Here is a 72,089-nt window from a genome sequence, read left to right as displayed (position 1 = left end):
CGGAGAAGGGCGACCAACGCCATCGCGCCGCGCTCCGGCGCTCGCCTCGTCCATTTTCGCCGTGCGCTCGACGGGAACGCACGCGCGCACAGACACAGACCACAGACACTACAGACCACCGACGAACGACAGAGACATTCCACATTTTGTTTTATCAACCTTTGTATCTTGTAAAATAAGTTATATAGTACTTACTACGATTAAACTATTAACTTACAACAAGTCGTCGTGCATCATTTATACACTCCAACATACTGAGCATATCGAAGCAGAAACAAAGGTCAATTAACTAAGTTTAATAATTTCGTAACTACTTTATCCGACATTCCTGTTCAAACCGTTACAAGTAAACAAAATAAAGAGTTTTAATATTTTGAGTGATCCATCTAGAGTTTACAATGGGGATGAAACTAATTTTATTTTATGCCCAAAGAATACTAAAGTTATCGTTTTAAAACAATATCTGCCCAATAAGCCCAAATTATATGTTCTGTGTGATTTGATGGGATATGCCCATAAGTTTGAGGTATATTCTGAACAAGAGAATTCAGGAAAACTTTCTAGTGAACCAGATCTTGGTGCAATAGGTAATGTTGTAGTGCGTTTGCTTCGGGGTGTGCCAAGAAGGCTAAACCATATTAAACCAATAACTATAAACCATAATTAATTGGTGAAACCATTGGTATATTTTCTAGCAAAAGAAGGAATACATACCGTTGGAACTGTGCAACAAAACAGGATTCTAAATAATAAATTACCAGACAAAAAAGATTTCATGAAGGTATCGGTGCCCAGAGGTATGACAAAGAAAACGAGAAAAAAAATATATTACTTGCCCATTTATTGTCCAAGAATACAATAAACACATGGGAGGACTAGACCTCATGGATAGCTTTTTGGGCAGAAATCACATAATAATCAAATAAATAGTATAAAACTAAACAATTTTTAAAGTATGACGGCGCCACCGTCGATGTGTCAACCGTCGATCTGTCAACGGTGGACCTTATATAAAGCGGCGCGCGCGCACGACTTCGTGATAAATAATTGTAGTGACTAATATTGTGTTAATTGGAATAAACCAAGTGATTGTGTGAAGACCTCTTTGTTTTATTTAACGATGTCGGATCCTGATGCCGACAAGTACATTAATTTGATTTTGTTTCCAGGACATGGCAATAAATGAAGTTAAGGGAGATGAACACAATGTAATGAACACACCCCCGTGTTCTAAGATATCAGGAATTCCTCTTTGGAAAAGGCGTAGACCGATTCTCAAAGAAAATAACCATCCCCAGAGGGAAGTTGTGTCTACCCTGTGTACAGGATTCAGAGGAATAAATGAAAAAAAAAAACATTGAAATTGAAGATATTTCTGGAAGAAGAAATTGAATTTAAAAGAACCTTATACAGTATACAAAGAGTCAGCATGAAAAGATTTAGAAATAAAAATAGAAGTTCTTAACCAAATAAAGGGTAGGTATGCTATTATTGTTTATTTCACGTAACTGGTTTTTAAAATAATTTGTAATTTGTAGTCTTTTGTATCCATATGTGTTCTGGGATGTGATGTTGGTAATGTCGTCAATCCTTTAGCTCTCTTGACTGTATTGTAAAATTGAATGCAACAATGTATCCTGACTCGAAAATCGCCGCAAAGCAGTCTACTGCTAGAACAAAGGCTACAGCTATTGTTAAAAATATTCTTGCTCCGCACTCTGATACCGAAACGGTGAAAAAATTGCAAGAAGTGCCCTTTTACGGCAGAGGCACTGACGCGTCAAATCACAAAAATGAAAAAAAATGTTTCCTTTACTCGTTCAGTACTTAAATGAAACTGATAGGATCCAACAGAAGCTGGTAAAATAGTGTCAAGTAGAACAGTTAATCAAGTAGTAAGGTATAGAACTCAAACACCCGAATAGTGAATTTTTGCACCTATAAAACTGTCCGAAGTGATTTAACTTGATTCATCACAAAAACAATTTATTTACAGCTTACGAAGCACAAACCGGCAGATAGAGATGTTGGTAGACCCACACTCTTTTCGCTAATGGCGAGTACTGGGGTCCTCTAGGCAAGGAAGGCCACGGGGTCCTCTGGGCAAGGAAGGCCACAACGAAGAATGGGTATTCAGCAGTTGCTGAAAGAATACGGACCCAACAAAACTGTGGAACAGTGGCGGACAGTATGTTATTTTATTAGCTAGGCGGCATTGTCCCACTGTTGGGAATAATTCATACCTTTTCTCAATACTCATGATTGTTACCAAATCCTAAGCTTTATTCCTATAATGTAATTTTTTAGACTTGGCGGGATCTCAAAAAAAGGCACGGCATGATGCTGCACGTGCTAACGCAGCCTGCTCTGTGACAGGCAACAGTGTCACCATTCCAAGCTTCTCAGAAATTACAGAGAAAATCTTAGATATAATAGGTTCTGAGAGTGCTTATGGGATGGCTGGCCTATCTGAAACCTTAGTAGGCGAGGTGGTGGGATGTTACATCCTCTTCCATTCCTTTTCCCCCCTCTTCCTACCACTTCCAACTCACCCATCCCGATTAACATCAGTAGCAGATCAGCCCTCCGTCCCTACTACTACAACGCAGCCTTCCGTCCCTTCCACTACAAAGCAGCCCTTCGTCCCTACCACTAGGACGCATCCTACTAGGGTTCAGCGTGCACAGAGTGTCAAGAATGAGTTCTTGGCCTCTGATGCTGAAACGCGACAAGTATTATTAGTAAGTGTCTTAATCTTGTAATGTTCATTTACTAGTACTCTCCTAGACTTGGTTCCATGCAAGCAAAACTCTCATGCTATGTTTTAAAAATATAATTATGGCAATAGTGAATATGGTATTTGTTGTTTCAGGACATAAGCAATTCTTTAAAAAGAAAAAATAATAATCAGGAAAATCAAATGAGACGGCATTAGGATCGGTAAATGTTTATTTATTACCAGACCAAATATAATTACGTGATAGAAGAACCTCGATACGCAGCAGGAGTGAAATATATATTTTAAATCCACCCGAAAGTAACCGTTAGGAAAAATTTAAGACGGAGTTGATTAAACGTTTATTATTATTAACGTATGAGGAAATGGGCGATACAAAGCCTTCGCAATTTACGCGACATTTGTAAAATTTAGCTCCAGAACACCTTATAAGGCAAAGGAGATTGGGCAAGAATGTATGAAGTCTGGTCCAAATGTCCACCACGAACGAGACCTATATAATTAAATAGTCCACTTAATTTAGAGTAACTTTTACTAAGTAAAATAAAAAACAAAGCCAAAAAAAAGTTATAGCCAAAAATGTATTCTTAATTTTCGGTAGTTTTTGTATGTTATCATTATAATTTTTTATTTTATTCCACTTCCATTTCCGCACTTTATCTAAAACTAAGATGAGTAAGACACATTTGCATATAAACAGCCCATATTTTTGCCCGATGGATGTACGAATCACTAACCAATTGAGGCTTGTTTATGAACAGGGAAGTGGAAAAACTAGGCATAAGCTTCTGCATAGGCTCGAGTCAAGTTGGAGCTCGAATAACCATTGCACCAGGCCTCGCCGCCCTGATCAACGGTTGCACTACCAAGACAACCATAAAAGGCAGCAAGTACCATGCACTGCCTCAACTGGAAGTAGCCTCTCACCGATGCCGACTATTGCGATTCAAAGGCAAGACGATCGTAATACTCGAGTGGAGAGAGGAGACTCCATTCACTCAGGCGTGCTCACTGCTGCAAAAGATCGCAGAGGATGAAGAAGAAGCGCCAGCCACGGCTCGCACCATAAGCGTCGACGCGATGGCAGTTGGATGGAAAAGGGGTGACGTCGCAGACCGCTTCGGCTGCTTGAAAGCCACGGAACACCATGAGGTGGTAGTATACGAGGACAGAGGGGAAACCTTGAGTTTCCTTAAAGTCCCCGGAAACCCTACAGCCGGCGCGACGAGCCCCACAAAAAGTCCAACTGCGCAAAGTGGGTCTGAAAGAGCCCAGCAAAAGATAGCTGCTGAAAAAGCCGCAAAGGAGCAAAGGAATACCACCAGCAAAGAGGAGCACTCTCGTGCGCGGAATCGCCTTAAAGCTATCGGTTCTTTCCTGAGCGCCATGCTCCCATCGGTCAGTCGCAAATCACCAACAGCGAAACAGGAATCAGCAGTGGAGCGGTTTTTCCGAAAAAAGCCCAAAGAGCCCGAGTCACCAAAGCCTAAGCCTACAAGAGCAGACAAGGGGCAGGTCAGCCCACCGACCCTCGCGATGAGTTTGGGCACCACGGACCATGTCAAAAGCGCTTTCCTGGAGTACGTTGCAGTCGTAAGGGCCACAAAGGAGGTAAACCTTAGAACTTGCAACAAGATCATGCTGACCTTCCGTCGAGAAAATGAGGGTCTGCTCCGGGTATTGCTCAAGGAAGCAGTGGCGGCGGTGTACGACAACGCCAACTCCCAAGTCATTGCGGGGGAAATGACGGGGTCGTACATGGCTGCCTACAGCGCAAAGAACGGTTTCGTGGCCCTGGACGAAGAAGCAACGGAGCGAACTGGCAAAATAAAATTCCAGACGCCACACGATGACCCGATAGTGGTTACCGCCAAATGTACCAAAATCATGCTGGAGGATAGTATCCTTGAAATGGCACAGACCGTTTCTGGGACCTCAGACACCTCAGCATCGACGGAACCTTGGGCGGTACCCAATATCAGATGGGTAAATGGGGTGCCGGGGTGCGGCAAAACTACCTGGGTGGTGAAACACTTCGACGAGAGGAGGGACGTCGTAGCCACCACGACAACTGAAGCGGCCAAAGATCTAAGAGGAAAGCTTGCGCACCAATTGGGCGATAGGGCGAAGACAAAGGTGCGCACTATGGCCTCAATTTTAGCCAACGGGTTCAAGCCAAATGAGAAATGTCACCGCTTGACGGTAGACGAAGCTCTCATGAACCACTTCGGGGCCATAGTCATGGCAGCAAAGTTGTCTGGTGCAAGCGAGGTGGTCCTCATCGGAGACGTGAATCAGCTACCATATTTGGACAGGGATAACCTTTTTCCATTAAAGTATACCCGTCCATATCTGGTGGCTGGCATCACTCAGGAGCTGCTCTGCACCCACCGTAACCCGATGGATGTGGCCTTCGCACTCAGCGAGATATACTCAGGTATATACTCCTCTAAAACGTCGCTGTCTCATGTTCATTCCCTGAGCTTGAAGGGTTTTACGGGAGCGCAAATACCGACCACCGCCCAGAACACCCTATTCTTGGTTCATACGCAAGAAGAGAAATCTTTTTATAGCCAGGGATACGGGTCCGGTGAAGGGTCGCGTACCTTAACCATTCACGAGGCTCAGGGACTGACATACGACAGCGTCGTCATCATAAACACTAAGTCCAGGAAGCTCCAAATTCATGACAGCGTCTCCCACGCGGTAGTGGCAGTGTCGAGACATACGGCTAGCTGCGTCTATTACACAGATGACGCCGACGATGCCACTGGCCGTTTCGCGCCAATAAAAACGGTCGTCGAATACAACCTCAAGACGGCCATGCAACATCGAGACTCCACTGTCATGTTAGCCCTACTAGCACTCGCAAAGTCCCTAGTCGCTAGCGGGAAATGAGACCAATCCCCAATCCGTTCCTGTCCCAAAATCGTGTTTAACTAAGTTGCCAAAGTCCATGAATATAGTGTTAAGTATTGTGTAAGTAATAAAAAAATTCTGTATACATATATATATAAATATTAAAATAAAAACGTAAATACGCGGTGGACTCACATAGTCTTAAGACTAGACCTAAGTTGTGAGGCCAAGACGGCAAAAAATTATAATTAAATAAAAAAAGAATGTAAATAAAAGCGCGGACCCTCAAGTCTGCGGTAAGGCTTTATTAAAAAAAAAAAAAAAACCAATTGAGGCGCCAGAAGTGCTTGAATATACTCAGCGGTTCCTGGTTCCAGCGGTAACTAGTAGTGTCTTCTCTCTAATAATGAACAATTCTATTTTGTCAGAAGTTACAGAAAGTACGAAAATCGAACATCACGAAAACTAATTGAAAAAATGAAATTGAAAAATCCGGTAAAATGTTGTATTTGATTTTGCTATAACTTTTTTCTGGCATTATATTTTTTTTTACTTTCATAACAAAAAATGTTCTACATTTAACGGGCTATCTAGCCATATAGGTCTCGTTCGTGGTGGACATTTGGACCGGAATCGCCCATTGTCCTTTGGTCGAATAGGTTACCTGCCCACATTCAAACGATTATCGCTTCACAGACGGATAGCCCACTCCAAACCGCAGCTGACCTAGCGTACAAAATAAATGACATCGCATCACCAGCACAGCATGCGGCGAGCACTGTAGCGTGTCAGGCATGTGGTACCATCAGTTCTTTGGAAAAACGGATCGGAAAGGAACGGATATACATATTGTTGAGGCCTAACATCTATCTATCTCAGAGGACTATGTTCCAGTTTAGTTTTTATTTTTCTTATATTGGCATTACGTACTTGATGTTTTTGTTATGTTTTTCTTCCTCTTACTTTATATACGCCATTACTATCACACCACATAATATTGTACAATATTTTATTTATTTATTACTAGCCTATAATGTCCCACTGCTGGGCAAAGGCCTCCCCATCTCGCTTCCACACTTCCCGATCCTTCGACCGAGTCCACCAGTCTCGACAGTAGGCGTCTAGTTCGTCACGCCATCTCTTCCGGGGCCTACCCCGTAATATTGTACAAATTCAATTAAAAAACTTATAAAATATAGAAGCAAATCTATCATTTATGTCAAGATGAGAGACATATTATATTCAGTAAGTAACATCTTGTTCAAGGGACTTTACGAAGTTCTCGAAAAAACGCTGCTTTTCCGATAACTTCGGTCCCAGACCCTTACGGTTCCACGCTGCGGTAGACACCAACGCAGCACTTTTCTTATCAGTCGGCCTTCTCGGGCGACTTGTTATTGCAACTGTAGTCCGTAAGATAGTTTTAAGTTTCTTTTTATTCGAATTAATGAATAAACATGTATTAATTTAGCAGTCTGGCATCAAACGCTCGGGTGTAAGCTCGGGTCGTAATAATAAAATCTTATTTCGAGTCTTCGCTCCCGAAATTTAACTACCTCTTAATAAGTACTGACAGGAAATCGAAGGTACAATACCTAATCGACACAGGTTCAGACCAATGGGTTTATCCAAGGGCAGATATACGGGAGCCTCGAACGGAAACTCTGAGTAAGCAAGTCGACGGTGACTGTACCGGGCCACGGGTGTACTCCATTGCGGTTATGACTGTACACATAGGGTATTTGGAGTCACGCGGACACCCCCCACAGCGAGAACACGTGCGCAACCTAACCTGGTATTATTCTCGCGTACCCATACAAATGGCATATCAAAACGTGCAGAAAAATAAGGTCTACACGAGGGTGAAAGTGTTATGAAAAAAGTAAAAATAGCTATCATGAGCCGTTTGCAGCGTTCAGATAGGTGCTCTAGTTTTAAAGTTATAATTGTTTCAAAAAAATTAAAAATTTCAAAAAATATCAACGAACTTTTTCGCCACGTTTTGAAATTGTTTTTGATAGCATTAAGTAAGTTTTATAACATATCGTGCTAGTTTTAAGATATTGTGTAAGCAACATTAGCTCGCCAACACTACTCGCACTAATATTGGTAAGTTTAGGCAATTCCTATAGTTTCGCTAGAAAGAGAATTTTAAATTAATTTAGAGGCTCGTTTTCTAAAGCAGCCTGAATTAAAACAAAATTATTGTCAATTCATAGACGCATATGAAGCGTTAGGTCACCTATCCGAATCGCCGGAGTCTAGACCGCTAAATGCCTATTTCTTGCCCCACCACCCAGTGATACGGGAACAAAGCGAGTCGACCAAGTCACGCGTTGTTTGACCCTCGGCTCGCACTACTTCTGGCGTTTCTGTAAACAATTTACAAATGGTGGGACCAGTAGTGCAAGATCCATTATTTAATTTAAAAGAAAATTACAAACTTTCACACGCTGTACGATATTTTAATTTATTGTAATTTCCATAAAACGCTCTAGTAAATATTGTAGCTAGTAATTTTTCATACAAATGCAGGATGCCGATTTCTTGTCATGTCAGTTAGAATCTAGAAAATTTGGTTTTCAACAGATACCTTACAAACAAGCCAAGTTAATAACTTATTCGAAAGAAAAGTGGCATATTATTAAATATCAAACTTCATTTACTGGACCAATAGAAACAATCGATATAAGATAATATAAAATCACTATTTTTAGTGAAATCGTTATCAAAGAGGCACATAAAACACTCACGAAAAAGAAAATTGACGACATTCGAAGCATATTCAAATATATGCCGGCTGAAGATAAAATTTATATGGGGACTCTTATCAAGAAAGCTGAACGATTGTAAAGATCTATGAAAAAGCGTGAAATAATTTCGTCTCCTGAACAATATCAAGAAATTATAACTCAATATTGTAAATTGACTGCTTTAGATACAATTGCAGTATCAGATGGGAAATTGGCCTACGCATCAATTATATATTAAACCAACCACTAGCTGGCATGTTCAGTTCCAAAAGTGCAAAAGGTTTTTTTGACACGTTCCAAAACAAATAATTTATTGCTTCAAGGAGAACGGTCATATAAAATTGTCATTAACGTAAAGAAGCCGATAACAAAGAAAAATAAAAGCATCACTATGTTGAATGAAGATGAGTATAGGAGTCACTTGAAGAAAAACGAAAATGCAAGACAAAGTAAGGATTATGACAAAAACAATACTGAAGATGTCCAAGCGGTACTTCTATGCCCAAGGATCCAGGCTACAGCTGTTTACTATAAAACAAAACTTAAAGTTCACAATTACACACACAATAATTTAAAAACAAAAGGACACACATTTTACGTCAGTTGTAGTTACAATATGTTCTATGTCTAAATTTCCAACAAAATATAATTACTTACTTATTTTCAAAATGCACATTTAATAGAACACGATTCAAAATGCACATTTAATAGAACACGATATAAAGGTTTTTTTCCAGTATACGGTTTTTTTACTCTCTTGTAAACTTGTCATTTTTAACATAGCAATTGCAATATGAACGACGATATGTTGCAGAGGTTGTTAAGAACCAAAGTTCCCCTATCTGCAACATTGCCTCTGCTTACATCACCTCCACCGAGCTTGAATGCAGAGGACTGGCTGATAATAGAAGACTGTGTTGCTCTTCTACAGCCAATGGAAAAAGTAACATGGACCAAGACCAAGACTGGGTAAGTCTCGTCTTGTTCTTGCATTTGGGCAACACTAAATGGGCGTAGAATTTTAAACCCTTTTTTGGACAAATCAATAGACCTGGCTGATATCACCACAAAAATGAAAGAATGTCTTCTAGATTTAGCTGCTGATGGCATGCTTAAAATGGAATTTTATTCGCAAAGTGTCGACGTATTTTGGATGAAAAGAAAACACGAATATCCAGAGCTGGCAAGGGAAGCTCTTAAATTATTAGTGCCATTCGCCACTTCATACTTGTGTGAACTAACATTTTCTTCAATGGTAGACGTGATTTGATTATTAACAAAAATAGCACCACAATTTGATAAACTTTTGAAAATTAAACAAACACATCCTTCTCACTAAAATTGTGTTTTAGTTGTGTAAGAACCTCGACTTTTTCTTTCAGCTGGCGACCCCCCGATTAAGGCTTCGCAACCCCCCTAGGGGTCGCGACCCACAAATTGAAAAACACTACTCTAGACAAGCAGATAATCTAAAGACGGGTCCTGTAGTAAATGTAAGAGTAGTAATTGAGAGTAATTCGAAACCACCAGATCAAACTGCAGCTTATTGTCTCATTCTGAATGACTGCATTGTTGAATACAAACCATTAAGTAACATCGTGAAGAAGATATCATGAATGCAGATACCATCATAGTTGACCAAGGATTTAAAGATAGTCAAAATAATTTTATCGTGAAGGAGGTGGCCATGGTAAGTCAGGAACTTACCCAAACATTCTTAGTAAAACCACCATATCCGTTTTATTATTTGTCCAATGAAGAAGAGAAGCAAGTGAGATGGTTAGAAAGAAATCGAGGAATTTACTGATGTTCCGGCTTCGACATCACAGTAGGCCCGGGGGGGCCAACATCACCGCATCAGCCACCGAGTGAGAGCGCATGCGCGCGACGGAGAGGTGCGACCAACGCCATCGCGCCGCGCTCTGGCGCTCGCCTCGGCCATTTTGCCGTGCGCTCGACGGGCACCGCACGCGCGCGCACTCACAGACAAACCACAGAAAGACAGCCCTCACGTTACATTTAGAGCTGCCACCTCTCCGGGTTTGACCCGGAGTTTACGGGTTTGCATGGTTCATGTCCGGGCTACGGGCTACGGGTACGTGCGTGCGTGACTGAGACTGATAGTCTGAGTGAGACGTACAACGTACGGGCGCGGGTGCGGGCGCGGGCGGCCGAGTGAGCGGGAAAGTGGGAGTAGCAGGCAGGGAGCGCGGGCGGGGTACAACAGTACATGCGTACGCAGAACGATCATTAGATTCAAAACAATAGCTAATTTCTGTTAGCGCTTCGTAATAATTGCACACAAACAAGAGTATTTTATGTTTTGTTCATTAATATTTCTATCACAGATTGTTTTCGGTACTTTCTCTTATTAAAAGTACCTAGTGTTGTAGCTTGTGGTCATAATGGAACAAGAAGAATCACAGTCGAAGAAAAAAAAGAAGTACGAATGTAATTTTCAACAAGTGTGGCTAGAAAATGAGAAGTATAAAATGTGGGTGAGAAAAGTCGATGAAAAAAACGCGAAATGTGTATTTTGTAACGTGAAATTTACAGTGAAATGGGATGGTGAAAAGGCGTTATCGACTCATCTTAACAGTGAAACGCACAAAACAGCGCCAACTACTAACAAGACAGCGCCTAGGACCGCCACGTCGGAAGGTCAACTGGGACGCCTTTATTAACAAACTGGAGATCACCACGCCGACTCGGCCTATCGTCTCCCCCGCGGACGTGGACGGTCTGGCTGAAGAGGTCACCGTTTGCATCCAGAGCGCCTTAGATGAGGCGACAACCTTGAGTCCGCAGGGTGCAACCGCCTACCCCCCCTGCCGCGCCACCTGCAGCAACTGATCGCCCAGAAGAGGCGCTTACGCAAACGGTGGCAAGTAACCAGATGCCCGACGGAGAAGGCCGTCGTAAATCGTCTCGCGGAGAGAATCAAGGCCGAGCTCAACGCACACCGCAGCGAGAGCTGGGAGGCCCGCATCGACGCTGTCGACGGCGACTGGCCGTCTATACACAGACTGTGCCGACAGCTGCTGAACACGGCGGGCGGGCGGGCCGCCCCGCACGTCCACCCAAACTGGCTCTACAAGGCGCCGAGATCGAGTGGTCGCGCCAGGTCAAGTACCTAGGCGTCACCATCAACCGGCGCCTCACCATGGCTGCACACGTCCGGCAGGTCGCCGGTAGGGGCAGGGTAGCCCGCGCCTTGCTCAAACCAGAAGAGGCGCTTACGCAAACGGTGGCAAGTAACCAGATGCCCGACGGAGAAGGCCGTCGTAAATCGTCTCGCGGAGAGAATCAAGGCCGAGCTCAACGCACATCGCAGCGAGAGCTGGGAGCTGCGTCTGAAGGCGGATGTGGAAAGCTTTTTAGCAGCGGTATCAGTATTTAAACAGGTAGAAAAGATTTCGGATGCCGACGCGCTTGAGGGGCTTCCGTTGGTGCTAACCGTTGATGTAGCTATTTGGTGGCAAGGAGTCAAGGGTGAAGTGAAGAGCTGGGACTCCTTCAAGGAACGATTGTGCCATACTTTTTTCCCAAAGAAACCGGATTGCGTCTTGTACCAAGAGATTGTATGTGGTCAGACGATGTGGTCGATCAGACCCCCACCGAACTTTTTGATGCTAGGAAGCGGGCTCTTCTTGCAGAGATGTCCGAAAAGCATACCATGGCGCAAGAAATTTGGTAATTTCGGACAAATCCGTTTCGCTGTTAGAGAAAAGATCAGCTGTGAGTCAATAAAGACCTTTGACGAATTGTTGAAAAGGGCGAGGGAGATTGAGAGCACATTGGCAGAGAAGAAAACGCAAAACAGAGACTTAAACAACCAGATAAAAATAGACATAGCACAGAGTAAAAACACAAAAAAAAAAAAATAAGGTTGGTTGCGGTTACTGTCGACTTTTTGGTCACACAGCCGAAATCTGCCGAAAGAAGGCAAGGGACGACGCCGCACAACAAATTAATGTCGCTAAGACTGAATGTAAGACTCAAACGGTTGAAGCCGTAAAAACCCAGAGTGGTGACACGCCGAATTTCGCCTGTTATGGTTGTGGGAAGCCAGGGGTAATCCGAAGTCGTTGCCCTAATTGTCAAATGAAGCAGTCTCTAACAGCAGTAGATTTTTGCTTCTGTGCAGCTTACATGTCTGCTGATGTTCGGCCACGCCCCACAGTACCCGTCAATATAGGAGGTATGAATGGCATAAGTTTTGAGACAAACTTTTTACTTATAAAAATAATTTAAAAAAATACTGGCTGCTGTATAGGTATGTCTTTTTCTAATTTTGAATTTGGAATGTTAACCTTTATATAATATCTATGATTTCGGATTATTTTGTTTTAATTTTCTCGTAATGGAGGGAACAAAAGAATTACGTGCGACCGTCATTTCACTATTTAAGGTGTGAACTTACGGACATTTTCCGAGAGCTGAAAAGTTTTAGTGTGAGCCGTAACTTCGTGTATTACACTATTAAACGATACAAGGAGACAAGTTCTTTACAAGATCGGCAAAGAAGTGGTCGTCCACGCTCTGTGAGGACGGCTGCGAACATTAAAATCACCAAAGAGCGCCTTCGCCGAAATCCATGTCGCACTCAGAAGAAACTCGCTCTGCAGACCAATATTTCGCGCGTTTCAGTCAACAGAATACTGAAATATGATTTGAAGGTTAAGGCGTATAGCCGTAGTAAAGGATTATTCTCTATGGACCGAATTAGAGCTCAGAGCCTGCCGAAAGTCCCACCCAAACTTGGAGTCACTTAAGCGAGCTCTCGTCAGAGAAGCGAAGCGAATTCCGCTGGAAAAGATTTGTGCCGCCATTGATGACTGGCCAAATCGACAAAGGGCATGTATTAAAAACAGGGGTGGTCATTTTGAATAATAATTATATTTAATTTTTACTTACTATCTACTTAATGTTTACAAATTTTTTTTATAAATATAAGTTAGTTATTTAAAAAGATATGCAACTTCTATTCTGCCTCAAAACTTATAAACACACGAGGTATATCTCAAGAATAAGAAAATTTACGACCAAGGGTTTGGAAAAAAAACAGTGGATTAAAGTATTATGTACAAACTGTGAAGTGATTGATCTTGGTGAAAAGGGATGTCCTAATCTTTCATCGTTAAAAATAATGTTTAAAAAAATAAAACAGACTTTAACTGTGTGCATCATAGAATTAACTGTGCATTAAATAATGCTGTGTGTGTAAGAAAATGGTATTTTGATAATAACATGTATGTGTTTAATTGATTAAGCAAAAAGTTTGGAAATGATGAAGTGGATTGTTAATAATGTTCCATAAAATACCATAATACATACTTTTATTATGAAAAACATTTGTTTCACGTTCATTCCTATCTATTGTGCTTGCACATATCTGGTGTTAAATATGACACCACACAAGTGCACTCGTATAAAGTATACAGGTTTAAACTTGTTAAAACATTACTTTGATTAAACTATTTTACATAAGAATATTTCACTTCCTTCGTCATTGCGCTCATCTCATCAGAAAATAAAACATTGTAAGTATTGACCCGTATATCTTTATTACTTTTGATATAAAATTACTTATTGTTTTATTTGTTTCAAATCATCAATAATGTGTGATTCTCCTGACATTCGTTTCTCACAATACTCTCAAGGTTTTCCTACTACAAGTTTGTGCTGGCATATACCAGAGCCACAACCTCGTGCGAGTAAGTAGCCTAAAATGAGACGTCAAAAGCGAAAGCAGACGCCAACGTACCTACCAATCGTTCGTCATCAACAATGAGGAGAAAAAAAGGTGTACGACTCATTCAAGTACAAGTGTTGGACATTAATGAACCACAAGAACCTGCAACCCCTTTTTTTTAACGACGTCAAAAATCATCAAATGACCCCTCCCGCTGTGGGTTAGCAGCGGTAAGGGAGTGTCAGACTCTTACTGACTAAAGACCGTCGTGTTCCGTCATATGCCTTTTATGTGCCAGGGCCGCGGTATCTCTTTCGAACAACCCGCAGCCCCGGCAGGAACCTGCAACCCCTGGCGGCGAAGTGGTAGTGATGAGTGTGCAATACGTTTTGACTGAGCCTGTGGACTATACATATAAATATAATGGACGAGACACAGGCATTAATAAACAAAATATCCAAAAAACATTGTGAAGAATATAGTTATCATTAGGTATAAAATAGTTTGTATGTATGTAAATTCAATAGTTTGTATGTATATAAATATCTTGTACCTATGTTAATAATATAGGTAGATTTTAGTTATTAATTTTAGGATATTTCTATTATTTTGTCTACACACTATGAAATTGCCGTTCTGAGGTAATGGCCATTTCAAACATAATATTTTTTGTTTGGCTAAGAATAATTAATTTTATTTAAAAAACGCGGAATTCTTCTTCCAAAAATATTCATTAGTTAGTTTATTGATTAGTGCTACATTGTCATCGCATTTCAATCTTCTTCGTCATCATGGATACGTTAACAATTCGAGTGATTAGGGAATATGAGTACCATCGTGGCAGCAACGCGGGCACAAACGGCACGCAAAATCAATGATGTTTACGTAGCTAACACTACAAACCAACACACCACCTGTTATTGGTTTGCTCGCTTCCGTTCTGGAAATTTCGACGTGAAAAATTAACCTCGCGGTCGCCCGAAAACTTTGGTCGAAAATGACTAATTAAAGGCGATTGTAGAAGCTGATGATACACAATCTACGGCTAAATTAGCAGCAGCATTCGACGTTACCATCAAAACAATATTGGTCCATTTGCGTCAAATTGGCAGGGTTAAAAAGCTTAACAAATGATCATCTCGAAGTACGCGTCGAGACGTACCTTGCGCTGCTCAACAGACACACAAATGAAGGAATTTTGAACCGCATCGTTACCTGCGATGAAAAATGGATTCTCTTTCATAACCGCAAGCACTCGGCAAGGTGGTTGGATCCTGGTTCAGCACCTAAACAATGCCCTAAACGAACGCACGACAACGCGCTACCTCATAATGCACACCAGACCCTCACCAAGTTGCAAGAACTGGGGTTGGAAGCTCTCCGTCGTCGTCCACCTTACTCACCAGATCTTGCGCCTACAGACTACTACTTTTTCAAGAATTGAGATAACTTTTTGGCGAGAAAAAAAATAAATACTCGTCATTCGTACATTTTTTTTGAAAATGCCTAAGCTATGTGTATGCAAAATGTTGTAAATATTGCAGACAAGACCTATTAGATAATAATAATGAAAATCTATGTAATAATAGTTTTATAAAAGCTAAAGAATATACTTATAAAAAATGGTTATGTTATCCAAACAAAGCCATACAAAATTATTACCATGACCTACAAAATATGACAGAATCATTTTTAAAAACTAGTGTTCCTAAACAGAATGTCCTGAAAACAATTAATTCTTTTGCAGATGTTTTAGTGGATATGTTATGGACCAAGTGATAAATTGGGCAGTATACATAATGCCCGGTCATTATGAATAATGCCCAATATGAGAGTGCAATTTGATAATCATTATTCAAACAATCAAATTGACCGGGCACTATACATATTGCCCGTGACCTTTTGGGCAAAGTAATACAAACATATTTATTTTTTTTATTGTTATTGACATTTAACTTAAAATAAACTAAATATAACACATCCCATATCAATTCACAGAGCATAGAAGTAAGCTTGCAACATGCAGCAAGCATGGCTTTTGTCACGGCTCCGGCACTGCGGGGCTCCGGCGGTCCCATGCGAGCTTATCGTCGCAGATGGTTTTCACGCTCACCACCGCAGCTTCGGCTTACTGGCCGGCTCCGCCGCGCCTTATTGGCCAGCCTCAGCCGCGTCGGCGAGCGTTAAAACTACCTGCGCCTCAGCTCGCAGGCCGCCTCGCCCCTCCGTGCCTACGCGGTTTTGAATTGCACTCTAGGGGTAGGGCAGACAAGATTACGTGGAGTCGGTCTTGCAGCGATTCGTTTTCGTCACTAAGTTCAGTTTTTAATACAATGTTTTGAATCCAAATTAAATTCTACCATAAAAAAAACGAGCCAAGAAAAACGAGGCCGAGTTAGTAAATTAGATGACAATTGTCCAATTAATAATTTTGTGGCTAGACTTATAATTTCCCATTAAAATAGAACATATAATTTAAAACAATAATCATAACATATGTAGCAAGTAACAGGATTTATTTATTAGAACAACTGCCACCCTCGCACCGCATAAAATAAAGCTTTATTATCAAATTGCCCAACTATCATGTAGCAATATAATAATGCCCGTGCAATGTGATAAATAATGAAGTTAAGATAGTTATTAATCACTTGGCCCGATAAAGCTAGACATTATTCATAATGCTCGGGCATTATAAATAATGCCCGAATTAATCACATGGTCCATAACAGATACACCTTTTAAATGTAGTATGCATAAAGGAAAATTGAAAGATATTAGTAGATTCAATTGATATCCTCTTGTTTTGTTTTACGGACAGTCAGCGACGCAATGTCAGAGGAAGTTGGCGGAGAGTGATCAAAATACTTTTGGAGAAGAGGCAGACACATATTTGGAGCGATGTTTGACTTATTTGGTTAACGAATTCGATGACTCTATTTACAAGAAAATAAACATCTTGACAATAGACGAAGAAATTCACTGGAATTAATTAAAAGATCTGGGTGCTTCTCTGAACGTGCCATTAAATGAGGATAAATTATATGACGATTATTGTTTACTGCGAGAAGTTCGTGACGTAGTGGCAAACAAAACCAAGAGGGGTAGACTTGCGTTGGGTTAATTTTTTTGAAAAATGTAAGGATGAGACTGGCAACGAAATAAAAAACCTTGTTACCTTCATTCTATCGATCCCTATCTCAAACGCCGCTGAACGTGTTTTCAGCGTAGTAAATGAACTGTGGTCGAAAAAGTCGAAATCGGCTGGGTGAAATGCACGTAAAATCTGAGATACAGGTGCACAAATTTCAAATACTCTTGTAAAGACTCATTAAACGGCGCTAGGTTCTTAGAATTTCTAGAGACACAGTTTGTGGACAGCCTCATGGACCTACCTCTATCTTATCGTCGCCGAATGTGGTTCCAGCTCGATGGTGCACCCGCACATTTCTCTCGAGCAGTGAGAGAATATTTAAATAATAATCTGTCGCGGTCGTGGTGGTGACGTAGCGTGGCCGCCTCGCTCACCCGATTTGACACCCTTAGATTATTTTTTGTGGGGTCATATGAAGCAAAAAGTGTACGCTACAGTTCCAAACACCAGGGAAGAACTCGCCTCAAAAATTATGACAGTCGCTGAAGAAATTAGATCTGATTTGAACTTAGTTAAGCGCTCATCAACCCATGTGGCACAAAGAGCCGTAGCCTGCCTACAAGCAGGAGGTGGTCACTTTGAGCAACTGCTTTAGAATATTAACAGTCATGTAGTATTGATAGAAATATTAAATACAATTCAATATGAACGTTATGTGTTTTTAATGATTTCCTGTAAGGTTCTCACTGACAATGCCTTTTTGTACCTGCGCAGTATTAAAAGGCTATTTTCAAGACGATACAAAAATAGCAGACGCTGAACACAAATTGTCCATTGCTAAGCACCAATTTAAACAAAAATAGTTGGCAGCTCAAAAAAACAAAAAGAGATTCAAAGAAAAAAATGCCACGTGGCTGAAAGACACAATATCTTTACCGAGCGCAGGTAGGTGAAGCACAACACAACAATGGTCCAAAATAAATATATTAAAAAAATGTTTTTCGTATAAAACCAGTTTATAACTTAATATTATATTAAAGTAAATACATTGACACACATAATGCCAGAAAAAAATACTTTGTGCGGTTAGAATTATTACTCTTACAGCGCGATAACGATTAAACCCCTTAATTTTGGACCATATTTGTATGACTTTACGGTACGAAATTTGAAGTGAATAATTTAATAACATGAAATTTTAATCAAGACCCCCTTGAGAATTTTTTTTGCTGTATCAGAAGCAATGGAGTAAGAAATATTAATCCAACTTGAATGCAATTTATAAATGCTTTTAAAACATTGTTGATTAATAATCTAAATTCAGTTCATTCAATTAATTCCAATTGTGAAGAAGATGATTATAGACCATTGAAATCAATGAAATTATTAATACTGGAAAAATCTGATGACTTAGATCCTCCTGATTTTGCATGTGAAGTTGATTCCTTGATTTCAACAATGAATCAAATTATATCTAGTGATTCGATTTTGCATGCGGAAGCGAAGAAATATGTAGCAGGATATATTGTAAAAAAATCTAAATCTAAAATGTTTATAAACTGTACCAGGTGCATGACTGATTTGCGTCAACCAGAAATTGATCCTGATTCATTTAATTATATGATCGATTATACAAAAAAATCATTGTTCAATGCATGTGATTCTTTTATTAAATTACTTGATGAAATATATTTTATGATTGTGACTTGCTTGAGGGAATCTCCTGAAATTGATCACTTAAGAGAAAAAAATGTATTTTTTATAAATTGCAGATGTGATTTTTCAATTTTTTATTGTGAAAAATATAAATTGATTTTAACTGATTATATGTGTAATTAATTTGTCAATCAACTTAATTGTAAATAGTTGGTGTACGGGTGTAAATAGAATTTTATCATTTGATTGCGTGCTGATTTTGATCATAATGATAAAGTTAAATTACAAGCTTTTAATTACTATAAGACTCATAAAAACAGAAAATAAATGATTATGTGATTGATTATAAAATCCACATTGTTAATTGTGACGTCTAGTATCAAAACCCATTTTTAGATCCGATTTTGTCAGATCCATTTTTATCAAAAAATAAAAAAGTGTGTGTCTACGCCGGAACGCAACCCGAGTGAAACGGAACGGCTACGCGGGACGACGCGTGCGGGGGGGTTCCGGTGAACTGAACTGCCATTTTTTCTCTCGAACGAAACGTTGTTATTTTACGAAATATTGTTGTTTTAGTTATTATTGTAGAAATACAATTGTTAAATCATATTGAGGTCGGTTTCATTTACCGCCCAAATAGTGTGCTCTGTGGTTTATTTTTTATTAAATCTATGGTTCCCATTAACAAATTGAGGTTAAAAACTGCACCAGCTAGGTCTTAAGTCTAGTGTGCACCTTGCAGCAGTGCAGCAGGATGTACTTTTATTACATCACGATCATGAGAAAAACTCAGCGATCAAAGTCGTTCACAATTGGGGTCTTGATGGCAGTGGAGGACATTCGATTTACAAGCAATGTTTTGCCAACAATTCATTGTATGGGGACACCAACATAATTCTATGTACTATCGTACCATTGCAAATGTCAGAGGTCACCACGAATGGAAAACAGATTTTCTGGCAAAACCCAAGTCCGTCTTCATCGAGATATAAACGCGTCATTCGCCTACAGATTGAAAAGGAGACAAAAGAATCTGTAAAACATCATTATGAGGTAATAAAGGCACAAACACTCTTGGGGATAAATCTTACACATCATCCTGTGTGTACAATGATGGACGGAAAGACATGCAACGTGCTCACAGACACTTCATCGTCACAAGCGTGTACAAGTGCATTTATTTTATTTTATTTTATTTTATTGGGAAGAGACAACAATTAAGTTTGGAATATCCGTATTGCACTCGTACTTTAGATGTTACGAGTACTTATTGCATATTTCATATAAACTAGAAATAAAGCAATGGCAAGCGAGGGGCAGAGAAGCCAAAGAAAAAATAAAAAGCGGAAAGAAGAAATAACCACTAAATTTTACCAGCATGGGTTTAGTGGTAGAGCTTATAAAAAGATTTGCCAACATCCTGAGTGTTTTATCGTGTGGATTTAGCGTGAACTACGTTGGTGTTGTGAGTGAGAAACAAATGGTTCTCAATGCATATAATTATGTATGGAATCAAAATACAGCAAAATCTTTCGAAGTTCCAAAGAAAGATGAGTGTGTGAAGACAGTATCTGAAATTTTGGGAATGTCGACTAGAACTGTGTATCGGATACTGAAAGAACAAAAGGAGAACGTTCTGTTGACAAATCAGAAAAAATCCAGACCCAAACTGACATTCAAAAATAAAATTGATGATTTTGACTTTTCGGCGATACGACGCGACGTATCGCCGAATTTTTTATGAGAAGGACCCACCAACTATTGCCAAGGTATGTAAAATTATAATACAACGCATCATACATAATAATATTTAATAGTTATATTATATGTCGGAGACTGTCAATAGTATGGACACTAAACGAGACGCAAGTGCGCCCTCTGGTGGCGTTTCCATATATATATTCCATAATATAATGATGATTATATTAAATATGGTTTTGTTTCTATAAATAAAAGTGGTATCGACATGCCGCAGTGTGTTATAAAGTACTGAGCAATGATGCTATGAGACCTTCGCGTTTGGAACGTCATTTGTCAACAAAACACAGCGCTTTAAAAGACAAGCCGAAGGATTTTTTCGCTACAAAATCTGCAAGTTTAAAGCGCATGAAATTGGATAGTACTGGAACTTTTGTTCAGATATCTGAGGAAGTACTCGAAGCTTCCTATGAATCGTCGCTACTCATTGCAAAAGCCAAAAAAAGCCATACTATCGGAGAAACTCTAGACTAATACCAATGATCCTAGACTAAGCGTTAGACTATTGGTTTTCAACTTCAAATGTCGAGGTGGCATATATGGAAAATTTTGAAAAGAGAAGGATTACATAATTATCATTTTCGACGTGTCCAGGACATAATCGAACCAGATTTTGCTGCAAGATCTGTGTTTTGTCCCTGGATAAACAGAAACTTCAGGCAGAACCGTAATTTTCTACAAAGAATACTGTGGACTGACGAAGCTAAATTTACTAGAGCTGGGATTACAAACCACAGAAACAACAATCTCTGGTGCTCCGCTAATCCAAGGGCGGTGCGCAAAAGTTCATTCCAACATGAATTCCGATCCTCTCGAAATACATATAGAGAGTTGCTACCTAATTGCTACCAGCTACCATTAGTTGCTACCAATTGCTACCCTCGTGGTTTTGAAGATATTCAGCATCCTAAGGTGACAGCCATTCTGATATCAGGATGGCTGTCACTTTTCCTAGTGTGAAGAAACAGTGCAAAAGTATTAAGTTTTTTTTTTTCATCCAGAGCTGCTACCTAATTGCTACCCTCCAGAATTAAATTTTAGACCACATCGATTCCGTGGATAAACAGATATTAAAAAAATGAGTTTTTGCGCCTAACAAAAATAGATTAGCAAGTTAGCATACATAAGTTAATATGACAGGTAGAATATAGATAGCGTCTAACACAAAAGTACTGTTTTGTATTGAACTGTCAACTTGCTAATCTATTTTTGTTACGCGCAAAAACTCATTTTTGCGAAAAATCTTTTATGCGAAACTGACATAACAAATATTAATATTGTTGACAACAGTAGTGATGACGAATAAATAGTTATATATGCAAATAAATGGTTGTTTTATTATGCTTTCATGTTAAATCAAATCAAATACAAAAACTGCGCAAATAATGTCGAAACCGAAGAAACACCCCGTTCCTTACGATGTTGTTTGTCTTACTTGAATAAATATAAATATAGTCGCATAAATCATTAGTTTTAATGATATATCATATAAAAATACTAATACTATTTTTGTATTACTTTCAACTATGTCCCAAGTTCAGTATAGTACGGTTTTTTCTGGCATTTTCAACCTGGACTATAGTTGAAAGCAGCGCATACAACAATGGTCCAAAATAAATATTAAAAAAAAATGGTTTTCGTATAAAACCAGTTTATAACTTAATATTATATTAAAGTAAATACATTGACACACATAATGCCAGAAAAAAATACTTTGTGCGGTTAGAATTATTACTCTTACAGCGCGATAACGATTAAACCCCTTAATTTTGGACCATATTTGTGTGACTTTACGGTACGAAATTTGAAGTGAATAATTTAATAACACGAAATTTTAATCAAGACCCCCTTGAGAATTTCTTTTGCTGTATCAGAAGCAATGGAGTAAGAAATATTAATCCAACTTGCATGCAATTTATAAATGCTTTTAAAACATTGTTGATTAATAATCTAAATTCAGTTTATTCAATTACAGTGGGTTGCCAAATTAATAGGGACACTTAAGTTTTTTGTCGATTTCTCACGTTGGATGCACTTGACTGCAGTTTTGAGTGGTGTAGGTGTTACAGAAATGTTTTATTTATGTTTGCCTGTTCTTTACTCTTTATATTATAAGTGGTTTTTGAGATTTCGATGGTTGGATTATTTTCTAAATTTTTTTAAGTTAAGTGAGTGCTACAGTTTGCTGGAGACGTGTGATAGTGAAAGACGAATTTAAAATTTTAGACAAAAATTATTTCAATATTAGTGCCTGAAAATTATTTTAAATGTAAGTATTACTATTTAATATTCATGAAATTTTATTTCACGTGCACATATTGCAATATTTTTATTTTTTCATATTTTTTTGGCTTTCAGCATGGGAAGAGGTTGTGATTTGACTCCGAAAAAGAAAAGCGAAATTAAAACACTTCTGAAACACACCAAGCACTCTCAAAGACAGATAGCAACAGTGTTTCTAAGTCAGCAGTCAACAAAATAAAAATTTCTTTGGACCTGGATCAGCCAATAGCACCTCAAAGAAAAGGTCATTGCGGACGAAAACGCATCACAACTCCGCATACTGACCGAAAAATACGCGATATCTGTTTAGATAACAGGAAAAAAAGTGCTGGATTGTTAACCCAGATGGTTCAGGAGTCTGGAATAATGATATTCAAGAGAACCGTGCAGCGTAGCACTAACGTAGATTAAACCGATTTAGCTGGCCAAAAGTCTTTTTTTTTTTAAAGTTTATCATCAAATTGTGGGTAAAATGGAAAGAGGAGTATCCCAGCAACAAGAATTTACCACATCTACCCACCAAACATGCGATATGCGCTTGCACCAGAAGTTAGAACTTGACCTTAGTGCAAATTTTACTTTATACGTTTTTAGAGATCTCAGTAGACGGTATTAAAGAAAAATTATTTTTGTGCTCTCTAATTGATATTAAGCAACTATTGTGATGGAATCGAGTTGTGCAGGTAACAGTTATTATATTTTAATGTATTTTAAGTGTGATCACTTAATTTTTTATAGTATTATTTCAATTTTAAAAGAGGGTGTGAAAGCAAAATATTTTTTTAGTAATTTTCTTGTTTAAACACAATTTTGTTATATTATCGCGTTCGACCGCGTAATATTTTTTTTAGTTTTAGATATTAGACATATTCAACTAGCTTACGACATATTTTTTGGCTGCGGATAGCTGCGGATGTCCGACTTACAGGCTTTTTAAGATTTGAAGTTCATACAAAAATAAAATACTCTTTTCTTTAAAATGTAACAAAGTGCATTTTCTTTTGCTTAAGGTACCTCTGGTGTAAAAATAGTGACCCGGCATTATCTTTTCAATAAAATGCAACAGCAAGATCTATCTAATCTTGAGGAAAAACTAAATTATCTAGAAAACTACCTTTTGACCCATTATGGTGACACGCCTGATAGTATTAGCAGTTTAAAACGTAGATTTGGATATTTTAAAGCAGGTATGAAAGAGAGATGGTCTAAAGCTCATAGGAAAGAAGCTGAATTCCTCAAAAATAATGAGAGTTGGTTAAGCGGAATATTTGAACTTCCGAAAAATGTTGGAAATCGACCGGGCCGGCCATCTAAATCATTTGAGGAATGTAGTGAGAGGTCTAAACGAAGGAAAACTGAAGAAATGCGCTCTAGTTTCAGTGAGGATGCTATAGTTCATGCAGCACACAACACTACAGACTCAAGGAAAAAGAAACGCTTCAAAAATACTTCGAGATATTACGAATTCTTCAACTGCCAGAAAATACAATAAAGCAGAACATGCAGTTTGTTGTCTTACACCACTACAAGCCTTGTCAATGTTTGTCGAAGCGGATTTAACTAGGCGACAATATGAAATTATTAGAAACACAAATAAATCACTTTATCCATGCTATGATGTGTTACTCAAGGCAAAAAAAGAATGTTACCCGCCCAAGGATTGTATAAGGATCACAAGCACCTGTGCGGAAAGCAGTCTACAGAGTCTTATTGATAACACAATTACTCGTTTATCTATAGCGCTTGAAGAAATCCTCTGTTCACTTAATGATAATGAACGGAATTCCTTAAAAGTTATTTGTAAGTGGGGCTGTGATGGATCACAACAGGCTAAATATAAGCAAAGATTCGAAGATGCTACAGACACAGACTCCAATATGTTTATGAGCTCTTTTGTTCCTCTTAGAATAACTTGTGGAAAAGAAGGGAAAAAAAATATATGGCAAAACCCTACACCATCTTCGCCTAGATATTGTAGACCAATAAGGTTTCGGTTTGTTAAAGAATCGGTGGATGTGACGAAACAGGAAATAAGTTATGTCGAAGATGCTATTAAAAAGTTGACGCCTACAGAAGTTATATTACATGAGAAAAAATTTATCTTCGAACAATTATTTAAGATGACAATGGTGGATGGCAAGGTGTGTAATGCTGCAACCGATACCAAATCGACGAGTAAGTGTTATATTTGTGGAGCCACATCTAAAGATTTTAATAATCTGGCACAAAAGTTACAGACAAGTTCCAAAGCTTTAGACTTTGGACTATCTGTACTGCACGCTAGGATTCGATTTTTCGAAAGCGTTTTACATCTGGCGTACAAATTACCCGTAAAAAAATATAGGGAAAAGAGATCCAAAGAAGAAAAAGAGTTAGAAACACAAACAAAAAGAAATATTCAAGAAAGATTTCGCATTGAAACTGGGTTGTTGGTAGACATGCCAAAAGCTAATTTCGGCAATACAAATGATGGCAATACAAGTAGGAGATTTTTTGAAAACCCGCAATTGGCTGCCGACATAACAAAAGTTGATTTTAATTTCATCTATAGATTAAAAGTTATTCTGGAAACTATTTCAAGTGGTCATAAAATAGACACCCAAAAATTCGATGACTATGCTATGGCAACGGCCAGATTGTATTGTGATCTTTACGGTTGGCATCCCATGACTCCGACCATGCATAAAATATTAATACATGGCGGAGAAATTATTGAAAATGCATTATTGCCAATAGGACAGTTGTCAGAGGAGGCAGCCGAAGCACGAAACAAACATTTTCGGTTATATCGGGAAAATTATGCTAGAAAATTTTCAAGGGAGAATTGCAATTTTGATGTTTACAATAGATTATTGTTGAGTTCGGATCCACTATTAAGCAGCATGAGACAAATAAAAAAAAACATAAAAGCAAGATCATTTTGTCCAGAAGCAATAAATATGTTACTATAAAAAAACCAGCTGAACCAAACACACAATCTGATATATCTGATTCAGAAAGTGAGGAGTAAAATTTTTTTAATAATGTAATGTAGCATAATTTTGAAATAAATACATTAAAAAATGTTATAACTGCTTTTATAATAAAAATATATAATATTCTTAATATTTTTTGAATTATTTGCTGTTTTTTTCATTAAATCATGTTTATTATACAAAATACAATGCTTACTATATACAAAAACAACATTAAATGATAAAATAAAGCTACAAAAAACGAAATACAATGTAAAATATTTTTGGCCAGCTAAATCGCTCAAATCTACGTTAGTGCGTAGGTTAGCAGAGGAAGGCCTGACAGGACATCGTCCTGCTAAGAAACCCAGGCTGACAGAGGCCATGAAAAAGAAACGTCTAGCCTGGGCTCGTGAGCACCGGTATAAGACAATCGAGGACTGGAGTAAGGTCCAGTGTCCAGTGTCCATATTTATAGTTGACTAAATTAGGAACGCATAAATAAAAAATATAAACAACTTAATTATTTTTTTTCAGGTGTGTTTCTCCGATGAGTCATCCTTTGAGATTTTAGCCGACAAGAGCAGCTTTGTGCGACGACGCCCAGGTGAAAAATACCAGCCTGACTGCATTGTTGAGAGGGTAAAACACCCAGTTATAGTAATGGTGTGGTCTGTCATAAGTGCCAAAGGGGTTGGGCGCCTCTACATCGTCCAGGGAACCATGAAACAAGACCAGTACAAGCAAGTTTTACAAACTCGCCTGTTGCCCACACTTGAAGAATGGTTTACAGACGGTGAAGAATTAATGTTTATGCGCGATTCAGCACCATGCCATAAAGCCAGGAGCATAACCAAGTTCCTGGCAGACCACAACATCCCAGTACTGCAACTGCCTGGAAATTCACCTGACATGAACCCCATAGAAAATCTATGGGAGATCACCAAGGCTGAAATAGCCAAGGAGAACATAACCACCAAGGTTAGACTGATCGAAAAGCTAATTAATGTGTGGCACCATAACCCAAAAATAAAAGAAAGTGCAAAAAACTGCATAGAAAGTATGCCCAGGCGTATAGCAGCACTCATTGAGGCGAAAGGAAACGTCACAAAAATAGTAATTTATTTTTTGCATGTACATTTACATTTACATTACATTTACATTTACATGTACATTTATTTATTTATAAACTTTTATTTTTGTTATTTTATTCTTATTTTTTATATCATTCTTAAAAAGATATGTTATCATATTACTATGTCAAAAAGTGTGTTTTTATAATTAATTTAGACCAAATACTTTACCAATACCGTGTATTTGTAACTGTCCCTAATAATTTGGCAACCCATGTATAATCCAAAAAAAAAATTGCGTAGAACAAAAGCGACAAATCGATTCCGATTTACTAGATCTATGCATAGACGGATTTCACCCATTCTCAATTGTTGAAGAAAGATCATTTAAAAAACATTCAAGGTATACCTGGCTACAATGTGCCAACTAGAAAAACTCTTTCGGGTTCCTTACTGCAAGAGTGTTATAATAAAACAGAACAGAAAGTGAAGCAAAAAGTATCTGCATAATTGGTGACTTGTGGACGTCCAGAACAAGTGAATCATATATTGCACTGATTGGACACTACATCAGAGAAGATTTTGAGGTGCAAACTGTTTTCTTGGGATGTTGTCAATTTTCGGGTCATCATACGGCGGCAAATATATCATCCGAATTAGGCACTATAATTGACTCATGGGGTCTTACAGGAAAAGTGAACTTTTCTGTAAGTGTAAAACAAGAACTTTTCTGTAAGTGTAAAACAAGAACTTTTCTGTAAGTGATTTATGTCTTGTTTTAATTGAAAGTGACGGGAATTACGTTGTTGCATTAACGAGTTATATACGTGATAATTTTACCAACTTTTCTGAGGCAAATATCGCTAAGATTGAGGCAAGTGTACAAAAAAATCTTATTACAAACTTTCGTCAACGTTACACGAAATCTGGCAGAAATAAGCAAATATTTTTGAACAGGAATAGAGCGTGGTTAGACGTCATGTTCACTGTGAATCTTCCAAGATCCTACCTGTGAATCTGAACCTTCAACATCGACAGGAAAGCGAGGACCCCCTTCGAATACCTACGAAGACTGCTCCGCTCCGATAGAACACAAAGACGAAAAAACAAGGAGTTGCTTGAAACATGTGGCCTTGATTTTATACTGAATTCATATCTTCAAGGATTGAGATCTATAGTGGAAGCCGAAGAAGCGTCGAAATTTTACGAGTATTGCCCATAGAAAAAAAAATTTATACACGTCAAAATCTCTTAAACGAACCGGCACATTTGACAGCGTACTCTAAAGACGAAGCTCTCAGTATTTTCATCGAGTTGGGCCTTAACATGGCACAGTATGAAAACATGAGGAGTAACTTAATCGGAAAGAATTGCTTATTATTTCCATCATACAAATCAATTCAAGAAGCTAAAGGAAATTGCTACCCCCCAGAATCAAGCATAGAAATTAATAATATTAAAGCAAAGGTGAAACTTCAAGATCTGCTGGATCACACTATTGCAAGAATTTTACAAATCGATGGTGTAAATTGGCAAGACACTTTAATGCTTTATTCTAAATGGGAAATAAAAAAGAATGATTCTCTATTGCGTTCTGAATCGAAAAAATATGTAACAGGGTATGTGATTAAGAAATCGAAGGCAAACGTTTTCAAAAGTTGTACTAATTGTGTGAATAATTTGTGTAGATCTAGTGCTGATTTGGAATCGTTTAATTATGAAATTGATTATACAAAAAGATCATTATTTCACCCAAGGGACAAATTTATAGATTTAATGAATAATAGCAGCGTTTTACCTGAAATAAAACGCATATTAAATACTTACCTTATTTGAAGCTTACTAGTTTGAGATAGGCACCTACGTGTTTTCCGCTTTTATCTCCGTCCTTTTCTACCCCATATCTTGCATCTCTCTCGCACACCGACCAGTTTCACTCCCCACCAGGCAGGAGGCGACGAGTGTTCTCGGCGGCCACAGTTCGTCATTGAGTCGAAAACACCAGGCAGAAATTAAAATGTAAGCTTCAAATAAGGTAAGTATTTAATATGCGTTTTATTTCAGGTAAAACGCTGCTATTAAATTCTTGACCGTTATTTGAAGCTTACTAGTTTGAGACGTGTTTGTTATCGCCTGGTGGAAGTGGACGCCAATGTGAGCAAAAGCACAATGAAATTGTGTATGTAAATAGGTACTTAGGTACACGAGTAATCACATGTAAGTATGTGTATTGCGTCCTGGAATACTAATGTAATCAAAGTTAACTGGTACTGGTACTCAGCTACATCCTGTTAGACTGGAAGCCGACCCCAACATAGTTGGGAAAGGGGCTCGAAGGATGAGTAATAAAAATTAAAAGAGAGATGCAAGAACAAAAGCAAAAATTGATTTCATTTTCTAATAGTAATTAACAAAAACATTGCGATACTTCTTAATAACAATAGTAACAAAAATATAGACATTAATCAGCTGGATTAATTAAATAATCGAGATAACTTGCTACTTCTATTTAGTGGGTATCTTTCCCTTCTGTAAAAATGGGCAAATGTATTGCCTGATCGCCAATTACCCTTTGCTAATATATCGTCCAAAGGTATATTGTCAACACAGATTTTGACGCTACCGCCGAGTGGAAGCTTCCTGGGGTTGTAGTTATTCCTGCCTCTTTTAACAATGTCTTAATCCACCCGCATCATCGTTCGGGTGCCTGCCTTTGGTTGGCCTCTAACGGATATAAATAAATTTAAGGAATTAGCCGATGTCCGTCTATCTTCTAACAAGGCTTTAGTCTTTCTGACCCAATACACTGGACTTAGATTTATATTTTCCTGATTATCCATCAAACAACAACCCGACTGCCTATGACTAGAACTGTCGGTCTTAGAGCCAAAGACTGGCCATAAGATTAAATTATCTTTGTTGTTTTTGAAATGTTCTGGGTCTATTGCAAGCAAGGAAAGATCATGGACTCGCCTTTCCGAAACAAGCTAGCAAAAGAAAGAGCAGCAGTGTGCCTGGAAGTTGCAAATGGATTATTCTCGTCTACGTTTACTGCACTTAAGTAGGTTACCAATTGGTCATTATTCCAGATGGACGGCTTCCCGGGGAACAGGTTTGCTCAGCGCTATTGATTTTAAATTGTGTCCGACTAGAACGTGTGAACCTAGCTCTCCAGTGGTTTCTGCATTGCATAGTGTAGCTATAACTGACTTGTGTAATAAAATAGTATTGTATGTTAGTTTATTTACTATGTGTAAGTCTGCTAAAAATTGGGTAAGTATAGGTCCAAATAGGGATTCAAGGATTCATAGGATCCAATTTCATACTTTTCGCCCCAATTTAACCATCGACTCCAAGCTGATTGATAAGTGTTGCGTGTGGATTGAAGAAGACTTCAGTCGGAGAGACTCCTTGTCCCTCCCCCCCCCCATTTCCCTGACCTTGGCAGGGGGTATCCCCGTTGCTGTGTCTATCGGTTTCTGCTCGAGGTTCATCAGTGTGTAGGGTACTGCTAATGATCGGGACTTCAAATCTGCTCGCCAAAATACCTGGTGCCACCGAAGGAACTACTATGAGATTAACTCCCGTTCCTGAATTGAGATGACTGAGGACCTACGGTATAAGGTAAGGTGGCGGTAATACCCATGCTAGCGGGTAAGTCAAAACTTGAGAAAAAGGCATCGTGGAACCCCGCTTTCGGGTCCTTCAGATCTAGGGGCACGTAGTACACAACTATGTGTCCCTGGGCTCGCTTCGAGGCAAGTAGGTCCACTGCTGATACAAGATGCCACTCCGGTGGAGGTTTGTGTCGGGAGAGATGGTCTGCCTGACTGTTGAATAGGGCTGGTATATGATTCACGACGTGATAGATTTGATACAGCTCAAGATAACTGAATACTCTGTACGTCAAGTTCGGTAGGCTCCTTGATCGGGTGCCACCTTGATTTCTTAGATATGACACCACAGTCCCATTTTTGCATTGAAAAATGGCTGTTGATCTCTTTAGCAACTTGCCGTGATTTTCCAGTTAATACTGCAAGCATCTCTTTCAGATCGCAGTGAAAGCCTTTTTCTCTCTCGTTCCATGAACCCATTACGGGAGTTCCGTTCAGTTGTGCCCCCATCCTACATCGGAGGCGTCCGTGGTTATAAGGTGACAGGGAAGTGGCGAATGAATATCCAAGGTTTGGTGGCAGCTGACCAGCCACCACTTTAGATCTGCTAAGGCATCTGCTGGTAGGTTCAACATTGCTATACTCCATTCACCGAGCCGTGAGCCCACAATGTAACCAAAGAATGACACTTTTTCAAAATGGTGGGTATAACCCGACCGATGACAAAAACGTCACATTTTTATGTAAAATGTTCTTAGTATCGTGGTCTTCAATTAAGTAGGGTTCTATGTATGACAGTCAAGACTTCTAGGTTCATTTTACATGTAAACGATTTACTACATATTTCATTAAAATTAAGAAAATAATTTACGGCCTTTATTATACATATTTGATTTCAAATAAGTTTGAAAAGATTGCATAAGTTCCACAGACATCGTTCTAAAATATCATTTCTAATGTTGTCAGTATATTACTTTCGTAGTTATTTTTATAAAATATGATCATTACTTCAATCGTGACTTATAAGAACCCTTTTTATGGTTTGTTCACCGTTTGGCTCACGGTTCCATGAATAGGGTAGGTATAGATTGCTGTTCAACACTGCATTGAGGAAAGTGAGGAGAGCCCGGTAATGCAGTCTGCCGTATGGAACAACGAAAACTTGCGAAGTTTAAAAGTCCTATCAAGCTATGCAGGTCTTCTAAGTTTGTCGTGCTGTTTGTCACGTAATGCGTTTTATCATTATCTTGTTGATAATGCTTGCGATTTATTCACTTGCCATCCAAAACGTGGTGCAAATGATCCCAAAGTAGGCAAATATATCTTGGTGAGCCACCAGAAAATCGAGATACACAATTATAAGTAACCCTTGAGTTTTCAAAGTTTGAGCCACCCAAATTGGTCACTGTGGCGAAGGTCTTGGGTGCCGTGCTTAAGCCAAATGGTAGGCACGTAATCTGAAGCAGTCTTCTTCTGTATACTAGTCGAAGAACATGTCTGTGACCTCCGGCTACCGGAAGGTAGAAGTAAGCCTGGGCGAGATCCACTTGCACAGCCATTCGTCTTTCTGAAGAAACTCTAGCACCCGAAAAACATTTATTAAACTGAAGGGTTCCGTAATTATGAACTTGTTGAGAACCTTGAGATTGAGTATTGGACGGTTCTTTCCGTCGCCTTTTGGGCACAAGAAACATATTGGAAAGAAAGCTGGCAGAATTTGCAGCTATCAATAGAACTTTTTGTTTTATCATTTGGGATATGACGACATCCATCTCTTTGGACTCTCTGGTCAAATCTGGCATTATCTATCAAAGGTGGCTCTTGGCCAATGGTATGCGATACCCAGTTATTATTTTTGACAAGAAAGGCGGAGCTCCCATTTCTTTCCATTGGTCTTGATATAATGTTAGGCAACCCGCCTGGAAAGTCATAACTTACGTGCCTTGTTGGACGCATCAAAGTCCGCCTGCGGTCCTGGACGCTTTCTGTTTCCTCTGTTGGACATGGTTCCTATTGTAATTTACTCGTGATATCCCAAGGGAGCTTTTAGAGTTTTGCGTCACACGCCATTCAGCGTGAGTGTGATTACCATTTCCCTTCGAGGGAAGGTTATAATGGCGACTCTTCGAAAGTCGATCCAAAAAGCCACCCTGCGAGGGTAGATTGCAATGATGGTACGACCCGCAACATGCATGATTGGTACCCTGCGAGGGTCCGTGATAATGAGCCGACCCCTGCGGGGGGTGGCTAGTATACTTACTGGTCCCTGCTTTGTAATGATGCTGCGACTCGCAAAATGCAAGATTGGTACCCTGCGCGGGTCCGTGATAATGAAACGACCCCTGTGGGGGGTGGCTAGTATACTTACTGGTCCCCACTTTGTAATGATGCTGCGTCTCGCAACATGCAAGATTGGTACCCTGCGCGGGTCCGTGAAAATGAGCCAACCCCTGTGGGGGGTGGCTAACATACTTACTGGCAGTCCTAGGCGGAGCGTACCAAGTCTTTCAAGGCCGAAAAGCATCACACGCCGAGATAATGAGCCGACCCCTACGGGGGGTGGCTAACAGACTTACTGGCAGTCCGAGGGGAGCGTACCAAGTCTTTCAAGGCCGAAAAGCATCACACGCCGAGATAATGAGCCGACCCCTACGGGGGGTGGCTAACCGACTTACTGGCAGTCCGAGGGGAGCGTACCAAGTCTTTCAAGGCCGAAAACCATCACACGCCGTGATAATGAGCCGACCCCCATGGGAGGTGGCTAACAGACTTACTGGTAGTCCGAGGGGAGCGTACCAAGTCTTTCAAGGCCGAAAAGCTTTCTTGACACCATCAGCCCTCTTCAAGTGCGGTAGTGATCAGTCCGAACTAAGGAGATGCTGGTTGGACCGCACCTCACACCATTCTTTTTTGTCAAACCGTTGAACGCCTTGCAGGATTGAACTAGGGCCACAGGTGCCTTAGGAACTTCGGGCTTGCTTTCTTTTCCATAGTCACGTGCACGGGCTGTGGTAGCTTTATTATTTACCGCATCTGTATTTGCTTTATAAGTCACTCATTCTGAAAACAAATTACTGAAAAAAAAGTACACGGAAGAAACTCGTGACAAAAAAGGGGTAGATGTACAAAATATTAACACTTGATTTCGCAAAATCGAATATCGAACGGTAAAACCGTTAACAAATTGTATAAAATATTATAAACTCACCTGTGTTCTGCGAGAGCACTGAGTTTATTTTTCAACGAAATACTACAGCGGTTGGTTAGACATCCTTCTCGGGCGGAAAACAAGACGCCAATGACGAACTGTGGCCGCCGAGAACACTCGTCGCCTCCTGCCTGGTGGGGAGTGAAACTGGTCGGTGTGCGAGAGAGATGCAAGATATGGGGTAGAAAAGGACGGAGATAAAAGCGGAAAACACGTAGGTGCCTATCTCAAACTAGTAAGCTTCAAATAACGGTCAAGAATTTAATATGTATTATGTGATTGTTGCATGTCTTCGAAATAACCCGACATCAAAATTTTTAAAGGATGAAATCAAGTTTTACATTGATTGTGCATGTGATTTTAATATAATAACTTGTAGGAAACATAAACTTGATTTGATTGATTTCATTATTAATCTTTCAAGATGATTTAACGGCAAGACGCCGTAAATTCAGATCATTCGCCAAGTATATGCAATACGAAATCAATAATGTTTAAACAATCCGCAGAACGATGAAGTAATCTCTAAAAGCAAAGAGCTTATTCAATACAATAGTATGAAATTTGTTGACAAGGAAGCTGCTATTCACATACAAAGAATATTGTTATCTTCTGAACAAGGTAAACGCAGAATACGAATACGGAATTTGGAGACATGGTGACGTGACGCGACGCCCTGCAGCGGTCTCTCCGGCAACGGTTGCCGTGGCCGGAGGCTGCGCTGACAGGGCGCTGCGGTGACGGCGGCGGCGTGCGGCGCTGCGCTTCTAGGCGCCACGCCAGTGACGTCTGTCATCAGTGTTTTTGATAGACTGTGTTGTGTATATATTTATTTTTTGTATTTATATTTTGTGACGTTGCAAACGCCATCCGTTTTTTAATTAAGATTAACAATCGATTTGTGTTGGATTGAAGATCCAACTAGATGGCGTTGTGTGTTCTTAGTCTAAATCGTAAACAAATTAAAGGTTCTTAATTAATTGTTTATATTAAATAATTAGTAGCAATTATTTAGCAATGTTATGTGTGGTGTTTGGAAATCATTTGATTAATTTCATCGGTCTGATGCATTCGGACGTAAGGATCGATTAGTCGAGTTTGACAGAAAATGGTTTAAGACAGGAAGGATTTTGGCTCTGTGGTCGAACATTCGAGAGAGTGCGTTGTCATTGCGATGGAAAAGGATTTTTGGGTTTGGGCGTGGGGAGTCACGCCATTTTGGGTCTGAGCTTGGTGTCTGGAGGGGCCAGGGTTCTGGAGCCCTGAGGCCACGAGTGCCGTCGAGCCATATATTTGTCAGGCATCGTTTCCCGCTCAGCCTTATCCAGGATCCGTCTGCAATGGAAGCAGACTTTGTTCCCGACTGTTTCTGACGCTTGTCGGCCATTATTTCTTCGGAGCATATTTTGGAGTTTCCTGTGAGTATATTGTACATGTTTCTGTTCCTCTCGGAATTCGTGTAGATTCATGCGTTTCATACAGGGTTGTTGTCTACAGGTCAGGTTTTTTAGGAGGGCCTTAATCTCGAGACTACTCTTGTGACATTAACTTTGTTTTGGGTTTGTTGTTGGTTAGGTTATAGAAATGGGTTTGGAAAAGGTATACTGGCAGTCTCTTCTACGCGACGAGTTAATTGATGAGGTCAAGATCAGAGTTGAAACGCCGGGAGATACGGTCGCGAGGCTGCGTATGCAACTCAAAGCACTCTGTGGTGATTCCGATCCCTCAGAGATAGTGGACGAGGAGTTAGAACCTAGCCAGGAATTAGGAATAATCCTGGATAAACACAAGGAGTTACAAATTAAATTGGAGTGTTGAAAAAACCCGGGATAAGTATAGTCTTTCTCGTGCCAGGGCATTATATTGCCACTTATTCCAGCACACAGGGTTACAGTTTGTATTAAGTGTTAGTTGTAAGTGAAATGAACAGTAGCGATGCCCGCAGGTCTGAATGTCCACATTGGAAAAATACACAGACCCCAAAGTTTTTCAGCCCAAATGTAAACAGCTCCCAACATGGCCCACAGTTACACACAGTACCTAATAATGTTCCCATTTGGCATAAGCTTTCCAAATTAAAAGACTCTGTTCCCATTTTAAAGCGGGTTCCCCGTGGTGCGAGGCCATTAGAAATTTAGCTAGCAAAAAATCTTTGACATCAAAAGTACCTACATGAAAACTATATTATCAATAGTTATTGACTATAGCTTCATAAAGTACGAGGAACATAAAAATGAATTTTAAAAATTGAGCAACTTGTACTCAATTTATTTGTGTATAATTGGAGCAAAAATTAACATGGAAACCACATATCGAAGAAATTTGCCTAAAACTACACAAATCTTCATATGCTCTCGTCCAGCTATCTAAGAAAGTTAATACACGAACTTTTATTAGCATATCACGGTTTGGTGGCATCTGTTCTGAGGTTCGGAATTATTTTTTGGGTGCAATCTTCTGAAAGAGAATCTGTTTTTAAAGCGCAAAACGGTGTATTCGGTCAATGTGTGGCTTAAAAACTACTCAAACATGTGCACCTCACTTTAAATCTCTAAAATTATTGACATTTCCTGCAACGTACGTTTACGAAACTGCTTTGTTTGTCAAAACCAATTTACATGCATTTAATAAAAAACTAGCTTATGTTAAAAAAACTAATGCGTTCTCAATATGCAAGCAAACTATGCGACATAAAATGTAAAACAGCTCTAATGAAGAAGAGTTTTTTTGGCATGGCTCCGAAAATTTATAATAAAATACCTGATAGCATAAAACAGTTACCCTTACATAATTTTAAGAAGATTATGTACTCATTATTAATAGAAAAGTGCTATTATACTGTAGAAGATTTTTTAAATGACAGTGAAATATAATATTTGTTAACAACTAGATTGAAAGGAATAAGATCTCCCGTAGAAGGAGACGAAGCTGTGAAACAAGGATTATGTAGATCAAATGAATGCTCACACAGTACAAGAATTCAATAGACTGATTTCTTCATTGCGTTCTCAAATTTTATTAGATGGGCAGTTAAGTCTTATTTAAAAACAAAGTCATCGGACGTTTTGACTCTAGTTGATGCACTCAATGTTCGTGACGTAAAAGTGTAGCTCAATTCAACTTATTTTCCATATGAAAGTCTTAATGCGAACTTCGCTAATAATAGAATTGCATTATTATATGAGGAATACGTCAGATTTCAACAGTCGTATTACGGACGTCGTCCAGAACCCTTGCTAAGTGAAAAACAGTTTAAAGATTTAGAACCGCTGTTTGTAGTCGATTGCTCTAGACAAGCAGATAATCTAAAGACGGGTCCCGTCGTAGATGTAAGAGTAGTAATTGAGAGTGATTCGAAACCACCAGATCAAAATGCAGCTTATTGTCTCATTCTGAATGACTGCATTGTTGAATACAAACCATTAAGTAACATCGTAAAGAAGATATGAATGCAGATACCATCATAGTTGACCAAGGATTTTAAGATAGTCAAAATAATTTTATCGTGAAGGAAGTGGCCATTGTAAGTCAGGAACTTACCCAAACATTCTTAGTAAAACCACCATATCCGTTTTATTATTTGTCCAATGAAGAAAAGAAGCAAGTGAGATGGTTAGAAAGAAATCGAGGAAGGAGATTGGGCAAGAATATATGAAGTTTGGTCCAAATATCCACCACGAACGAGACTTATATAATTAAATAGTCCACTTAATTTAGAGTAACTTTTACTAAGAAAGTAAAAAAAAAACAATGCCAAAAAAAAGTTATAGCCAAAAATGTATTCTTAATTTTCGGTAGTTTTTGTATGTTATCATTATTATTTTTTATTTTATTCCACTTCCATTTCCGCACTTTATCTAAAACTAAGATGAGTAAGACACATTTGCATATAAACAGCCCATATTTTTTGCCCGATGTATGTACGAATCACTAACCAATTGAGGCGCCAGAAGTACTTGAATATACTCATCGGTACCTGGATCTAAGAAAGTTTGATGTAACTGGTGGTGTCTTCTCTCTAATAATGAACAATTCTATTTTGTCAGAAGTTACAGAAAGTACGAAAATCGAACATCACGAAAAGTAATTGATAAAATGAAATTGAAAAAATCTATAAAATGTTTTATTTGATTTTCTTATAACTTTTTTCTGGCATTATATTTTTTTTTACTTTCATAACAAAAAATGTTCTATATTTACCGGGCTATCTAGCCATATAGGTCTCGTTCGTGGTGGACATTTGGACCAGAATCGCCCATTGTCCTTTACTGATGTTCCGGCTTCGACGTCACAGCATCAGCCACCGAGCGAGAGCGCATGCGCGCGACGGAGAGGGGCGACCAACGCCATCGCGCCGCGCTCCGGCGCTCGCCTCGGCCATTCGGCCGTGCGCTCGACGGGCACCGCACGCGCGCGCACTCACAGACAAACCACAGAAAGACAGCCCTCACGTTACATTCCACATTTTGTTTGTTCAACAAGTGAACTACACTTGAGAGCAATAAAATCGCACACCCTAAATTTTGACCAAAAACAGTGGACATTCTAAAAACTCTTTGGTTTAAGTAAATGAAAGGTATTTTTAATAAAAATACACACTTTGTTTAAAATGTCATGTAAAAAGAAATTCATTTTCCTGGAAGTTACGCGCAAAAACATGAAAACAACAAAATTCCTCGAATTAACTCGTTTCAGGTAGGCACTACTTGCGCCCCTTCTCGCATGTATAATAGGGTCAGCTAAAGGTTTTTTAAAATCATTTGTGCACTGAGTTCTAACGTGATAACCCCTCTTGTGAATACATACGGTAAACTTTGAAAAACGTGGACACGACACCTGCAGAGGCTGCTCAAGTTATAAGCCTTGTTGGAAGCTTGGCAAAATCAAAGTCGCTCGACAGTTGAATTTAAGTCGATATTCAGTTCGACGTGTATACCAGAGGTTTCAAGAAACAGGAGGCTGTATTCGGCGACCAGGATCAGGCCGTCATCGTACTACATCAGACCGTGATGACCGCTTTCTAGTGACAAGATCGTTGCGAAATCGACAGCTGAACGCGGTGGAGCTAGGACAACAGCTTCGAGAAGTACGCAATGTCAGCATAAGTCGGTGGACAGTCAGAAGACGATTGTCTGAAGCTGGATTGACTGCACATTGACCCGCAAATGATCCGAAATTGACCACAGCCCACCGACAAGTCCGGCTTCAATTTGCCCGAAAGCATTTAAATTGGACGTTCGATCAGTGGAGGGCAGTTATGTTTTCCGATGAGTGTAGAATGACTACATCGCCACGATGGACGCTCAAGAGTCCACATGTTGCTAGGACAGTTCGCGATTACTTGGAAGACGTCACTATTAACGTGATGGAGTGGCCAGCTCGTAGTCCTGATCTCAATCCTATCGAGCATGTATGGGATGAGCTGAAGAGGCGTGTTCGAGCAAGAAGTCCAGCTCCCACACATCTCCAAGCGCTGTTATCAGCCATTGAAGAAGGGTGGAACGTTATACCACAAGAATTCATAATTAAGTTAAAACGGTCGATGAAAAACCGACGATATCGCACGACGCGCCGCAGCGGCCCGCTGAGGTGAGGAGAGGACCGAACACTGCTGGCAGTGGCAGTACTAGCAGCGCGGAGTGAAAATCGCCGCGAGGCACAGCGTCCCCGTACGTCCCACGAACTTCCGCCCGGTGCCATCGCAGCCCCCGGGACCAGCAACGGTGGGACGTGCGCAGCAAGTGCGCGCCCCCCCACCGCAACCCCGCCCCTCCGCTGTGAACAAACAAGCGCGTCCGGACACGCAGCCCGCGCCCTCGGACGCAGTGCCGCCGCGTTCCGACGCGCCGCCCGCGCGCTCCGCCGCGAGTGCATCCGATGCTCGAGCTGGTGCGCAAGCTGCGTGCTCAGCCGCGCGCCCCGCGCGCTCGACCGCGTCCGCCGCGCGCCCCGCCGCGCACCCCGCACCCTCGGACGCAGTGCCGCCGCGTTCCGACGCGCCGCCCGCGCGCCCCTATGCGCTGCCCGCTCGCGCTGTCGCGCGCCCTGCCGCGCCGCCTGAGCGCTCCGCTGCGCTGCCTGCGCGCGCTGCCGCGCTCGCTGCGCGTCTCGACGCGCTCCCTATTGCGCAGCCTGCGCGCTCTGCCGCGCCTCCTGCAGGCTCAGACGGGCCTGCGGCGCACCTGGACACGCCCTCCCCGCACCCCGCAGGCTCCTCCGCACCTGCCGCCGCTACCCCGGCGCACCCGACGCTGTGCTACAAGCGGACGGTGACGCCGCAGCGGCTGTGGTTCGCCTCCCACTTCTCCCCCCCACCGCCGCGGACCTCTGCGCGGGACTCACCGGCGGCTATGCCGGGAAGTCTCTCGCGCAGCGGGTCAGAGATGTCGGTGGCATCGGGGGAGTACTCTCCAATAAGGGACCAGTCCCCGCCACACCTAGAGGACGCCTCTCCGCGGCGTGCCATCTCCGCGAAGGATGGCTGCGGGGCCTGCACACAGTATCGCTTGGGGTACTCACCTTCCGCGGCGGCATCGTCGTCGTCGTCCGGGCTGCGCTGGCGACACTGACCCCGCCGACATCGAGGAGGAATTAAAAGAGCTGGGATACCAGCCGGAGTACGTCCGCCATATTAAGGCGCGACGCGGAAGACCCGGCTGCGTATTCCACGCTATCATTAAGAAGACGCCAAATATTAGGTCCGCGCGGTGTCAAGATAGAGGCGTGGCGCGGTAAGCGAGGACCAGCCCAGTGCCACCGGTGCCAAAAATTTTATGTGGGGTCATATGAAGCAAAAAGTGTACGCTACAGTTCCAAACACCAGGGAAGAACTCGCCTCAAAAATTATGACAGTCGCCGAAGAAATTAGATCTGATTTGAACTTAGTTAAACAACTGCTTTAGAATATTAACAGTCATGTAGTATTGATAGAAACATTAAATACAATTCAATATGAACGTTATGTGTTTTTAATGATTTCCTGTAAGGTTCTCACTGACAATGCCTTTTTGTACCTGCGCAGTGTTAAAAGGCTATTTTCAAGACGATACAAAAATAGCAGACGCTGAACACAAATTGTCCATTGTTAAGCACCAATTTAAACAAAAATAGTTGGCAGCTCAAAAAAACAAAAAGAGATTCAAAGAAAAAAATGCCACGTGGCTGAAAGACACAATAACTTTACCGAGCGCAGGTAGGTGAAGCACAACACAACAATGGTCCAAAATAAATATATTAAAACATTTTTTTTCGTATAAAACCAGTTTATAACTTAATATTATATTAAATACATTGACACACATAATGCCAGAAAAAAATACTTTGTGCGGTTAGAATCATTACTCTTACAGCGCGATAAAGATTAAACCCCTTAATTTTGGACCATATTTGTACGATTTTACGATACGAAATTTAAGTGAATAATTTAATAACACGAAATTTTAATCAAGACCCCCTTGAGAATTTCTTTTGCTGTATCAGAAGCAATGGAGTAAGAAATATTAATCCAACTTGCATGCAATTTATAAATGCTTATAAAACATTGTTGATTAATAATCTTAATTCAGTTCATTCAATTAATTCGAATTGTAAAGAAGATGATTATAGACCATTGAAATCAATGAAATTATTAATACTGGAAAAATCTGATGACTTAGATCCTCCTGATTTTGCATGTGAAGTTGTTTCCTTGATTTCAACAATGAATCAAATTATATCTAGTGATTCGATTTTGCATGCGGAAGGGAAGAAATATGTAGCAGGATATATTGTAAAAAAATCTAAATCTAAAATGTTTATAAACTGTACCAGGTGCATGACTGATTTGCGTCAACCAGAAATTGATCCTGATTCATTTAATTACACACATCAAAAGTGTCTAGGGATCAAGCATTTTTATGCGGATTTCTTGAGATTGAGATGTGGCTTTGTAATAAATTTATGATTTTATAAATTTATATGGATCCTTTTTGGTGCATTTCATAATTTGAATCAGGAACTGTGAATCAAATTCGAGTAAAAGATGAAAATCAGCTGTCAATATTTTCCCTATAAACACATACAACGCATTGAAGACATTATTAGTGCTACTGTTTCCCTACTACTGATTAAAACCAACGTTATTATGGAGCGGCGACGTCATTTAAGCAAGGAAGAAATGCTCAGAGCCGTGGGAATGATAGAAGCTGGTTCCCGGCAACGTACTGTGGCTTTAGCTCTGAATACAAGTCAGAGTGTTATCAGTCGACTTTGGACACGTTACCGAAGCACTGGTACCGTAGCTGAGCGCCATGGAGGACGGTATCGCTGCACCACACGGAGACAAGACCGATACATTCAAATCTTAACTCGAAGAGCTCCAACAATAACCGCCATGATGTTAGCCGTGAGGCTTCATCACTCTTCAGGGAACTTAATTAGCGACCAAACAGTCAGAAACCGCTTGCATGAAGTGAACCTTCATTCCCGAAGACCGCTACGGGTACCACCTATAGCAATGCACAATCGTAGGATTCGATATCAATGGGCTCTTGAACACAGAAATTGGGCAGAAGAACAATGGCGTTTCGTGTGCTTTTCTGATGAGTCTCGTTTTGGTATGAGACCGGATACAAGACGTATACGACACTGGAGAACCCCTGGACGCCAACAGCGATTAAAATCCTGCCAGGAAGTCCATCCTTATAGTGGTGGAACCATCATGGTATGGGCGGGTATTTGGATCGGCGGAAGAACTGAGTTGATTTGGATCAGAAGCAACCTCAACGCTCAAATTTATGCTGAGACGATTGTATCAGACGTCATCGTTCCTCTACAAGTGCAAATCGGTCCCTTATTTCAGTTAATGCATGATAATGCACGACCGCACACCGCAAGAGTTGTAAGACAGACTCTCGCGGCAGCTAACATCAATGTCCTGCCCTGGCCTGCTCAGTCGCCAGACTTGAACCCGATTGAGCATGCATGGGATATGCTACAGAGAAGAGCTCTGCCGAATATGGAGGGTATCCAGTCGCAAGAAGACCTTTTTTTGTTGTTGCAACGAACATGGGCGGCCATTCCACATCGTGATTTGGATGAACTCATTTTGAGTATGCCAAACCGATGTTCTTGTGTTGTTAGTGTTCGCGGTAGAAACACGGATTATTAATTGTTTAAGTTACCCAATAAACTTTTAAAGAAAACTGTTATTTCAGTCTTTTTTTTCGAACTTTTGTGTTAGTGTTTCAAATGTCAAAAATCCCTTTATTAGGAAAATGGCAAATTTCTTTATTAGTGCAAAGGTGACTTGGTTTATCGTTACTGTGACAAACGAAAACACTTTATTTGATGAATCCTTAAAGAAAATTTTAATTAATATCAATCAGGAGAAAAGTTATTGCAAAAATATATGTTGATCCCTAGACACTTTTGATGTGTGTATATGATCGATTACACAAAAAAATCATTGTTCAATGCATGTGATTCTTTTATTAAATTACTTGATGATATATATTTTATGATTGTGACTTGCATGAGGGAATCTCCTGAAATTGATCACTTAAGAGAAAAAAAAGTATTTTTTATAAATTGCAGATGTGATTTTTCAATTATTCATTGTGAAAAACATAAATTGATTTTAACTGATTATATAATTAATTTGTCAATCAACTTAATTGTAAATAGTTGGTGTACGGGTGTAAATAGAATTTTAATAGGTAAAATTGCTGATCTTGATCATAATGATACAAGTTAAATTACAAGCTTTTAATTACTATAAGACTCATAAAAACAGAAAATAAATGATTATGTGATTGATTATAAAATCCACATTGTTAATTGTGACGTCTAGTATCAAAACCCATTTTTAGATCCGATTTTGTCAGATCCATTTTTATCAAAAAATAAAAAAGTGTGCTCTGTGGTTTATTTTTTTTTTTAATCTATGGTTCCCATTAACAAGTAAGTATCAAATCCGGCTAGATCCCTAGTAAATTGAGGTTAAAAACTGCACCAACTAGGTCTAAAGTCTAGTCTACACCTTGCAGAAGTGCAGCAGGATGTACTTTTATTACACCACGATCATGAGAAAAACTCAGCGATCAAAGTCGTTTACAAGTGGGGTCTTGATGGCAGTGGAGGACATTCGATTTACAAGCAATGTTTTGCCAACAATTCATCGTATGGGGACCAACATAATTCTATGTACTATCGTTCCATTGCAAATGTCAGAGGTCACCACGAATGGAAAACAGATTTTCTGGCAAACCCCAAGTCAGTCAGAGACAAAAGAATCTGTAAAACATCATTATGAGGTAATAAAGGATCAAATAACAAATTTGTTGCCGACTGAAGTCACTCTTGGGGATAAATCTTACACATCATCCTGTGTGTACAGTGATGGACGGAAAGACATGCAACGTGCTCACAGACAGTTCATCGTCACAAGCGTGTAATGTGTGCAAGGCAACACCTAAGGAGCTCAACAATCTTGATATCCCACAAGTGCATTTAAGTTTGGAATATCCGTATTGCACTCGTACCTTAGATGTTACGAGTATATTGCATATTGCAAGAAAAATACCGGTGACTATCATGAAGAAATGAACTTCGTGTTTCGAGGACTGGCTGAAAACTATTTTGTCAAATTTAAGGCCAAATGCAATGCTGGTACTAGATAGCGCACCGTATCATTCTAGAAAAGTCAAGCGTATCCCCTCTTCAAACTGGCGGAAGGATGATATAATTCAGTGGTTGAAAGAAAAAAATATTCAATTTCAACGTAGGATGATAAAGGCTGAATTAATAGAAATTGTAAAATCCCACAAATCTAATTACGAACGCTATACTGTGGAAGAGTTGGCCGCTGAATATGGTGTCCTGCGGCTGCCCCCTTATCACTGTGAGCTCAACCCAATAGAGTTAGTTTGGGCTCAAACAAAGGGGTATGTCGCCAGGAACAATAGAACTTTTTAAATAAAAGACGTAAAAAAGTTATTTGAAGAAGGTGTGAAAGAAGTGACACCTGAAAATTGGAGACAGTGCATCAACCATGCAATAAAAGTCGAAGACAAAATGTGCCGACTCGACCACATCATAGACGAACGAATTCATTTATAATAGATGTAACTGATTCCGATTCTGAATATACTGATTCAGAATCGGATTCGGAATCGCAACCGTTATGAATAAAAACTTATGGAATGTCCATAATGTTCCATTATTGATTCCTCTGAATCTCTTTTATATTTTTCCCCCATCTTTTGTAATAATGTTGTAGTGAGAAGTTTTAATATGCTGGGAAGGTTCATATTTCTAAAATCGTATTATTTAATACGTTATGCTTTAAATATTTACAATAAAAACAACGCTCTGATAACTACTAAAATAAATCATGACTAAACTTCAAAGTCGATCGATCACGATCGGAACATCACTATTCTAGTGGATCACCCTTTTTTGTGAAAGTGACAGTTGCACCTGTCATTTTACTGACTCGAATTAAAATATTACCTAGGCGTTGCCGTAGGAACTTAGCAAACGCTAGCTTCTCTGACGAACAGTTTGGCTACCTATTAGGGGTCTTGGCCAGCCGAAATGATCTGGTCCTACAAAAATCTGGTAGCTTTGCGTCATGCACTGCTCGCTTCGATGGATCTCGGAATACTGCAGTGGTTGAAGCATTCTTATCAACCATCAGTACATATAAGAAGATCGAGGCAATAAGCAATGACAACGCCATTGAAGGCCTTACATTGCTACTGATTGGGGAGGCATCTATCTGGTGGTTAGGCGTGAAAGACACAATTACGAGCTGGCAGGAAGCCGTGTCCTTGATAAGGTCAACGTTTGCACCGAAGAGACGAGCTTATCTGGTATATGATGAAATTGTCTGCGATAAGCAACAGAGTCCTGTGGGTACGGAATTATTCGTTGCCAAGAAACGTGCCCTTATGGCAGAGTTGCCCAAACCTTCGCTCACTCCATCCCAAGGCCTGGATCTCTTGTATACTTCCCTACATATAAGTATAAGAGACAGAATACCAAGAGATTCCATTGCGACGTTTGAAGATTTTTTTTTCAAAGGTACGTCAACTCGAAGAGTCTGTCGCCGCACGCTCAATGTCGAGCAATATTTCTGCATCGTCAGCAGGGAGACGACCTAGATGTACCTTCTGCCATGCTTATGGCCACAACGAACAGGAGTGTCGGAAGAAAGCCGGCAAGGATAAGAATGCATCAACAAATTCTACGTCAACTCCAGCTGCCTCTAAGCCGACGCCTGGTCACAAAATCACCTGCTACGGTTGTGGCGAACCCGGTGTAGTCAGGAGTAAATGTCCAAAGTGCGACAAGGCTAAAGTTGGCGCAGTGGACATTGGATTTTATTCGCTCAACTGTAACTCGGCATCAGCAGCACTACTTAGAACAACCGTCAAGATTAACATTGCTGGCGTCAACGGTCAAGCTCACATAGACTTTGGGGCCAAGTTAAGCGTCGCATCCACGTCATTGCACGACTTGCTCAGACGGAAAGGAGTCGACTTTAAACCTTCGACTTTAACCTGGTTTTGGCAATTCCAATTCAGGCAACACTTCTAGACGATTATTCGCCGATCCTGATCTAGCTGCTGAAATCACAGGCATAAATAAAGAGTTCATAAATAAACTAAAGGTGATTCTGGAAGCAATGTCATCTGGATTCAAAATTAATGCAGAGAAGTTCGGGAAATACTGCAAAGATACTGCAAAAATGTATGTTGAATTGTACGCCAATCGCATCCAATGACGCCAACTCTTCACAAAATCCTAGTGGTACAACTGTTATCAAATATGCCATCCTGCCTATCGGGCAGTTATACGAAGAGGCCGCAGAGGCCCGTAATAAGCACTACCGTTCATACCGTCAAAATTATGTCCGAAAATTTTCGAGGTGTAACCAGGATGTCCTCAACAGGCTGCTCCTCACATCAGATCCATACATAAGTTGTGTACGGAAACGTAAACCGAGCAAAAGCCAACCTTTCATGAATGAAACTATAGAATTGTTCGAGGCAGAAGAACTGGACACAGACATATGTAGACCAATCAACTTCGAGCCTTGTTTAGGGGAGAGGTGTGTCAATAGTAACAGCGAGGCAATTGTAACGTATGTAGTTTAACAACATCTATTGACGAATAGCGGTAGCTCTTGGTGGCAATCGAAGCTTTATTTGGTGCTAAAATCGTTTGCGCATGCGCTCTCAGTACAGCAAATTCAGTAAAATTATTGTTCAGTGCAGTTTCTGTTATTAAAATTGAATTAAACAGTTTTACAATATTGGAGTGGTGATTTTCGGATAAATTGGCGTCTAATCTATACGTGCAGATTTGTGGGTTGTTCAAATTTGCCATAGTTTTTTTGTTAAATAAGTCTTATTTGCAAAATGGCGGCAGTAAGTAACAAAACAAAGAGAGGCAATTGTAGCATGCATTTGACACCCTGTATTTTTCACATTGGTAAATTATTTAAAAGGTTTATAAACGACCTCGAAAGACATTGCGTGGCACCGTGCCACCAGAAAAATATACTGAAGCTTGTGAAATTGTAATTAAGCAAGGGAAGAGCATCAGAAGTGTAGCTACCAGCTTTGGCATGTGTCATGTAACTTTGTCCAGGTATGTCGCTAAATACAAGCATGATATCACAGTAAAAACTGGATTTGCCCCACATAATAAAGTATTTTCTACAGACCAGGAACTAGAATTATCTCAATATTGCAAGACAGCGAGTCAGCTTTACTTTGGTTTGACCACCAGAGATTTACGTAAATTGGCATATTCTTACGCCAAAGCTAATAGTTTAAAATATCCCCAAAAGTAGAACGAAACAGAACTTGCTAGCCTTGATTGGTACAAGGCCTTTATACATATTCCCCGTTACACTGTCTAATTTTAATATCAAAAGTATTCGGCAATTAAAGTCGTCTTAAAAATATTTTTTGTCAGGGATTTACTTACGCATGTGGTTTTGGTATTGTATGCTGAGTTGCTGTTTTTCTATTTCAGAATGCCAAATAAGTATACACGAAAGACTGATAGGGGTATGGCTAGTATCGACATTTACGAACTAGCCTTTGAAGAAGTTACGTTGAGGGGTCAGTCTCCGAAATGCCGCATCCTCTTACAATCTCAACTACAAGTCCAAGAGAGGTAGAAGAACTCCACAAGTGATCTTGAAAGGTGGAGTGGCATTATCCAATCAGCAGTCTGTAGAAGAGTTTGCGAAGTATTTTTATTCGGTATATAGGGAGGAGCGACCGGAGTTGGATGTGGACTCAGCCATAGCTAGCGCAGGTAGTCGAAATGGAGCGGCGCGAGTGCACTTGGACCAATTACAATTGGTAGACGTGTGTCGGGCACTAAAAGAGCTTAAACCGAAACGGTCCGCAGGGCCTGACGGCATTCCACCTTACATATTTCAGGACTGTCGAGTAGCGTTATCTAAGCCACTGCTCCACATATTTAACCAATGCATTAAAGCTGCCGTCTTTCCAGAGAGGTGGAGAGTGACCCGCGTTGTCCCAGTTCCGAAGGCGGGGTTAGCAGGGTCAGTAGATGGGTACAGACCAGTGGCAGTATTATCGACGCCGGCAAAGGTATTGGAAACGGCTATATATAGGAGCGTTTACCTTCAGGTTAGAGCACATCTATCAGATGCGCAACATGGGTTTCGACCGGGAAGAAGCACCACCAGTAATTTGCTCTGCCATATGACCCATCTGGTGCCGACGGTGGATAGTGGGGAACAAACTGATTCTGCGTACTTTGACTTTCGAAAAGCATTTGATTTAGTCGACAAAGACATGTTGCTTAGGAAATTAGCAGGTGTTGGTTTTACCCCACACACTCTCCACTTTTTTGCCAGTTATTTGAGGGATCGGCAACAATATGTAGAATATGCGGGTCACGTGTCGGATCCATATTTCACGAGGTCTGGGGTAAGTCAAGGGAGTAATCTTGGCCCTTTATGCTTCCTTCTGGTGGTGAACGACCTGCCAGAAGTAGTTCAAGACGCGTATTGTCTGTTGTTCGCTGACGACCTCAAATTGTCCCTCACGGTTAAAAGCAAGGATGACTGTGTCAGGCTACAGGATGACATTGATAGGGTGGTGAGCTGGAGCAAGGATAACCTACTACAATTCAATAGCTAAAAGTGTGTGACCATCACTTTTTCCCGCGCACACAAGCCCATCTTACATACCTACTACATTGACTGCTGCCTTTGGAACGGGTCGCAGTAGTCAAGGATTTAGGAGTAGAATTTAACACCAGTCTGACTTTTCGTGACCACATCATACGTAGCTGTAAAAAGGCTTATAGAAATTTGGGGTTTGTACTTCGTACGGTCCGAGGATTCACAAATGTGAAAGCCATTATAGCACTATATAATGCATTGGTGAGGAGCCAGTTAGAGTGTAATGCAGTCATCTGGGCCCCACATGAAGCTAAATATAGTCTCATGCTGGAGAAGGTTCAAAATAAATTTATTAGATATTTATATATGCGGTACTATGGAGTATATCCCTTTTACCCGTTGATGTATCCCACCCTATTTATTCTGGGTATGGTGGGATACAACGAGTTAAGGGTGAGGAGAGATCTGGCACTGACCTTATATATATTTCAAGTATTCAGAGGCAAGGTGCATAAGGCTGCGTTTCCACCAGAGATGTGCGATGGAAATGTGTCGTGCGAGGATGTCTAGCTGTGCTGTGAAAATGTGTGGGTGTTTCCACCAAAGCTGTGCGATGATAATGTGCCTACGAGGATGTGTAGCGGAGCTGTGAAAATGCGCATTAATGTGTGGCGCGAGGATGCGTTGCGAAGCTGTGAAATGTGTCGACGGGGGTGCGGTGTAGTGGGAGCGGAGTAACGCGAACGCCTGCCTGCCGCTCACCGCGCTGCGCTCACGTCTCACTTTGCTGTCGTAAGCGCTTGTAGTCGTACGCATGTCGTACGGTTGCGTGGCATAATGGACGAAAAATTAATTGATGCCGTTCAAAAGTTTCCGTGTTTGTGGAACACTTCTTTGTCATTTTACAAATGTAATGAAACTAAGGACGCTGCGTGGGAGGAAATAGTCAAAGAAATACAATATAAAGATGGTAAGTAATAATCATGTATTAAAATCAGGTATATTAAAATACAAGTTACAATATTTGGGTATTTATTGTGTGCAATGAATTCGTGACGAAATACGAGTATCTTGCCATGACACTTTTCCTTGATTATTGAAATAAGAGCAGTATTTCTCTCTTACATCATAACTATCACTTGACACGACGACGGAAATGCTAGGAACCGATACAAGAGTACTTGTATTTGTGTTATCAATGCAATCCAAATAATTACTTTGTCTTTCAATTAAAAAATTATGCATTACACATGTGGCTTTTACGATTTTGTCAACCGTTTCCACTCTGCATTCAAAGTCTTTACGATACACATACCACTTTCGTGCCAATACACCGAATGTAGCTTCTACAATGCGACGTGCCCTCGAAAGTCTATAGTTAAATATACGTTTCTGTTGGTCTAACTGGTCCCGCGGATATGGGCGCATGAAATTTTCCATCAAAGGAAAAGCCTCATCTCCAATGAATACAAATGGTACTGGTTCACCTCCTTCATATAATGGTTCAGGTTCTGGAAGATTCAATCTTTTTTCTTTCAAATATTTTCCAAAAACACTATCATCAAATATTCCAGCATCACTAAATCTTCCCATGGATCCCACATCAACCATTATAATCTTTCTCCTAGCGTCAGCTAAGCACATAAGCACTATAGAAAATCTTTGTTTGTAATTAAAAAAAGAGGACCCAGTGTTTGCAGGACACATTATATAAACATGTTTACCGTCTAGAGCCCCCAAACAATTTTTAAACTGCCATAGCTCTTGAAAATCCTTTGCTATTCGCTTCCAGTCGTCTTTGGTAGGTTTTGGAATAACAAGAGGTTGTAAAACAAGCCAAAGAGCATTACAAACTTCTGCCACAATTCTCGACACACTTGCTACTCCAATCCTAAAATTTTCTGCCAATCGTGTGAACGACGAGCCCGTGGATAAATACCTGCAAAAAAAGGAATGTTTATAATAATAGTAAGAAAAATAATTAACAAATAAAAAAGTACTCTTTACCTGTTACTGATTTTTTGCGATCTGTAAGACAACATGCTTGGTATAAAAATGTTATATTCCTAATCATAATTTTCTATTATTTCAGTGAAAAGCGCTAAGTATCGTTGGAAACAACTACGGGATAGCCATCGGGACGCGCTAAAGAGGCAGAAATCTAAAAAAAGCGGACAGGCTACAACCAAAACACGTGAATGGAAATACCAAAAATTGATGGAATTTCTTTTACCGTACATGGTCAACAGAGATAGAGAGTCAAGTTATAAAGAGGATATTTCGTCACCAAATAATGAAAATGACTCTTCGCAAAGCACTCAATATTCATTAAACCAAGATGACTCTTCGCAGAGCACTGAACATACACCAAATCAAGCTGACAATCCCAACAATCTTTACGAAATAGCCTCAACTTCAGGCATTTCAACAGATTCGGTCACCCCGTCATCATCAAAGAAGAAAAAAGGCGATGAATTATCAATTTTAATACAAAAACATATGAAAAATCAAGAAGATTTTCGAAAAGAAAGGCAAGAATTAAGAGAACTTTTAAAACCAACGGACTGCGATGATACTGATCATTTTTTTCTTTCAATGGCGAAAACATTTAAAAAATTACCAGATTACATGCAAGTTCCTTTAAAAAGGAAACTTTTTAATATGATTAGCGAAGCCGAAGAATCTTACGTGCTGTCGTGGTATAATCAAAATATTGGTTATTCTTCAAGCTCTGATAGCAGTATAGCAGTAGGTAGTAATATAGCAGGCCAGATGGATTTGCCGCCTCAGCTGGATCCTGAACAACTTGGTTATTCTTCAAGCTCTGGTAGAAATACAAATAAAACAGTGGGCCAGATGGATTCATCTTTCCAACTGGAAGCTGTACAACCAGCATCTCCGGGAACACAACATTCAGACCTACAAACGCCAAATACTTCAAACAAAGTAGGAACAGAGCCTAATTTGCCATGAAAAAGAGGAACTTGTTGTCTACTTATTTTGCAGATTATGATTACTTTTCAATTAATATGTTTAATAAAGACAAAATTGATTCAAACTATTTTACTTACTTTAAACATACCGCCAATTTTTCCTTGGTGCTGATGCATTCTCTGTAGTGAGTGTCTTCTTTCTTGATAATGTTCTCAATCAAATTGTGTAACTCATAAAAGTTACTTCTAGATACTCGATAAGAATTTTCGAATATTTCATCATCAGCCGTATGAAAAAAGGTAAAGAATTCTCCATGTAATCGATGATATTTAATATGGTTACGTATCCAAAACCTGTGTGTTCTTGTATTGCTCAAAATTATAGAACTAATAAACTCCGTATCTTCTGCTTCCATTTCTTCATCACAAATTGTTAAATATAAAAGTATTTTCTTTTTCCAATTATCCATATTATTATCTATTTTGCGCACTTCTACTTCCAACAAACTCCGTCTATGGACTGGCTGGTACAGTATGCGCAAACCTCGCAACACATCTTTCTCAACACACATTCCTCGCACACTTCCCTCGTACACATCCCTCGCACACATCCCGCGCTTGTTTTGTATGCGCAAAAATCTAGCTCCGCTGAGCCGTTTCCACCAGAGCTGTGCTGACCGAGGCAAGGTAAATGAAGCGATCCTATTGGTTCTTTACAAACACATCCCTCGCTATGCATCCTCGCACATCTCTGGTGGAAACGCAGCCTAATGCAGTCGTTCTCGGCCAGTTGGGTCTGTGTGTGCCGGACAGGTACGTGTGGCGCCGGCGGCGGCCGCCCCTGCTAGTGGTGCCGCGCGCTCGGACTAACCTGTTAAGGGAGGCGCCGCTGACGCGTGCACTCCGCATGCTCAATCTCATAGCGAGTGAAACGGACCTATTTTATTGTTCTGCGAGTGAATTCACAAGAAATGCATTATTTATTATTAGTTATAGATAGTAGATAAATAGATATATTTTAGTATAAATAATTTATATGTAATTAAGGCGCATTTATCGCATTGGGGTAACCTGTAATGGTAAATGTATGTAGATAAATAAATAAATAAATAAAAATAAATAAATAAATGTCTTTGCAAAGATATATTAAAAAGAAACAGGCTTTGTCCATGGGTTATGCTAGTCAAAAAGTTTTTACAGATGAGGAAGAAAACATATTAAGTATGCGAGTATTTATTGACATGTGCTGCATCCAATTACGGGCTGACAACAAAAGAAACAAGAAGAATTGCGTTCATGTTAGCAAAAAAATATCCGGCGTTATGGGAAAAAAATGAGATGGCAGGAGAAGTGTGGCTTAAATTGTTTATGCAACGACATCCCAATTTATCTTTAAGATTACCACAAGCTACAGGCACAGCTCGAGCAACGAGCTTCAATAAAAGTAATGTGGATGCTTTCTTTAAGAACTTTGCATTTTGCATTGCATTTTTGTAACATCTGTATTTATATTGTACCTACATTCCGTTGCAAATAAACTATTATTCTATTCTATTCTATTCTATTCTAACTATACTGACATTTTAAACAAGCATAAATCTTGTAGCAAAACATATTTGGAACGTCGACGAGACAGGCATTACAACAGTTCAGAAACCTGGCTGAAAATAATATTTTTTTCAGCGAACAGCCAGTTGCACGAAGTGCATAACTATGGCTATGTTCATGCTGAAAAAATTATTATTTTGGCGGCGGCGGCGACGCACTATGGGACCAAACAGTATTTTCCGTCTCAAAAATGGTTGAGACAAAGGTCGCGTAACTGAAACTGTTTTGATTGTTTTACATTCACTATAATAATAATAGAACTTTCCGAAAGCAAAGGAAAAAAAAATAAAAAAAATGTTATACTTGGAAAAAATTACGTTCAAACTGAATACTGTGAAAATTTCATATTATAATAACTAGACTACTCGTTATAGAAGTTCAACTTAAGATACATTATATGTCCTTCAAGGAAATATATTAGTATTATACATTTTTGGATTGCTAAAGATCTCTTGTTTACGATTCCGTTATGATTTTTTGACATATATTTTTGTCTGTTTTTTTATTAAATTTTTAAACGTCATAAGGAAATTTTACGTCTTTCTAATTTTCAAGTGGAGGTTTTGTTGTTATCGGTGGCTGCCGGTGTTGAGTTAATGACATTTTAAGATACCTTACTTATTCAGTGTTACAGGGAAATAAAAAAAACCTGCGTCATTACTGCGCCATTTCGAGCTGGAAGCCGAAATATCAACTAAGACATTTTTTCTCATGATATTTTTTTTTTGCGGTGAACGTCTTAACCACAGGTATGATAAAAATCATGTACCTAGCATAGTTTCTTATCTTTTGTGGTAATTACAATCAGTATTGGTGTGAGAACTATTCCTATCAATTTTCTCATTGGTTTTGCACTAGTTACTACAACTAGGGTCCTATAAATACTCGAGTTTTCAGCATGTTCATCAATGTGTCCGGATATTTTCTTTGTGTGACTAACTGCAAAATAATAAAATTAAAAATGAGTGAATTCGTTTGTTTTCGACGCGATATATGTGCTCAGATAATAAGCGGAAAAAGTACTTCAGATATTGAAAAATATTTGTTGGACAATTTCCATTTATCAACAACAGATGTGAAAACGGTTATGCAAAGTATCCAAAAAAAATTGATTACGACTTGTAACCAAAAATGGGCGAAAGCTCAAAGAAAACAAGATCGCTTCGAAAGCCAAAACACAAATTGGTTAGATGGTGAGTTTAAAGTTCCATTAAATTCGTGCAGTACTTCAACATCTGAAAATTCTGACTTGAATACATCTGGTGAACCTGGTAGACCAACAAAACCGTATGACGCATGTTCGGAGAGTACGAAAAAACGTAAAAACATGGAATTACTCCAGGAGTACGGAATGGGGCATGTTCATTACGCTTACGTACAAGGCCTGCGGTCAATGGGTGAAAATAATGAAGCTTCGATTGTGAGTATTATAAGGAATACAGAAAAGGAGGAGAAAAAAGTCATTCTTCAAAATATTTTACGAAGTTCAGATAGTGTACCTTCTTATACTAAAGAAGAAGCATTATGTATATATATTGAGACTGATCTATCCAAAGCTCAATATTCCTACTTGAGGCTTAGACTTGTTGAGAAGAACCTTTTTTCTGTATTGCCATCATACCAAATATTGGCTGAAGCAAAAAAAGACTGCTATCCTCTTGCGTCAAGCATATCCGTCACGAATATCAGTGCCACAGTGAACCTTCAAGATCTCTTAGACCACACTGCCTGTCGTATTTTAAAAATAAACACGGTTTCTAAAAATTGCACCCGGCTGAAACTATACAGCAAATGGGGTTGTGACGGATCTTCAGGACAAAGTGAATATAAACAAGTTTTACCTGAAGAGAATGAACAAATATCGGATGCTAATATGTTTATAGTTTCACTTGTACCATTGAGACTAGTGGATGAAGAAAGTAAAGAAGTCATATGGCAAAATCCAACATGTTCTTCAGTAAGATATTGCAGACCCATTTCTTTGGAATTAGCAAAAGAGACTCCTGAAAAAACTACCACTGTTGTAAGTGATCTTGAAGCAAAAATTAATGAATTAACTCCAACTCGAACGCCCGCAGCAATAGAAGGTAATATTATAGAAGTAAAACATGAGCTGTTTATGACGATGATCGATGGGAAAGTTTCTCAAGTGTTAACGCAGACTCCATCTAGTTCTTCGTGTACTGTTTGTGGAGCAACTCCTAGACAGATGAACGATTTAACAAAAGTAACTGCGAGAATTGAGAATGAAGACGCGTTTAAATATGGACTGTCTACCTTACATGCGTGGATAAGATGTATGGAAATGATTCTGCATATTTCTTATAATCTAGGTTTTCAAAAGTGGTCTGCAACGACTCCAGAGAACAAGAAGATCAAAGAAGAAAAAAAGAAGTACGTGCAAACTCGTTTCCGGGAATTGCTTGGTTTACACATTGATAAACCTCGTCAAGGTTCTGGAAATAGCAATGACGGTAATACGGCAAGGAGATTTTTCCAAAACTATCAATGTTCTGCAGAAATTACTGGTATCGATGAAGAGTTGATCAAGAGATTATATATCATTCTGCAAACCATGTCATCGGGATTTTCTGTAAACGCAGTTAAGTTTGGTGACTATGCGCTGAGGACGGCACAGTTATACGTGAGTAAATATAACTAGTACTATATGCCATCTTCAGTCCACAAAATTCTTATACATGGTGCCAAAATAATAGAACATTTTGCAGTTTTACCAATAGGCCAATTATCGGAAGATGCTCAAGAAGCTCGTAATAAAGACTATAAGAAATATCGGTTAAATCACGCTAGAAAGTGTTCCAGGTCAGCCACAATGGAAGACGTTCTGCACATATTGTTGTATACTTCTGACCCCTATATATCCAGCTTAAATAGAACCAGTACTATGATACCAAAAGAACTACTTAACGAAGCTAAAGAGCTTTTAATATTGGCAAGTGATGAGTAGATTCATGTTTTTTTTTTAGTTTAAAATTATGTCATATTTTTTTATTAACTAATTAATAATTTTATTGTAATGCAAGTAAGCAAATAATTCATTTAAGCGTTTAAGTTAATTTTTGTATGGAAAATTTTAAAAATTTATATTTGATTATTTTTTTTCGTAATAAATCTATTGTTTAAAGTTGTAATGTTTTATTTATCCAATAGCATAAGGCCCGGTTCCCACTACGCCGGACCGGCAGATCTGCCGCGCCGGTAAATCTGCCGGAAGGGCTAGTGGCTGTACAATTTATATGAAGCTATTCACATTATCCCGGGTCCGGCATTTTTGCCGAGCCCGGCATTTTTACCGAGCGTTTTGTCACTACGAATTGCCGGCAGAACGACCGGGCCCGGAGTAATGTGAACGAGTTTGTGCCGGTATCTGTCCCCCGCTCGCCCCGCTCGTGCTCCCCTCGCCCCGCCCGTGTTCCACTCACGTCATTCGGCTCGCATTTTCTGGTAAAAGTAGACGTTTAGCATGGATATTCAAGCAGAAACTTTAATTACGCTTGTCCAAGAGAGACCTGTTCTGTGGGATAAGACCGAAGACGTCTATAAAGACAAAAACTTAAAGTTAGCAGCATGGCGTGAAGTATGTTTAATACTGAAACCAAACTTCGATGAACTGGATGAAAAAGAAAGAAAACAGTACGGTGAGTTTTTAATGTTTTATTGATAAAATGTAAATGCATTGATAAATTTTATTTTATAGCTGCTGCCTGCCACGGAACGGAACCAATATCCGAAACAAAATAATTAGTAAATGATGTCCGTATAGCGTTGGCATTAGGGCCACCTCGACTTGACACATTCCGATTCATGGGTGTCGTTTCTTGTTCTTGTCTATGTTCTATATTTTGGTAACTTTCAAAATTTATACCATCTTTTTCTCTTACAAAATTATGTAAGACTGTACAAGCTTTAATTACTTGAATTGCTGTGTCTACGTTCAGATCTATAGCTCGATGGATTATTCGCCACTTATTTGCCAGAATACCAAAAGCGCACTCAACATACCTTCTTGCTCGACTTAGTCTATAGTTAAAAATCTTTTTATCAGTATTCAAATGTGTACCTCCATATGGACGTAGGAGATTAGGTGTTAAAGCAAAGCCTTCATCGCCAATAAGTATAAACGGTAATTCTTCGTGCAAGTTTTCATGAAGCGGTCTAGGCTTTGGTACATTTAAAGTACCATCATTGATCTTTTGCCAAAATGTACTATCCTTTAATATAGTAGAATCGCATTCCTTGCCATATGAGCCCACACTAATAAAAATAAATCGGTACTCTGAATCGACAACTGCCATTAATACAAAAGAATAATACTCCTTGTAATTAAAGAACATAGAACCACTCTTGGCTGGTTTCAAAATTCTGATATGTTTGCCATCTACTGCTCCAAGACAGTGAGGAAAGTTGGCTTTTCTTTCGAATCCTGAAACGATGTCCTCCCATTCTCTCTCAGTATCAGGCAGCTTAAGGAAATCTGTCTTTAGGTTTTCCCAAATGACGTGGGTCATTTCTTTTATTAGTTTACTTATTGTCGAAACGCCTACTCTGTATGAGTAATGTATTTCTTTGAATGAACATCCTGAAGCTAAATATCTGAAAAAAAAAGTATTTTTTGTTAATACATTATTACTTTATACGTCACCAAGAAACAAATTGTATTGTTTTATGATATTTTTTTATTGATTTCAGGAAAACAGGTTTCAACTAAATGGAATAATATACGAGATTCGTGGCTTAAGACAGTAAAGAAACAAAAAGATGAGTCTAAATCTGGATCTTCGGCCAAAAAGACACGAAATTATTTATATCACGAGCAATTAATGTTTTTGAAAAAAGTCTCCGAACCTCGACCACCACATGAGTCAGTTTCAAAAAAAGCAAGAACCGAGACTGAAGTAGGCATGGAATCAGATTTTCGTTCACCTTTAATTAAAGATAAAAGAAAAATTGATAATAAAGAGGTAAATGACAGGATGGTAAAGTTTTTGGACTCCAGAATAAACCCAGAAAAGGAAAACCATCATCTGTCTTTCTTCAAAGGCATTATACCAATCTTGAACACTTTAACTATCGAAGAGACTTTAGAATTTCAAGCTAGCGTCATGACAATGTTGCAAAAAATTAAAAGTAGGAATAATGAGAGACCAAATTACGGACATTGGCGTGATTCATATAATCAGATGACCGGACCAGATCAGTATTCTGGATACTACACACATAATAGCGTCAATCAACAGGCAACACCTACGCAAGATCAACACCACCCTGGATACTCTACGCAATATAATAGTAGCAATCAACAGGCAACAACATCTATACCATCAACTTCATCTCAGTCATCGAATCCGATTCCAGCTTCGCCATCAGCATCTAGTAATCATTCCATACATTCCCAAGACTCAGATTACTTAGATTTTGAAGGGTTTTAAGTTTGAGTACAAATAAATACATAAATAAGTTATTTGCATTTTTAATTCATAATGATTATCAAATACATACACCCTCCCACACACACACATTATATATATTCACATTCATCAAACAAACATACATAGCAAACATTCATTCATTAATTCAGTCTTAAGTAGGTACCTACGTCAAAACTATTATTACGCAATCTAGTGCATAAAATAATCTTACCTTAGACATATGGCTAATCTTTGTTCTGGGCAAATACATTCTCTGAAACTTGTATCTCGTACTCTTATGTCTAGTCGTCCCATTAAATCGTCAAAAGTGGTTGCTGTCATTCGAAAATAATTGAAGAACTTTGATTCGTCTCTTCTAAGTTCACCCATTAATGTTTCAAATGTTCCAAGTGAAAATCTTTCCCGTAAAATAGGGTGTACCCAATGTTTTCTTTTATTTTGCCTTCTATTAAGATACCACCACAACACAACAATTTCGTCGTCCATTGTGCGCGCAGGTCCAAATTCAACTGAGGTAAGTACTTGACTGTCTGAATTTCTTCCGGGATCCGATGTAATGTGAACACTCTGTCCGGTGTCCGGTTTCCGGCAGGTCTGCCGGTCCGGCGTAGTGGGAACAGGGCCTAACTATTCAGGCATACGTATACAAAATTTCAATGCAAAATATCTAGAAACTAAAAAGTTACAGATTTTTGAGATGAAACGCACAGGTTCGTCCCATAGTGCGACGGGCCAAGGGAAAAAAATTCCGGAAAGGAATTTTCAACTTATCTAAAGGTTTAAGGCGCCATATTTGCGCGTGCGAGCGAGAGGGAAGATGTTAGAGCGAGACAGCAATATATGGGCGGCGCTTAGATAACGACTACGTATAGTAGTGGGAGGATTTACTATAAATTAACGTTCATTCATGTTTAAAAACAAAATGGTGGTGATGCCTCACTTCGTAACCGCCATAAAAGAACACGCACTGAAGACCAAAAACATGAAGCTGGGCCGTCTGGTGAGACCTCTCAACACAGTCATGAAGGAATTCGTCTGTCACCTACAGAAGTCGAATGTATCTTTAAGAAGGATCTGCTGGGAGAGTTTCGCCGAGTGGGCCTTAGGGGTAGGATTGTCCATGACATATGGGAACTTCCACACGATGGATTGGGAGCAAGATTTAGAAGAGCTATTATATCAACTCTATGGCGAGGTGGTGACGAGTCACTTGACGAATCAACAGAACGAGGAGGAAGAGAACGAGGAAGAGGAGAAGACTTCGTCAGAAGAGAAGGAAGAAGCAGAGGCATATTCATCATCTCGGAACATAATGACCACATCCACGTCATCCACGATTGCACGTACTCGGGCCAATCGTGCAGATGCCGACAAATCAGGAACATCACAGACTACACGACAATGTCTCAAGAAGCAAGTGAGCTTCTCGAATGGAACACCCAAGAACAGCGACTCGACATCGAAACAGAAGACCAAGTCGAAAAACTTTCTCTCGGTCTCGGCGAAGCGCAAGATCATGCAACTCGAGTCGGACGAAGAGGACGAACCACCGGTGATGAGCAAGAAGAACAAGAGGGTGGAGACAATAGAAGAGGAAGAAGCGACAGACAGCGACAGTTCCGACAACTTAGACGCTATGCTAGACGGAGTTGTCCAACAGCAGTCGTTACAACGGACCACTGGCTCAATATCACAATCTATTGTACTCAAGCACCACGACAGCCTTATTACATTGAAGTCGCGGGGAGAACGTGGTACCAGCGTGGTGAAACTGGACATCTATCCTTACTTCGACTGCTTGAAGCACGCAAAGAACGATTGGTGGAGACACGCGAAGATGAGGAGCTGTTTCCTGTCCTATTCCGAAGACTCGCGTGTACAGAAACTAGTGGATCAACTGGCGAAGGAGGCTCTCAAGCAGATCAAGTCGACAAAGAACGTCGAGATAGAACAAGTCTGCAGGCTCGAGAAATGGTTAGAAGCGTTCATTATATGTCCTCCACAGAATATTTTTTATACAGGTCATTGGTGCAATGGGCCGTTTAAATATTTTGGAAACAATCATGAATTAGTTCGGAATTCTTTTCATAATATTAGACAGCGTATATGCGATATGTCTGTAAAAGAGATATTCCTTAAGACTCGTACCATACCTATGGAACGTTTGATATATGTCGGCCCCTGGAATGATTTAAGTGCTTTTTATTATAATATAAGGGATAGTTTAGTTGTGTTAGAAACTCTGTTACAGTTTCAATATCCTGATAAGTATCAACGCTATATTTTTGTATCTGATTTATATTCTTTTTGTAATAGGAAAGTTCCTAAGAAAAATTGTATGTTTATCTTAGGTCCTGCTAATAGCGGTAAGAATTATTTTTTTGATTGTCTTTGTCATTCTTTAATTAACTTTGGGTGTATGGGTAATTTTAATAAGTATAATAATTTTCCTTTACAAGAGTGCGTACAGAGACGTATCATTAGTTGGAACGAGCCAAACTTTGAACCCGGTAGTGAAGAAACTCTTAAGTTAATATTTGGCGGTGATACTTGTAATGTGAAGGTAAAGTTCCAACCTGATGTGTGTATGTTGTCAGTGTCTTTGACGGAGTGTACCGGCGACTAAGAGAGACTGGCTCTGTTTCGAGGCGACGATCAGACCTAGGCAGACCTCGTGTCAATGATGACGATGAAGAGCAAGACAATGAAATAGTACAACGGTTTAGATCGGATCCAACTACTTCCACTAATATTGTTGCCCGAGAACTTGGAATATCGCAGTGGAAAGTGTGGTTTACAGTGAATACTGCAGGCCTTTATCCATACCATTACACGCCGGTACATGTTATCGAAGAAGGAGATCCCGTGAGGAGATTAGATTTCTGCAGATTCATGCTCAACTCAGATTTAGAAAACCCAGCATTTTTAAAACACATCTTGTGGACAGATGAGTCAAAATTTGATAAAGACGGCATCACCAATTACCACAACGCTCATTATTGGGCTCCAAAAGAAAACAGAAATCCCAATAAGAAGCGACCAAAGGGATCACAGAGACGGTTCAGTTTGAATGTCTGGATGGGAATAATCTCAAACCATTTGATTGGGCCACATTTTCTGCCTGACAATTTAAATGGGGAAGATTATGAAAACTTTTTAAGAAATGATTTACCCGAATTACTGGAAGATTTACCCCTCAGTTTAAATGATAATAATATGTGGTATCAACATGACGGCTGCCCTGCACACTACCGAAGAAGCGTCAGAGAGTGGCTAGACACTAATTACCCGAACAAATGGATTGGAAGAGGTGGACCCATACCGTGGCCAGCCCGAAGTTCCGACCTGACCCCCATGGATTTTTATTTGTGGGGCCATATGAAAAGCTTAGTTTACAATGAACCTCATCCGATTTCATCTGTTGATGTTTTAAGACAGAAAATTATTGATGCGGCTAACGAAATTAGAAGAGGCTTAACGACTGGTGTGGTTAAAAGTGGACTAAGGCATAGAATGCGAATATGTGTGCGGAACAGAGGCGGACATGTGGAACATGTATTGTAAAAAATAATAATAAACGTTTAAGCTATTTAGTTTGTTTTATTTCGTTTGCTGGCCCAAGTGATAACTTTGTCCTTAAGTACAGTTATGTTTTACTACTGCCTGAGAGCATTACATCAGAATTTTTTTTCTGAATATCATGATGATACCCTAGCTTGTTATACCTTGTTGGATAGCTAAAGATACGAAGAAGAAGAGTAGATCTCAACAAACAAGATCAAGAAACGTAGATTATTTAGTACATCTGCAGCATAACTGTCATAGACTTTTTTTGAAATATTCTTAAAAGAAAAAAAATTTTTATACAAAGAAGACGGATCACAATCCATACAAAATTGCCCCACGTCCTATAACAATGTGACGTATCTCAAAAAAAAGATAAAAATGTTTAAAAAAATATGGCATACTCTCCAACTCATTTTTTTTACACCTTCATACGAAAAAAATGCTTTAAAAATTGTTCAGGCGCTGTTATGAAAATATCGTTCATGGGACTATTTATGGACTATTTTATTAAATTATTTTTTATTATTATTTTTTATAATTTAATAAAATAGTCCATAAATAGTCCCATGAACGATGTTTTTATAACAGCGCCTGAACAATTTTTAAAGCATTTTTTTCATATGAAGGTGTAAAAAAAATGAATTGGAGAGTATGCCATATTTTTTTAAACATTTTTATCTTTTTTTTGAGATACGTCACATTGTTATAGGACGTGGGGCAATTTTGATCCGTCTTCTTTGTTTAGTTTTTAATCTTTCAATCATCGACTATTACCCAGTTGGTTCAGTTACCTGCTTTTTTTGTGTTGAGAGTAATAAACAAACTAATCTACTACACAAAAATAGCAAAAACACTATGAATTAGACAGTGTAATAGACAGTGACAACGCGGCGAATATTTAAAGTGCTGTGCGGCTAGGAGGCTGGCAACCTTTGCCTTGCTACGCACATACCTTAAATTTAGTGGTGCAAGGTAGCTTGGACGCCTTGTCTGACACGATGGATAGAGTGAAAGCCGTTATCGAATATTTTCATCGCAACCATCCAGCGAAGAAGAACTTGGTGGAAATTCAGGAGCAAATGCATATTTCCCCATTGAAACTGAAGCAAGACGTAACTACGCGCTGGAATTCTACATATGATGCGCTAAACCGGTTGCTGAGGATGAAAAAAGCCCTAATTGCCACTTTAGCAATTATGAGGCCAGACATCAACCTGCCGCAAGATGATTGGATCGTCATCGAAAAAGCCATTGAGGTATTAAAACCCTTTTATGAGGTCACTACTGAAATTAGTGGCGAACAATACGTATCAGCGTCAAAGTATTGTACTTTGCAAAATAATAAATCGGTCCCTCAGCAAATACTCTCCTGATGGTCATCCCAAGTTGAAGCGCCTACATAACGCACTCAAGCAACAAATGGCGCAAAGATTCGGAGATGTAGAAAATAAACCACTTCTTTGCGAGGCGACCATATTGGAACCGATATTCAAGAAAAGTGGCTTCAGTGACTTAAGAAATTTTGAGAAAGCAATGGCTGCTCTAAAATTGAAAATTGGCTCGGACTGAACCCTGACCCACGTACCCGTTCAGGAGGCAACGCAAGTGTCAGTTCCTCAGCCGCCGAAAACTGGCTCTATTTGGGACGATTTCGACGAAAAAATTTCTGCTCTCGTTCCACAAAACCCAACCGCTGCTGGCATTGTCGAATTCGACAAATATTTAGACGAACCGTTAATAAAAAGGTCAGAAAATCCTTTGCTCTGGTGGAATGATCGCAAAATCGTGTATCCCCGGCTGTACAGATACATGCTTAAACGCCTAAACATCGCAGCAACACGACGTACAACTTCTATAAGTCGGACCATACGAGATTCTACAGGGCCTGTTGCAGTCGTCGGAAGTTGCTACATATGCAGAGAACTCAAACGCAAGCCAAGAAAAACACGAAAAGCTTGCACTAACTGTAAAAAAAACAGTTTGTGATGAAAATACAGTAACTCGTCCTTCATGTAACACCTGCTTCAGGAGATGTACTAATTTTGCATAAACAAGGAATTTGTAATTTTTATAGAAATAAAACATCATAATAAATGAGTATTATTTCATTTTTGTACCAAATTATAAATACTCTTTGTGTCATACAGGACACAAAGAGGTACCCGGGTACCTCGTCACTCTATTGTGAGTTTTTATTATGTTTTGGTTTCCACAAAATAACGTAAATAGTTGACTGGGTTAAAAGATTAAAAAAATAATAATTTATAAATAGTTAAGAGCTCTCAGGAAATCGCAGCTACCTACAGAGCGTGAAACATACTTTTCGATAAATTTAAAAATGCTTAAGGTACCCGGGTACCTCGTCACTCACATATGGGTTAAGTAAAAATTGTCACAACCTTCCTCGGTCTCCCCTACTTCGTTTCGTATACCTAGGCCAAATAGAAAATGTTTAATTCCATCATAGTGAGTAGAAAACGGAAAAGCTTTATCAAAAACCTGTTGTAGGTGTGATTGTTCAGTGATGAAAGTGGAATGGCCGCTAACCCAATATATTACATTGCAGGGCCTGCTACAATAGCAGTGGATGTAGGAAGTCTATTTTTTTTTGCATCGAACGGCCTGAAGTTGGTGAGCCAGGATGAAATTGAGGTTGAGCCAGAACCGGTACAACCTATCTGAATCAAAACTGAATTTTGAAGTATAAAAGAAGTTGCCAAGCCCATGTATTGCCCTAAAAGGGAAACTAATATTTTAATTTCTATCTAGTATGCTTTTGAAGTCTACACTCAACGCTGATAAGTAAACAAAGCTGACTATAATTATTTAATTTGTTACAGATGAAAAACATTGACAAATAAATGAAGGTAAACCGAAAAAAAACTGATATTCATTGCTGTGGTGCCCATATGGACTTACCAACACTTGCAAACGTAAAAGTAACGTTTTTACCTCTTAACACTACTAGTAAACGTCAACCATGAGATCAAGGCATCATTCACACTTCAAGACAGGCCCACTTTCTCGATGATGAGGTTATAGCATTTATGTTTTTATTTATTGGTCCTAATTGTCTAAAGTAAACAAAACAATAAAATTATCTGACGTAACAACAAACTTAACATATAAAAACCTTGATGTTATTACAACCCAAACCCACATGGACAGTGCTGAATTTGGGGACCAAAGAAATTTAATAGCAGAACTTTTCATAACATGAACAATCTACATACTGAGGTTGATGTGTTTAACTTACATACTGTTTTAGTGAATTCGCAAACTGAAATTGTTCTTCTTAATTTTTGTAAATAATGTAGTTTTTTAACAGAGTTGAAGTTGTTAGGCAAAACCTTGTATTTATAGTTTAAGGTGTTTAAAATAAATAAATAATTAATAACAATTAAGTCTGTTGGTGAGTGGAAATTGTATTCTTTTTTTTGTAAGATACACTGCATTCCTATAAAAAAGCTGCGAAAAATTGTTTTGTTTCATAAATATACAATTATTTTCATTTAAAAAAACATAGTGTTTTATTAAAGTATCTGCATCAGTGACTTTACCTTTCAAACATCAAATTAATAAAAGACAATCCACCACTTTTTAACCAACTCCCCAAAAGTGATTTAAATTCATTGGAATCTTAGAGTTTCATTTGTTCAGTTCAACCTCATAATCATCAGTCTTTTTAACATCACTTCATAGCACAGCCCTCCTCTCACACGGAGAAGGATTGAGCGTTAATCAACACGCTTGCTCAATACGGGTTGGTGATTACAGGATCCAGGATTAATCAAGATGTTTTCCTTCACCGGCTATCAGCCATTGGTGTCTTAGATATACCAAAGTACACTTGAAAGTTCATACAAACTTGCTTGGACTGGAATCAAACCAACACTCATACTAGAGAAGTTGGTGCTTTACCCAAGTGAAAAGTTGGATTGATATATAACTATACAAGCAAGACAAATGGAGCAAACAAGTCACTCTGTGGTATCCAAGAGACGGTAAAAGGAGGCAGGGACATCCAAAAACCAGATGGAGAGATGTCTTTTTACGATGAATTTTAACTTTCAAGTTTCAAAAGAAACGCTGGTTTAAAGAATGACAGACACAAACCATGTGGACCTAGATATTTTGAGCAAACACTTTTATGAAAAACTTCAGGCAAACTGAATTCGAGAGGCCTTACCACTAAGAGCGATCTCTTCCTGACAACCTTTTACTTTTTACTTACAGCGTTTATAATTTTCAACATTTTTAATTTAATCAAAATTCATTCAAGACATGGGTGTACCCAAATAACAAATCTGTGAATGTTTTATAAATTTTTGCTTGATGTGACTGGTTGCAGCTAAGTACTGTAGAGTAGTTAGAAACTCTGTAGTCTTGAGATTTTATTCATTACATTTTATTACTGGCTGGACAACTATGTAAATATATTCAATATAAATAGAATATTAGGATAAAGTTCTTTTAGATTTTTGCCCACGACGGAACGGAGCAGGTATATGCGTTTAGGGTGAGAGATTGAGTTTGTGTGTGCTTTTGAGCAACGTCCCACCTATCTTCTAAACTAATGATCTGATTTTGTTAATTAAATAATTCCCGAATATCCCAGTACCAAGCATGCTATGCACTACAGTACCAGTGTTTTACAGCAATTGAATGCAACAGTGACCATCACCTGACTACTTTTTTTTTGGTTTTGGCTTCCAGTCAAACTATACACAGCTGAGTACCAGTGTTTTACATACAGCAACTCGTCGGCCTAATTCGTTAACCTGCTAAGTCCATTTTTTGGCAAAATTTACTTTTTATAATAATCAAAAAATTCAGTCAAATATCTACCGTAACACATAAGGAATAACAGCTATATTAGCTTATAAACGTGACAAATGCTATGCGCGAAAAACTGCTTTCTATCCACCACCCAATCTCCGCAGCGAAAACCTGCTAAATCCTGTTGGGGCCTCAGTTTTGCATTGACAACGTTCCCAAACCCACGTGCCGTTTGCGGCGCGTCAAATTTTGTTGTGTTTGTGTCAAATATTTGAGGATGTAAACCACTAATTATAAACTAGGTAAGTTTTTATTGTTTTATCTGTAAGTTTTCTTTTCGTTTAGTGCCTAGATCAACTGTTTTTAATCACATTTAACTCCTAACCTAAACATTAGGGACTTAGCAGGTTTACGCACTATATTATCTTATTTGGACACGGATTTAGCAGTGTATCAACTTAATAGTTTTTATTAATTTATTGCTTTATTCAAGATTATTTCGAAGATGTTACTCATTAAATATATTTTAAAACTAAGTATTTATTTAACAATAAACAGTTAAGTTAAAATCTGTTTAGATAATATGTAAAAATGTTAAAATTCATTTATTTTGCCGTATTTTTTATTCTTCTTCTTTAATTTCATTACATTAAATACTTATATAGGTACTTAAATATATTTTTTCAATATTTTCAGAATGCATCGGGGAAAAAAAATTGTGGCTTTGGTTTCTGAGGCATGTAACTTACAGGATAGACCTGAAAATGTAGCTCCAAAGTCAGATTATGATCCAAATAAAGTAATACACGTTTTAGAAGATATTCAGTTACAATATTCAGAATCAAGAAAGTTTATACCAGGACCTTCAGACAAAACTTATTATGAGATAAACGACGATATCAATATAACATCACTGACTGATCTCGATCTACCAAGTACTTTTATTCCAGAAAAGATAGATCATACAATTTGTTCTGACATAACATTTCCCAATACTACATTCAGTGATGTACCTTTAGACGGTAACATTTTGTCAACGGTTTATGATGTTAATAATACTTTCATCACAGACGATAATTTAATAATAGTACCATCACACATTGAAATAGATTCACAGGCAACGAATATTTTGATCTCAGATAACGTAAATAGTTCCGATACGCATACTATTCAAACATTAGGTTATGAACAAGTGTTTGCTCATGAATTAAGTACCAGCCCTGTAGAAATTATACCTCATGTTGAAAACACACATCATGTTATACCTAATCCGCCGATATCGGATGATAGTGATATAGATAAAAAGCTTGTGCCTTATTCTGATTCCGACTCGGATTCACTTGCTAAAATCAAAAAGAGTAAGAAACGAAAGAAACGTTTTAAAGTTGATAAAAAAGAATGGGTTAGTGAAAAGAATAAACAAAGAAGACAAGAAGGTAAAACTTATTTTGGAAGAGAGAAAAAACAAGACTGTTGGAATTATAATAAATCTAAAGAAGCACGTTCCATTAAACCAAGATGCTCGTGTAAGATTGGGAAGTACAGTACTTTAAAATGTGAAACAGTAGATGAAGATGTAAGGAGAAGTATTTTTAATCGATTTTGGAGTCTTACTTGGGGCGAAAAAAAGACCCTTGTTAACGAATGGGTAACAACTATTCCAATTGTCCGACCACGAAATCGAAATACCGAAGGGACAACCAAGAGGGCTAACACCTTTGTTTATCATTTAAAAATAAATGATCAAAGTTTCAAAGTATGTCGAAAGATGTTTTTGAACACTTTGGATTTAGGAAGATGGACAGTTCAAAATTGGAAGCATGAGTTTTCAATGCGGCCTCCTAGTACATTGAGACGTCCAACACGTTTATCTGAAACTGCTTCGGAGCCGAAACAATCACTTATTCAGTTTCTGGATTCTCTTCCCGTAATGGAATCCCATTATTGTCGAGCCACGTCACAAAAGTTATATTTATTGCCAGAATGGAATTCTAAAGAAAGCCTCTACAAATTTTACGTTGACAATTGGTGCAAAGACCGAAATATAAAAGCTCTCTCCATAAGTTTGTTTTCGAATTTATTCGAAGACAAAAATTTGGCCCTATTTAAACCGAAGAAAGATCAATGCGAAAAATGCGCCTGTTATAAAGTAGGAACAATTACAGAAGAAGAATACAAAGAACATATTGAGAGAAGTAAACAAGCAAGAGAAGAAAAAGATGCGGATAAGAAAGGAGACAATTACGTTTTCACAGTGGATTTACAGGCGGTACTAATGGCACCAAAATCGAATGTTAGTACGCTTTACTATAAAACGAAGCTGCAAGTTCACAACCTTTGCTTTTTTAATATAAAAAATAAAGATGGCTTCTGTTTCATATGGAATGAAGTAGAAGGTGGACTTAATGCTGAAGAATTTGCCTCCATTTGGGTCGACTTTTTAGAAAACAAAATAATACCTGAAGTTAATGCTGAAGATGAGAAAAAAACAATCATAATTTATAGTGACGGTTGCACTTATCAAAATAGAAATTGTATTTTATCTAACGCTCTTTTGAATATTGTCATGAGGCACAAGAATATAGCTATCGAACAAAAATTTTTAGAGGTGGGTCACACCCAAATGGAGGCCGATTCAATGCACTCCACTATAGAACGTCATCTAAAGAACAAAGTCATAAATGTGCCAGCTGAATACATATCTATTGCTAAGCATGCTCGTAAATGCCCAGTACCGTACTCTGTAACATATTTGGACCACACTTACTTCAAAAAATTCGACAAAATTCAGTTTTATAAAAGTATTCGTCCAGGAAGATCCAAAGGGGATCTCAAAGTGACCGACATTCGTGCACTACGTTACGAAAGCAATGGATCAATTCTTTATAAAACTTGCCTTAAGGATGAATGGCAAAGTTTACCACAAAGGCGATCTTTGCAATGTAATCCTTGCGAGATTACTGAATTATCTCGATTGCACCAGAACCGACGTAAAATTACTGCACGAAAATTTGAAGACTTGCAGCAAATAAAAAAGACCCTTCCTTCTGACTATCATAAATATTATGACGACTTGCCTCATGAGTAGATTGAGAAGAACCATTATTATAGATTTCTAAGTATTGTTATCTAATTTAACATTTTTGGAGAATTGATTCTGTTTTTTTTTTTTAGGTTGAATCTCTTTTAAATTAGATATTTTAACACTGTTTCCTATTAAAGAAGACTGAATATTTAATTATTAATAATAAATATTTTAATTACTGATTGCATTCGTTTCATTTTACAATTAATTAATCAATTGATACACCATACTAAATTTAACTCAAAAAGTGCTAAGTCCTCAAGCAAATCGAAACTTCTCCTCGAAAAACTGCTTAATAAGTGTTTTTCTGAATTTTATAAGGTGTATATAAGTTATGCTAATAATTATATTGTTAAAATTACAAGAAAATTTATAGAAACCAACGGGATTTTCAGAATTTTGATTGCTAAATTAATGAAGAAATTATTCAGTTTTTTCTTCGTCCTGTAAACTATGCAAAAATGGACTTAGCAGGTTAACGAATTAGGTCGACGAACTGCCTACCTATCTGACCTCAACCCAAGTATGCGACCAACTAATACTGCTTGGTAAGACTGCAATTCAGACTTTCTGGCTTCTGAAAAGCCATAACAACCTGCCAATATGTTCAGACCACTTGGACCTACAATTAACATGCTTTTTAAAACCAGATAGAACTTATTATAGTCTATAATAAGTTCTTTCTGGTTTTTTTAAGTCTATAATTTATAGACCCAAGATTGTGACGTTTTTACATTTTTTGCCATAGAACAATGACTTTCATTATTATCAACTTAACTTACTTACCAGTTTGCAACACCGACCAGGTAGGTAACAGAATACCTATTCGTTTGGAGTGTAATCCACGCAGCTAGTCGACAAACCAATTTCGTTATTTCAAGCTTCCAAATGCAAAACAACCACGAAGACTTTTCAATGAGTACCGACAAGCCATATACGAAAATATACATATATATTAATATAATATTATAGTAATATAACTTTTGCATACAAGAGAAAGCGAAAATCAAATGAAATATAACCCATACTCCATTTTTAGCGAACTAACCTCGAATGAAAGTTCGCAGACATTTTCAACAAATTCTTTAGCAGCTCAGAAATAATACCACGAAACGTACACATGATGCAAGAACAACGAAATTACTGTGTACAACAAATATCTTCCATTTTTTTCTAGAAATACACAGTTTTTACACCAGACTAAGACGACCCACTGACCAAAATATCACTAATGGAGTTCAGATATATTGGCCTACGACTCGACACAACAACCAATATTTTCAAAGAGAACAACTCAAGCAAGACATCCCTAACCACACAACACAGCTTACACAGCAAATAATGACAACATCGTCGAGCGAGGCGGGGCGATTCCGAAGGAAATGATTTAGATAATTTGATTTCTATGGGCAGCAGGCAGAACTGCAAAAAGCAAAGCAGGCAACGCGGGTTGCCAGTTTAATATTTTGAATTCTCCTCACATTCTCTACCGAAGTTATAAATTGACATCTACAAAATGCTGAGATTTTTTACTAGAATAGTTTTTAAAAATTGTGATAATAATTAATGTAATGTGGTAATGATTTTTTTATTTTTATAATCGAATATTTAAAAATATTAATAATATGTTGTAAGATAAATAAATAAAATACACATTCAAGTATTTTACACATTTAAGTATTACAATAGTGTAAATATTTAAATTAAATAAAATACAATAACAAAATGCTGATGTCCATTGAGTACTCAGTACCTACCGATTGCATTGCACGGTTTTTGCAGCGTGCTTATTTTTTATATATTTTTTGTTTCACTTATATTACTCG

General features: G+C 38.9%; 5 protein-coding genes and 1 pseudogene across 7 annotated transcripts; 4 read left to right on the top strand and 2 right to left on the bottom strand.

The window, feature by feature from the left end:
- The first annotated feature begins 38,965 nt into the window (after nt 1–38,965).
- LOC124643936 (transcriptional regulatory protein AlgP-like) lies at nt 38,966–40,256 on the top strand. Its single transcript, XM_047183056.1, has 2 exons — nt 38,966–39,276; nt 39,350–40,256. Exons 1-2 carry the CDS (start codon nt 38,966–38,968, stop codon nt 40,254–40,256), a joined length of 1,218 nt encoding a protein of 405 aa, XP_047039012.1.
- Nucleotides 40,257–44,451: 4,195 nt separating this feature from the next.
- Nucleotides 44,452–46,266, top strand: LOC124643935 (annotated as a pseudogene).
- A 3,412-nt stretch (nt 46,267–49,678) lies between these two features.
- Nucleotides 49,679–51,902, top strand: LOC124644019. The gene is made up of 2 exons (XM_047183196.1): nt 49,679–49,811; nt 50,934–51,902. Exons 1-2 carry the CDS (start codon nt 49,679–49,681, stop codon nt 51,812–51,814), a joined length of 1,014 nt encoding a protein of 337 aa, XP_047039152.1. The 3' UTR covers nt 51,815–51,902.
- Nucleotides 49,804–52,729, bottom strand: LOC124644013. 3 transcript variants are annotated; one of them, XM_047183190.1, is made up of 3 exons: nt 51,913–52,729; nt 50,566–50,780; nt 49,804–50,352 (listed from the first exon to the last, which is right to left on the bottom strand). In XM_047183190.1, the coding sequence occupies exons 1-3, from the start codon at nt 52,383–52,385 to the stop codon at nt 49,874–49,876; spliced, it is 1,167 nt and encodes a 388-aa protein (XP_047039146.1). In that variant the 5' UTR covers nt 52,386–52,729; the 3' UTR covers nt 49,804–49,873. The 3 variants fall into 3 exon arrangements, with proteins under 3 accessions (XP_047039146.1, XP_047039144.1, XP_047039147.1); XM_047183188.1 differs by having other exon boundaries at nt 49,804–50,780; nt 51,913–52,713; XM_047183191.1 differs by lacking the exon at nt 51,913–52,729 and adding an exon at nt 50,849–50,984 and having other exon boundaries at nt 49,804–50,780.
- Nucleotides 52,730–57,042: 4,313 nt separating this feature from the next.
- On the bottom strand, nt 57,043–59,119 carry LOC124644020 (protein ALP1-like). Its single transcript, XM_047183197.1, has 2 exons — nt 59,044–59,119; nt 57,043–57,996 (listed from the first exon to the last, which is right to left on the bottom strand). Exon 2 carries the CDS (start codon nt 57,909–57,911, stop codon nt 57,090–57,092), a length of 822 nt encoding a protein of 273 aa, XP_047039153.1. The 5' UTR covers nt 57,912–57,996; nt 59,044–59,119; the 3' UTR covers nt 57,043–57,089.
- Nucleotides 59,120–67,357: 8,238 nt separating this feature from the next.
- LOC124644008 lies at nt 67,358–70,446 on the top strand. Its single transcript, XM_047183184.1, has 2 exons — nt 67,358–67,480; nt 67,875–70,446. The coding sequence occupies exon 2, from the start codon at nt 67,876–67,878 to the stop codon at nt 70,264–70,266; it is 2,391 nt and encodes a 796-aa protein (XP_047039140.1). The 5' UTR covers nt 67,358–67,480; nt 67,875; the 3' UTR covers nt 70,267–70,446.
- Nucleotides 70,447–72,089: the final 1,643 nt, after the last annotated feature.

Source organism: Helicoverpa zea, chromosome 29, assembly GCF_022581195.2.
Source record: "Helicoverpa zea isolate HzStark_Cry1AcR chromosome 29, ilHelZeax1.1, whole genome shotgun sequence".
Classification (NCBI taxonomy): Eukaryota; Metazoa; Arthropoda; class Insecta; order Lepidoptera; family Noctuidae; genus Helicoverpa; species Helicoverpa zea.
Note: the sequence above shows the minus strand (reverse complement) of the source record. Positions and strands in the feature narration are given on the sequence as shown.

Bases quoted from the DNA above. Each gene is read 5' to 3' on its own strand.
- LOC124644020 (XM_047183197.1), bottom strand. From the start codon at position 57,911: ATGACCCACGTCATTTGGGAAAACCTAAAGACAGATTTCCTTAAGCTG.
- LOC124644013 (XM_047183188.1), bottom strand. From the start codon at position 52,385: ATGTGTGCGAGGGATGTGTACGAGGGAAGTGTGCGAGGAATGTGTGTT. The intron at 50,781-51,912 runs GTAAGTAAAATA...CTTTTTTTGCAG, and splicing joins AAATTGGCGGTATGTTTAAA to GTATTTATCCACGGGCTCGT.
- LOC124644019 (XM_047183196.1), top strand. From the start codon at position 49,679: ATGGACGAAAAATTAATTGATGCCGTTCAAAAGTTTCCGTGTTTGTGG. The intron at 49,812-50,933 runs GTAAGTAATAAT...CTATTATTTCAG, and splicing joins AGAAATACAATATAAAGATG to TGAAAAGCGCTAAGTATCGT.
- LOC124644008 (XM_047183184.1), top strand. From the start codon at position 67,876: ATGCATCGGGGAAAAAAAATTGTGGCTTTGGTTTCTGAGGCATGTAAC.
- LOC124643936 (XM_047183056.1), top strand. From the start codon at position 38,966: ATGACTACATCGCCACGATGGACGCTCAAGAGTCCACATGTTGCTAGG. The intron at 39,277-39,349 runs GTGAGGAGAGGA...CGCGAGGCACAG, and splicing joins CGCCGCAGCGGCCCGCTGAG to CGTCCCCGTACGTCCCACGA.